Consider the following 68,515-nt stretch of genomic DNA (forward strand, 5'->3'; position numbering starts at 1 on the left):
GTGCACAGACAGCCTCCAGCCCGGCTGCTGGGGTTGCATCACCTGCAGCTAAAACAGCCCTGGCGGCCAAAAGGCAACACAAGGAATCTAAGACACAGGGACCCAGGGAGCCTCTTTCATCTCCCTGTTGCCTTTTGGAAGCGCAGTGCTTCTGCCCACAGGGAACACCCTGTGCGTTTTTCTCTCTTGACTCTGAACTTCTTCTATCCCCAGAATACCTGTGCCCTTCCTTCCCTGAAGATTTACACAGTTCCCCCTGCCCCCGCCCCCGCCCACTCACTCTAATACTCTCTTCCAATCACTCCCACTCTCCACTGCTCTAATACCCCTCTGGGATGCAGGCTGGGGTGCCCTGCTGGTATGTGCCCCAACAGGTTTTTCCGTACCAGCCTCCAAATCAGCCTGGAGCCTGTCTGACCTGCGCAACACCCCCCCCCCCCACTCCGCCCCAGGGAGCTGGAGTCAGAGGCAGGGCCAGGTCAGAAGCTGGACTTAGAGACTGGGCTTCTGTGGTCCCACCTGGCCCCGCCGGGACGGCAGTGCACAAAGCCTCCTGTGTCGGGGCTGAGCTGCTGAGAGGCCAGCCGAGTTCTCCGCATGGATTAAGGCCAGTTCCTGGGAGGAGAGATGCTGGGTAGGGAGGTGTTGGCATGTGGGACCCGGTACAGCCTGGTCCTCTCCCACATTTGGGAGGGGCCAGAGCCTGAGAGGATAGCTGGGCTGGTCTGCTGGAGAGGTCGTCTGACTGGCTGTTCAGCTTGGGCTGCACACACACCCTCTCCTGTACCAGGCCACACAGGAGCTTGTGTCCATACACGGTATGCCACCAGGCTCTGAGGACACCCACTTCGCCCCCAGCACCTCCGGGTAAGCACTGCACCTGGGCTCTCATGCTGGGGCTGGGGGTGGAGGGAGGAACTTGTTGATCACTGAGGGAGGGAGAAAGGAGTTTTCCTCTTCTAACATGAGTGCCTGCTTCCTTCTCCAGGCATCCATGTACCCACAAGAACACATACTCATGTCAGCTCAGAGATTGCACCTGCTGACCTAAAGATCCCAGCTGGAGACTTCAAGGGTGAAAGACGCACAGTGGTGGAAGCTCTGTGGGCAGGGCAGGGGGCTTACCTGGAGGCTGGGGCTGAAGGTGGGGGAAGATGCTGTTACCTCCCGCCCCATATACTTAATCCTGCTGCCTCGCCTCCCTTACAGTGCCCCAGGAACACCCAGCCAGGGCATGGAAGGAAGGGAGGTGACCTCAGAAGGGGATCATCCACCTCAGACCAAGGGCTGGGGAGCCTTGGGACCAACCCTAGAGTCTGGGAGGGTTTGTTTGGTGCTAGTTCTAGCAGCATCCCTGATCAAACTTGCTTCCGGAAGTATGGTGAGTGGTGGGGAAGGTGGAGGCTCTCCTCTTACCCTCCACTTGGGCTCCCAAACCTGCCAAGCCGGTTGTTCTTTTTTTCTGCAACAAGGGAAAGGAATGGGTAAAGGGAGTCCAGGCTCCCAGACCCGGGGTCATAAAGCAAAGCGGCCCAGAAAGGCTGGGACGTTCCCCTGAATTGGCTCCTGTGTCCCTCCCCCCAGGGCATCCAGTTGCACCATGTCTGTGACCAGCGGGAAGATGGGACTATCCCTGGCTCAGGAGATCCTCAGCCACCTGGGCCTTGCCAACAAGGTAGGCGCTGCTGGGATTGTAGGAATCTTTTTTTTTTTTACATCAGCACAGGGGCTGGGGGGTGGGACAGAGAATAGGAAAGGGAGAGCTGGCCCTGAGGCCATGCCCAAGGCCTGGCCGGGGCACTGGGGAATGGGCAGACTCTGGTACCCCCATGCTCTTACAGACTGCAGCTTGGGGCACCCTCAGAACCTTCTTGAGCTTCAGTATAGACAAGGATGTGCAGAGGCTGCCAAGGGCCATTGCAGGCCAAGGTCAGCCCCTTCCCTCAGCACTTGGGCATATTACCTTTTAGAAACCAGTCTGTAGACCGAGAAGGAGCCCGGAAGGAGGAACTGATGATACTCAATAGAGTATCTCCTGGGCAAGAGAGAGGAAGTTTCATGCTGCTGCTAATGTAACAATCTCATATTATTTTGTAAACATAGAACAGCTCTCTTTTCCTAGGTTTACAAACTGTCTTGTCAAGAGTAGAGGAGTGAGCTGTAGATAGAGATAGGTTAGTTGACCCACCAGGGCACCAAAGCTAAAATTTTTGGCCCAAATAATGTCTAGGTGGCCAAATACAGATATGGATTCAGTTGCCAGAATGAGGATGGTGATAACACTAGAAAAAAATAACAAAAGAGGCACCATTTCTTAGGGGCTCCTTGTGTGCCAGGGCCTATGCCGAGCACATTACACATTTCAGTGAATCCTCACATCCACACTCACCTCCTTGTTTTATAGATGAAAAAAACTGAAGTACAGAGAGGTTAAATACCTTGCCCAAGGTCACACAGGTATTAAGTCACCTAGTCTCCTACAATACACATAATGATCCTATAGGACATGTAACTGCCATGTATCAACTCCTGGTCTATATCATAGGTGTTGGTCTATCCTATAAGCTATAGCATACTCTTGGCACCCAAGACCACCTTTCTCCACACTGGTCAGACTTTGTTCTGTATTACCCAAACTTAAATTGACAATCTTGGTTTGAGTAATTTCATAAACAGAATCCGGTCATTGTGCTTGATGAGCTAGGTCTTCTAGTACAACTGTCCCCCAAAACTTATAAATAAAAAAGCTCACCAAAAATTTGAAGATGGAATAGCTTTTTGTATACTGGTTGAGAAACCGTCATGCCTGTTAACAGCTATTCAAGATAGTACATAGAAGCATTTATTTTATCATCCAGAGATTTCTATTTTGACAGTAGATTACTGTACTCATCCAATAAAGCCTGTACTATTATAATAATTGAACACTAAGATTCATTTGAAGAGTTGTGGTTATCTAAATTCCTGTCATAAAAACAAACTTATACCACAGCAGTAATGATTGTAAAGTATTTGGATTACAGGACCAAGACTCTTGGATGTAAATGCAGATTTATCTTAGAAGTAGGAGTCAAAAAATAATACAGGTTGGGCTTCCCTGGTGGCGCAGCGGTTGAGAGTCCGCCTGCCGATGCAGGGGACGCGGGTTCGTGCCCCGGTCCGGGAAGATCCCACATGCCGCGGAGCGGCTGGGCCCGTGAGCCGTGGCCGCTGAGCCTGCGCGTCCGGAGCCTGTGCTCCGCAGCGGGAGAGGCCACGGCAGTGAGAGGCCGGCGTACCACAAAAAAAATAATAATAATAATACAGGCCTGTTTTTCTGAAAAAAAATTTTTTTAAAGGAAAAACTCAATCAAGACACTTCCAAACTATTCTTTTATGAGAGAAATGTGAAAACATAATTGTGATGAATATTTATTCAGAAAAATGACCTTTAAATGACAGCTGATTCAGGATAAATGCAGACCAATCTGAACCATAAAATGAAGGTTCATTATAAATATCCTAGGGCAGTATGAGATGCCAAATATATTCTCAAGTAACAAGACAAGAATTATGTTTGATATAGGTTTGGTGTAGAGGGTACTTGTACACCATTGGGAATATTCAGTTAATGAGTGACTCCTACCCCAATTCTATAACTATGGAGTAACAAGAGTTGGAAGAAGGGAAGAATGGATACTGGGAAGCATTTGGCAGTCTTCATCACAACATAAAACCAATGATACATGGAATTCAAAAGAGCAGCCATCAGGGAATTCCCTGGCGGTCCAGTGGTTAGGGCTCCATGTTCTCACTGCTGAGGCCCTGGGTTCCATCCCTGGTCGGGGAACTAAAATCCCACAAGCCACAGCCAAAAAATAAATTAATTTAATTAATTTAATTTAAAATGCAAAAAAAAAAAAAAACAACAACAAAGAGTAGCCATCAGGCCCACTGACAATCAGGTAATGAATGAGTCCAAATAAAATATAGCATCCTGTATTCACTTCATCATTTTTTTTTTGTTTCTTTGTGGGAGTTTATGATCTGTGGGGTTGCCCTAAGTGTAGGTTTCAGGCAGTTCTGAGAAGGGTCTCAGGAGTCAAGTGACTGAGATAACTCTGAAAAAGAGGATAATAGGAAATGATGACAGCACCAGTGCACAGCTCATGACACAAACAGGTGTTTTGCAACCAAAAAAAAATTTTTATAATATATCTTTCCTTTTTTAAAACAATAATAGTTATTTATTTATTTGGCTGCACTGGGTCTTAGTTGCAGCATGAAGGATCTAGTTCCCTGACCAGGGATCAAACCTGGGCCACTTGCATTGGGATTGTAGAGTCTTAACCACTGGACCACCAGAGAAGTCCCCAAAATATTTTATTATAATCAGTTATAGCTCATGATTTGAATATGTACTATATCTCTATTATTTCTAAACTGAACCCTCCATTACCATCTTTAACCAAAAGGCAAGAGGCCTGGTGCAGGTATGAGAGAAGGACAGTGATGCTGAACCCCAGGTGTCCAACCAGGAGAAACTGATGTATAAAGATGAGGATAATAAGACGACCCTGGTAAGTCAGGATCAGAACGGGAAGTCACATGACTCTGCTCCCTATCAGAGCCCCATCATCTCAGTTTAGGGACAGGATGGGCGTATCCTCCTTGGACTTTCTCGAACTTGTAAGTTAAGAACAGTCTTTCTGGATTTCATGCTGTAAATTTTTTTTTTTTAAGATTTTTTTTTTTGCTGCATTGAGCCTTTGTTGCTGCATGCAGTCTTTCTCTGGTTGTGGTGAGTGGGAGCTACTCTTCGTTGTGGTGCACAGGCCTCTCACTGCGGTGGCTTCTCTTGTTGCAGAGCACGGGCTCTAGGCATGCGGGCTTCAGTAGTTGTGGCATGTGGGCTCAGTAGTTGTGGCACATGGGCTTAGTTGCTCTGCAGCATGTGGGATCTTCCCGGACCAGGGCTCGAACCCGTGTCCCCTGAACTGGCAGGAGGATTCTTAACCACTGTGTCACTAGGGAAGTCCCTCATGCTGTAAGTCTTTACAGGTAGCAAGTCTCCTCTATCTTTTCTTGGGTACCTGCCCTTGGAGCGATGCTCTAAGCTAGTGGCAGGGACAGGAAAGACGTGGATGGAACAAGTAATAGTCCAGTAATATTCCCCACAGCAACCGATCTTTCCTGCCACATCATCTCCTATGAGGATGGACAAAGATAACTTTTACCCTTACATAATGCATATTTCTCTTTTCCTTGACCCTCTCCTCACCAACACTCCCTAGAATAATTCACCGTGTGGCCCAATCCCTACTCTGTGAGAATGTCACTACCACCACATCCACATTCTGTTTCTTCCTCTACCAGGAAACTGAGACAATTACCAAGTCCTGATGAGCATCCTTATTTCTCGAAGTGAGACTGATCTTCTAAGTATCTGAGCTGAGTTCAAAAAGAAATTTGGGAAGTCCCTCTACTCTTCCCTCCAGGTGAGACTTCGCTGGTTCTTAACCTGGAGCCCCGGAGCTTCACCCCTAACCTCCACACTGCACACAGTGGAGCATAGTCATGTCCTGGAGAACTCATGGGTCTTTGGTGAATTTAGTGCAGGACTCCAGGCACCACACAAGCTCTGGGCCAGCATGAGGGAGAGGACAGAGTACCTGAGCCATAGTGGTGGTGGGTCCTTTTAATACTTGACTTTCTTGTCTGCAGAATGCTGGGAAAGGGAACTGCCAGTCAGCCCTACTAGCCCTGTGCAGGGCTGAAGACCTTTGAGACCTCATCCCCACATGACCTTCAAGGATCTGAGATTCCCATGTATGGCTGAGCCTGCAGGAGACCAGCTGGGCCTCCAAATAAGATAACCCCTCACTTGAGCACCACATGTGCCAGCTTCTTGTGGAGTCTGGAACTTGAAGTTCCTCTTAAATCCCTTAATTTCCCTCATCTCAAAGTGATGTCTGCACCTGGGTCCCCTAGCTCTGTCTTGGGTATGCGATAATGGGATCTCTTTGATAGTTTCTGCTCTACTCATTCTTTCTGTATTCTGGCCAGCACATCTCACTGATATTTGAATTCTTTTGGCAAACTTCACTGTCACTTGTGTTCCCTGATTGAAGTTTGGGTGGAGCAGGACATGGGCTGGGAGGAGGCCTTGAAGCTGGAGGTCCCTTTCATGTGTACTTGGATATTCAACAGGAGTCCTGTTTGAGGCTCTAGACTGCAGTTGTCAACAACTCCCCTCCCCTCGGTGTCTCCCCTCACCCCCATTAATTTCTCTTCCCCAGGAAATTTCAGGTAAAATAATTGAGAACCAGGAACCACAATGAGGTCAGAAATGATTAGAGGTAGCAAAGGACCATCTGTATGACCTGAGAAGCAAGCAGAGGATCAAGCTACGCCTCCCCTGCATGGGAAGATTGGCTTAGCAGGGTGCACAATCCCCAAAGTCATCTGTCCAAAACAGGAACTTGGAAACCCACCTCCCAAATTATAGTACTACTTCCAAAAGAAGACCTATCAAAAACAGATTAAAAAACAAAAAAGGAAAAGGCAGGCTTTGGCTCCCCCTGCTGCTTGTATTAGAAATGACAGGCCATCCCCTCACATCTTTTTACCTCCCCATCCCCGTTTTTGCATTCCTCAATTGAGTCGAATACTTAACCCAGTAGCTGCAGGGTAAGGCAAACAACAGACCTCAGGAAAGAAGTTTTATTTCCAAACCCCTAGGAAGGCATTACAAATAATGGAGATAGAAACCCAAATTAAACCCTGAAACAAACGGATGGATATGGGTGGGCCTGCAGGAGCAGAAAGTAGGGGAGATGGGTTCTAGACAGGGACCTCACCCTGGAGCCTGAGTCTGTATATTAATGTGACTATTCTGGGGAAAGGGAGTTGGGAATCAGAAATCCTCACCCCACCAACCCCAATGTTGCCCGGGATGGTTGGGAGGAAGAGGAGGCAGCACGTGAGGGCAAAGACGTCACCAAGTCTGACCTTGGCATTTACTGCCTGCTCTGGTCCCCAACATTCCATAAATAAGTTACCCTGCATATCTCAAGTTGAGCTGGGGAGCAAGCAAAATAGCCCCAGCCTCTGAAAGCGGAGGCAAGGCAGCCTGGCACTGAGCGGGGCTACAAGAGGACACAGTCGGACTCTTGCTTCGGCCTTTGCCGACGCTCGGCAGCTGGGCGTCCAAATGCAGCTCCTCTCCCCTGTATATCAGATTCAACAATTGGTCACCCATCAACTGTGGAAGAGCCCAGGACAGAGACTCTAGATGGAGGCAGGGTCAGGATTGGGAGGGACAGTGGGGAGAGAAAGACAGGAAGGGACCCAGGGGAGAGGGACAGACAGGAGAAAGGTCCTGAGGGCAACCTTGAAGAGGGCAGGAATAACAGGTGTCTGGACCAGGGGAAGCAGGAGTGGCGCTCCGGGGATGCGGGAACGCTGCAGGGGCAGCGCTAAGAGCAGGAGGAACAGACCCACCTGCGGTGACAGGGCCCGTGCTGCCACGGGCTGGGTGGCTTGGTGCTGTTGGTACTCCTCTTGCTGAAGTTGCTGGGCCAGCTCCAGGTCACTAAGACCCAGTGTGCCTTGCGACGGCTGCTGCTGCAGGGACAAGGCGATCAGGTAGTCCTGGAGATAGGGGAAAGAACGGGGGAGGTGAGGGAGGCTGGGGCGGGGGGATGTCCAGGCTGTGTTTAGGTTTCCAAGCCAGCCTTTCCTGGGAGTTCCCTGGCAGTCCAGTGGTTAGGACTCTGAGCTTCCACTGGCAGGGGGCACGGGTTCAATCCCTGGTCGGGGAGCTAAGATCCCACAAGCTGTGTGGCCAAATAAATAAATAAATAAATAACGACAACAACAAAAGCAGCCTTTCCTCATCCTTCCAATTCTCCAGCTCCTCCTCCAGAGCGACACCTACAGCCAAGTATTTTACCTCTGGTGCCAGAGAATACACACCAAATGCTGAGATGGTCCGAAAGGTAACAGAGAGGAGAGGGGCATGGCTGTCATATGTCACAGTCTCTAGATAATAAGATGCAGGCAGCTCGCACCTATGGCAAGAAGCTCTCTGAGGCGGACATGCTCTCTGCACCCTCCCCAGAGGCCCCACACACCTGGTCCACCTGCCGCTGCTTTTCTGGGGAGCCACTCCCACCTTCTGCTCCAGGCCCCTTGCCTAGGGAGTGACTTAGGTGAAAGTCAGAGTCACAGAAACAGCTGTCTCCGTCCACGTTGTGCAGGCTCTCCCACACCACTTGCTCCTCCTGTAGGAAGCCCTGGTCGGTGACCAGTAGGTACAAGTGACCCTGCAAAGAGGAGGACAAAGTGCATTGGTGGGACAGGTGACAGAGGCACCTATCTGAGATGCACAGAGACCATTGGAATCAATCGCTGTGCTAGCTGGGACATGTCAGTGTGAGCACATATTCATAAATATGCACGGCTGTGGGGAGAAGGAAGGGCTGTCTGAGTCGTGGTCAGCTGGCTGTGAGTATGGTGGTCACTGCAGTCAAGCATGGAGTCCTCAGGCTAAAGGCCCACATACGACCCTGCTTCCTACCCTACTTCCCATGGTTCTCTGGGCTCGTCTGATGGTTATAAGGATAAATCCTTTGAGAACCAAAGACCTTTCCCTCTTCTACTCAATTCCTAGAGAGCTCAGAAACTTTTTATCTTTGGAAAACTATAGTATTGTTCAAAAATTCCACTGCCCCTTCCTGGAGAGGATTTACACTTTCTTGTCCCACTGATGGCAGGCTTACTCCTTATGGCTCGTTCTAGCCAGTGAGATGTTAGCAGAACTGACATTGTCATTTCCAGGCAGAAGCACTAAAAGCACTCATGCGGTGTGTTCCCCACCCCCGCACTTTCCCCTCTTATGTTCCAGATAAAGGCTGTTTTGTCAGCCTGGGCCCCAAAGTGAAGATGATGTGGGACAGAGCTGCAGCCAATCTGCAGTGGACGTGCAACATGAGTGAGAAATAAACCTTTGGGGACTTCCCTGGTGGTCCAGTGGGTAAGACTCTGTGCTCCCAATGCAGGGGGCTCGGGTTTGATCCCTGGTCGGGGAACTAGATCACGAATGCATGCCACAACTAAGAGTCCGCGTACCGCAACTAAGAAGTCTACATGCTGCAACGAAGATCCCATGTGCCGCAACTAAGACCGGCACAGCCAAAATAAATAAATAAATAAATAGTTTTTTGAAAAAAGAAATAAACCTTCGTTGTGGTAAACCACAGGGATTCAGGGGTCATTTCTTATCACAGCTTAATCTACCTTATCCTGACTGAAACACTGACCCAGAAGAAAAAGGCATGAGGGAATGACAGCACTCCAACCCCCCCTCCTAGACCCTCATCACCTTGTGCTTAGTCATAGTGCTAAAGTGGTTGTTCCGGAAAAAGACGCTAAGTTCGCCCTCCTTGGCAGCTGTTGTTAGCTCACACAGACCATGGTAGGTCAGCTGTGCCGCGGTGGTCTCCAGGAACTGCTCTGCAATCAGGCCTGGCAGCAGGGCACAAGAAAGGGGGGTGGGCGGGTGGCTTAAATGCAAAGTCCACGGTAGGATCATCCAGAGAGGCCCTGTCAAAGCCCTAGGGGTCAGTCCCACCTTGAGAAATCGCTTCCTTGAAGCCTGGTTGTATTCATTCATTCAACAGATTCTAACTGAGCAGCTACTTTTTGCCAGGCATTGCACTAGGTACCAGGGGATACGTCAGTGAACTAAAAATAGACAATACCCCCAACTCCCTCTCATGGAGCTCACAGTCTAGTGGGACATGGTGGTGGGGAGACAGACAATAAACACTAAACCTAAGTAGCCATCATTCTCTCCACATAGGATCCACAGAAGAGAAGGGAGGGAGGTCACCTTCTGTCACGAGGTTGGTGTCACTGGAGTGCTTGCAGGTGATGATCTTCTCTACCAGTTGGTTGTAACTCAGTTTCCCAACTGCACTCACAGCCTCAGGACTCTGCATGAGCAGCGGGATGGGGTGGTACCAAAAAAATGGAGATCTTTTTCAGGAAGGAAGTGAAGCAAGCCCACAAGGACCGCAACCCTACGACCAAAGCTTCCTGAAACTTTTGATGTCTGAAGAATTGACCTATTTCTATATTGTTTGCTTGTATTTGAATGTTACCCCCCAGAAAGGTGAAAATTAAAGGAATTCTGCACTGGATCCAGCCTCTAAACCCTAATCCCCTCCCAAGCCAATCTACTCCTTACCTCCCTAAACCCCTCCACACAAAATTTTGCTTCTCTCTCAGCTTGAGCTGACTGAGTCTCACTTGTGCCCCCTACCCTCACCTGTGGATCAACAAGCCAGCCATGGTACAGAGGTATGCCTAGTAGGTCAAAGACGCTGCACTCAGGTGTATACTCAAAATCAGAGACACCTGTGAATCGCACATTGACATCCAGACCTGTGGCCAGTTTAGGCAGCACTGTCATTGCATCATCCACATTCTGGGGTAGAAAAAAAAATAATGGATAGATCAAATCAACACATTGTATATTTTAAACTTACACAGTGCTATAGGTAAACAACAAGGATATACTGTATAGCACATGGAATTATACCTAGTATCTTATAATAGCCTATTATGTAATATAATGTGCAAAATACTGAATCACTACTCTGTACACCTGAAACTAACACAATATTATAAATCAACTATACTTCAATTTAAAAAATAAAGTGGAAAAAAAGAACCTGACACAGTGTTATATGTCAATTAAATCTCAATAAAACTGGAAAAAAAAGAAAGAAAATGATGTATATTCTAGCCTCCCCTCCCCCCACTCTACTCCCACCTCCAGAAAAAAAAAAAAAATTTAATCTTGTTGCTTTTCTTCCCTGGTGTTCTCTTACAATGGAAATTCCTCCCTTGTCTCAACCCTTCTTTATCTTATGTAAATGAACATATTTTCTAGGACAGAGATACACCCTCCCCCTCCTGCAGAAAGAAATTATGGTTCAAGGAACCCCCCTGAGAAGCAACAGAAAGGCCTCTCTTAATAGCCTGGGTGTCCCCTTATAAGCCTGCAAACCCCCATGTCCCCAGACCTTTCGCCTCACCTGCTGAAAATTAAGCTGAAGTCCTTCTGACTTCTCCTGGGGCTTGATGGACAGAAGGCAGTCTCCTACAAGACAGGATTCCTTATCAGCTTACCCCACCAACAGTCCCAAAAGCTGCTTCCTCTTCTCCAGGAGAATGGAGGTAATGTCACAGAACCACAGATTTTTCAGAGTTGCAAAGGGCCTTAGTTTCTCAGAGGAAGAAATGGGCCCACAAAGGTGAAGGGTACACGCAAGGTTCCATGTGAAAGCTAAGGGAAGAATTGGGGTGACGACCCAGGACTCCTGACACCTTGACTTTTCATTCCCCAGCCTTGCAGAGACGCCCCACAGATTTTCACCTTCCCTGCCACATAAGATCCCCGAATGGGGAGTCCCTCAACACTCTGGACTTCTGGCTGAGTAGATAGCACTGGAAGCTTTTGGGTAATTCCTCTTCAAGGCCCAGTCACTCACCAAGATGGGCCATGAGCTCATCTGATGTGATCACTTCCTTCTGAGGTGGCAGCTTCACCTGGAGGCAAGGAGTGATCAAAGTGTTAGCCAGGTGTGTGTTTTCCTTCATGGAGCACTGAAGGAGGAACCCATAGAAAGGCAGGGGGAGGGCAGGAGTTGTCCAGCAGTCAGGTGTGGTGGAAAAGAAAGGCTTGCAACTGGAGCAAGGGAATGAATGTGGAAAACTGCAAGGCATTCCCATTTGCTAGACAGTAGAAGACAGAGGAGTAGGACAGATAATTGTTTTGTTTTGTTTTTACAAATATCTTATCTCATTTGTTCAAGCTGGAGAAATAGGAAATCTGGAAAGTTTGGTTTGAGAATATCAGAATGATCAAGGTTTTCTGAGCCCCCATCCAAGCTCTCTCTTACCTTCCACTGAAGAAAAAGGATGTTCATGATGGCGATGAGCGGGCAAGGGCCATTAGTGCTCTGGGTGATGATGGGTGTCCGTTCTCCCTTCCAGGGGATCCACTTTACACAGTAGAAGTCTAGCTCAGGTTGTTGGGCCCTGGGGGACTGGGGAAGCTCTTGGGGCCAGGAGCAGGCCCCCACTGTCTCTACCTCAGGCTGTGTCCCCTGGGCTGGCGCTTGTTGGCTTGAGCTAGCATCAGGTGGAGGGGACTCGAGGTTATCCCGGCCCTGGGCTGGCAGCAAAGCTTCATCTACTGGCTCCTGTTCTCCAGCTCCCCCATCAGCCTCTTCGGCATCCTTATCCTGAGGGGACTCATTGGGTTCTGACAGGACCTCATGGTTTTCAGCGCTGACCACTTCTGCAGTCCTGGCCTCGCCATGGACTGGATGCTCAGGCTGATGGTGTTCCATGGTCAGGAGGGGTCAACTGAGGGGCACCAAAGAACTCTATTGTCCTCAGGGACTGGCTTAATCTAGGCTTGATATGCAAAAGAAAGAACGATCCAACAAGAAGGAAATCATTGGGCTGGAATGCAAACAGAGCCAGAAAAGTCTTGGAAAAGGAATGTAGTGCAGAAGGCTCGGTTAGTGTCTGTTAGCCACTCCTGGCTACAGGTAGTACAGCTTTGGGGTAAACAGAAGGGCCCCAGGCCGGGCTCTTTCACCCCTAACTTGCTGTGACCAGATAGGACCAACAAGGGTACAGGACTTTCAGGCTTGGGGGGGATGATTCCGGTGGGATTGAAGACATTGGGTGGCGTCAGCTTCCCTGAAACAGGAAGGACAAGGAATGGAGACAGGACAGAAAGGGCGGGTAAAAGGAGAAAGAAGAAAAAGAGATGGAGAAAGAAATGTTAAAACTATACTAATGATTATTAATACAGTGATCTTTAGCTCACCCTGTAATAGGCATCATGTCAGTAAACCCCACCATAGCCAGAATGAGAGTAATTCCTCTGCCCTACCCAAACCCTGTCCCTTGGCTGTTGAGGAAACATCCTGAGCACACATGGTTTATATCTTTAGGGCCATCTTCTCTCTGCCTCATCCCAAGGGCAAAAAGATGAACAGTCATATAGTGCTTGGGGTGAAGAATAAAGAGAGTCAGTACCATTCCCCTAAAGGCAAAACACTGGTGAGAAAGAAGTCTTTCTCCTCAAAGGACTCCACCTTCACAACTCCAGCTTTACACAATCGCAAACCACAATAAAAATATCCTGGGAGGAGCTTCCTGTAGGCTGGAGAGGGGAAATGCAGGCCCTGGGGACTTGAATCAGAGATCGGTGGTTCTGATAAGTAATTTCAGATTAGACCTACAAAACACACACACACACACACACACACACACACACACACACACACACCACCCCATTCCTCCAGTAAGCTTCTCTTGACAGCTGGAGTTGGGATAGAGACGTCTCCGTCTCCTCAGTTCCTCTATGCTCCGAAAACTGCCGAAACCCAGAGATACTCTTTTGCCTACTACATGGAATATGAAAATACTGATTATTGATTTCTGTAAAACAAAAAATGCTCCATCTCCACACCTCTACCTGTGCATATGTTCTTTCCATCTGTTCCCATCTAGGTCATTTTAGATGTCAACTCTGGACCTGTTTAACCCACTCTCTACCAGCGCTAAGCATAGACATTTAATTAACACCATGGATCATAGACAATAAAAAGCCACAAACCCTGCCCCCTGGAAAACATCTCCCTTCAACCTCCTTACTCCCCTCGCCCCCTTGATCAGGGTGAGAAAGGGGGAGATATTAAACTTGTTACAAATCTTTTCTCTTGCTTCCACCTAACCTGAGACTATGCTTCCTTTTGCAATCCGTCAGGAATTTAGGGCTAGGGTAAAGCCTTGGGGGTGAAGTTGAGGGACAGAAAAGTCACCGAAATAAGACTAGTCACCCAAATTGATCATCCTCCTGATTCAAATATAATTTATGCTAGCTGCATCTCATTTACATGTTGCTGATTTAGAATCATAGTAGCAAAAATTGCCTGCAGGCCTTATGCTTTTTTTTCCCCCTCTCTCCTTTTTTCCTCCCTTTCCAAATGACACTTAGGATGAGCCTTAGAAGCAGAAACCAGAGCCTGGGACTTTTTAAAAGCTTGGAGAAAAACAGCACTTTTCTGTCCAATGCCAGAAATGATCAATAATTAAGCGGAGGTTGGGCCACTAGCTGGCCAGGCCAGTGGGCCAAAAGAACCCAGGAGCTGGATATCAGAGGGAGCTGGGTCTCAGAGAATCTGGGCAAAAAGCTAAGTGGGCTAAGTCTTCAGAAAAGGGGCCAGAAGTGTGATGGAGGAGTTCCACTCTACAGGGAGCACACCTGGTGGGTTGGGCATGGAGTATTTCAGAGCAGGAGAGACTCTGAGACTCATAGGTACTCAAACAAATCAGGATTTCACTCTTTTCCTCTTTTCTTAACTCAAGTCCTAGTCCTACACTTTCTCTCCAGCTGGGATTATCCTCTGGTGGCAGTAAGGGGGTCAAAACAGCCCTGGCCCCTCCCTATAGCCAGAGGCAGTAAATAGCCATAAGTTGGAAGAAGCATATAAACCGGGTATGTAGCTTCAAGAAGACACCCACGCCCCCTGCCCTGGCTCTCCAGGAACTTTACTCTCCCCCTCAAGTGCCTGACTGTCCCACTCTAATCTCCCTCTCACTCTGACCCAAATCTTCATGCAACTAATGATTTAGATTTTCCCCTCAGAATAAGGCAACCACAGTGCCCTGTCTACTTGCTAGCAAGGGAGAAGGGGAAGGTGTCATTAAAAGGAGGAAGTGTAGGGACCAAGCAGCATCTCTTTTACATACTCCTGCCTGAGCTCCTCTCGAAATCCAGACTTATAGAGACCCAAGGTGGAAGGAGAGCCAGTGTCACCTCCCCAGAGCTGGAGAGGAAAAATAGCACTGGGAGTTAGGAGAAAAGGCGAAGGAAACGGTTAAAACAGTTTTTACCTTCCAGAAGTGGGTACTGTTCCAGGACTTAGAAGGGGGGTTCAACTCTGGCAATGCGATGGCGGACGTGGGTACAGGGAGGGGCGCCGCCACAGTCCCAGCTGCCTTCCAGCTGTCAACGCCAGAGCTTACACAGGTTTACCCAGGTTTACGAGCGGCGGTCCTGGCTGGATTGTGGCTAACTTCCGGACTCACGCCCACGACCGGGGGGCACTGGAGGAGGGTGCAGGCAGGCAGGGGTGCAGCCCAGGTGCTCCCATGTCGTTCAGAGCGTCTTCGGGATTTCTGAGTCGCCGAGTCGAGGGCGTGCGCTCCAGGCCCTGTCTACAAGCTGGTTTTCAAAGGAAGTTTGTGGTTTTTCTTTTTTCTTCTTTCTCTCTCTCTCTTTTTTCCCATCAGGAAAAAGAAAAATCAGTCAAGGACAAGCTCCCCAAAGGAGGAGGAGCCTGCCCAGCACTGGAGGATTTCCATTAGGGCTTTCTGACCTGGTCAGCAGCTTGGTGATCAGCAGTGAGGGAGAGAAACAAGGAGAGAAAAACAACAGACCCTTTCTCTTCCCTCCGCCTGCCGCTGGAAGGGACGGAGCACTTGTGCCTCTCTGGTGAGAATAGGGAAGAGCAAGGGCCCTTTGCTGAGTGGGGAGGAGCAGGGCTGGACAGCAGCAGCTTGTTGGATCTCCCCGGACATGGCAGTCCTTTGCACTGGATCCACAGAAGCAGGGCCAAAGAGCGTGATATTTCCATATTTATTCATTTAAAGTGAAAAAATCCCGATCCTTTCCAAGTCCTTACTGAATCATTTTTTTAGTCTAGAAATGAAACCGGCTGGGCTGTGCCTGGGTAGTGCAGAAGAAGGTGTGGAAGAAGCCCCAGGCTCTGGGAAGAATGTAGCAGGGAGAGAACTAGCTGAGCAAGCAGGAGATCCGATACCCTGTGCTCTAGTCCTTGTTCCCACCACCGGCCTCAGCTTCTCATCTGTCACCTCCTCTCAATTCCTAGCTGGGGGAGCAGGAAAAGCTGGTGTGAGGCTGGTGGTAGGAAATAAAGGGATGGATTAATAAATGGGGGAATATTTGATGATGAGAATACCTTTATTTGCAGTACTCCGCACTACCCTGGGGCTGGAAGGTGGCAGTTAAAGGAGGTAGGAACCCTACTCTACCTTCTGAAGGGCCCTCCTAGCTCTACTTACAGGGCTGCCGCAGGATGAAACTTCAAGCAACTCCGAAGGCTGAAAGAGCAGTTGGAACAATGAGGGAGGCAGGGAGCAAAGAACCCAGGTTACAACAGTCCAGGAAAAGAATGAGACATTTGCCGATGCTGTAGAAAAGAAACAGGCTACAGAAAAGAAGCAGCAGGAGTTGGCGAGAGACTGTAGGTATTAAATAAAGAAGAGAGGTCAAAGACTATTCTAATATTTTTATAACATGGATAATCACGCAATTGGTGGCAATGGGTCAGTTTGGTAAGGAAGAGAATTCGAGAGAGAGAGATGAAGAGCTGTTTTTGCCCAGTGTAATTTAAAATGTCAACCAGATGGGCGGTATAATATATGAAAAGATGCTATACTTAGCCTGACTCAAGAGGGAAAGTTCAGATGCCACAAAGATAGGTTATGTGACACATATACACTTGTGATCTCAGAAAATTCTCCTTCCCTCAATTCTTGGGGCCATTTCGGCGCTTCGAGACTACATTTCCCAGGACGCCCTGCACCACGCCCCATTTCGCGCCTCCGGCCCCCACTTCGCTCCTCCCGTGAGTCCCTGGGCGCAGAACTCGGCCTCCGCCTCTGGGGGCGGGGCGACGTCGGACTCCCGGGGCCCTTGCTTACGCACTTCCTCCCGGGGTCGTGGCCGAGTCGCGGTGTGGAGGGTTCGAGTCCCACCTCCCAACTCGCCTCCAGCCCCTGAGCCCGGGGCGGCGCTCATTCGCCAGTTAACCTCCCCGCGCGAGGGGCGGTGGCACACCTTGGGCTTCACCATGGAGGACTATCTGCAGGGTTGTCGAGTTGCTCTGCAGGTAACGGACCCCTGTCTGTGATCGTAAGGAATGGATCCTGGGGTCCCGGAAGGACGAAGATGTGGGAGCTGGGGAGCCCCGAGGGTCTATGTAGAGGGAACGCGGAATTGTAGGGTGGGGGCTTGGGATCTGATCAGGCTTGGGGCCTGAGGAGTGAGGAACGAGAACCTAGCCCTTGAGAGTGGGAATGCTGTTCAGTCACCCCACTCCTGAGGTGGGGGCTCCTGCCTTTGGGGTCTGCGCGAGAGCGGGGAGGCGGGATTGTGGGTCTGGGTCCTGCCTCTGAGCCGCTGCTCGCTGTCTCTGGGTCAGTTCCGTCAAAAGGATCGGAGCTGTGTCTGCCGCGAGGTGTATTTGTTCCTTTCTCCCCGCCCCTCTTTAAGTTCTCCGCTCACGAGGCCTCCCGAGCCCACTGGCCTCCAGGTGAACCCCGGGGGTACGAGGGAAGCTGTGCCCACGGCTTTGTTGCCTCTGAACGGAGGTTTCTGTTTGGCGGGCCTAATTCATTCTGAATTAAAAGTGGTGGTGTTTCACTTTAAATCTGTTTTTAAGGTAAACACACACAATACTGCAGGCGTGTCTGTTGACAACAACCTGCATTCCTTTGCCTCCAGTTTTCTTCATTGGCCTTAACACACACAAATTACATAAAAATCCGCGGCCTGGACTGTATAAGCACAAAGTGTGTTTGGAATCAAAACTATAAGCATGACTCCTGAATGCTTTGTGGCTTATTTTTGGTACTCTCTGAGCCAGTTGGAACCTCCCAGCCTTGCTGACTGGTCATGCAGCCTTAAGCCGCTATCCCCAGTTAGCAGCAAAAAGCTGGCCAGAGAGAGGCTCCAGGAGGCCACCTGGCCCCCCCTACTTCAAGTTACACTGCCCCTGGAGAAACCTAGACAGATGGTTGACTTTGTTTCCTTTTTAAATATCTTAAACTCTACAAACTCCCCTGGGCGATAAGATTCTGGTCTTTAACGAATCCTAAAAGTCACCAAATTCCTCCTGCAGACTCAGCTGCTGTCATAAATGAATGTCCTCACCTGAAGAGTAGGAGTGAAGTTCAATTTTACACCAATTACACCAAATTTTTCCTTGTGAAATACAAATATGGGGAAAGTTGTTTTAATGCCTAAGGTAATTTGGGACCAATTCATTTTAGTTACCTCTGATTTCCACCACAGGGAGCTCATTGGAGGACTAATATAGTCTTTGTGGCACCATTCCAAGGGCCAAGAAGTTGGATTTTGTTTCCCCCGATAACCCAAATGACCAGTCCGTTTTCCACCATTTGGTAGAGTCCTTGAACCTGAAACCTCACCAGATAGCATTTCATTGCGTGCATCTAGACTACAGCATCTACCCTCCAGAAGTGCCCCAGGTTAAGAGTATATCTTCCTCAGGAATATGAAGCTGAAAAATACTGGATTTTTTCAGTATTACTGATTTCCTGACCTTTCTCTGTCTGCATTCATCCCCCAAGGAGCAAGAACTATATCTTCCTTTCTCTAAACTTGTGAACTTGTGAAGGTGAGGTCATATCTTAGCGCTCTTATCACACAACCTGGCCAGGGCCAGGAAAAATGAGAAAATTAGACTCTAGCAATGTTAGTGGGTGAACTGGTGGCAGGACATACAGGTGGACACCAACAATTTAGATTGCTTTTAACTATAGAAGTAGTAAATGTACATAGGGAAAAATGTTAAGACAAAAAGGATATGAAATTAGAAAAAGAAAAAGATCCTTTTTCTTCTCCCTATCCAGTTCCCCAGAGGCCACACTGTTGTTTCTTGTGTAAAGAAAGACATGATTTCGACAGAGACACTATTAAGTTTGAGTGTTGCTATTAAACCACATATAACTTTTAGGAAATTGTGAATGCTTGCCTTTTACACAAGACAGAAACAGCTGATAACCCAGCCACCTCTCTTGCTGATACCATATTTTCAGCATTTGATACCAGAGAAATTTTCTACAGTCTCTGCCACAATGATAGTAGGTTGTTCCATTTAAAAGAAATCCTGTTTGGGCTTCCCTGGTGGCGCAGTGGTTGAGAGTCCACCTGCCGATGCAGGGGACACAGGTTTGTGCCCTGGTCCGGGAGGATCCCACATGCCACGGAGGCTGGGCCTGTGGGCCATGGCCGCTGGGCCTGTGCGTCCAGAGCCTGTGCTCCTCCGCAACGAGAGAGGCCACAGCGGTGAGAGGCCCATATACCACAAAAAAAAAAAAAAAAGAAAGAAAGAAATCCTATTTAACTTAATGTCCTATTCATGGTGAGTCATCTTTCACTTTTAGTGGGGTAAAAAAATCTTTGCTTCAGGGTGGGGCTACATTCAAGTTTAGGTGTTCATCCAGAAGCTTTGGATAATCTGTGTTGTCTGCATTTCTCAGGAATGAGGCAGGTATCAAGAGTGGCTGACTATCCTTAGAAATTTGCAGTCCTTGCATCAGTATCAGTCAGTCCCATTTTCCCTACTGGGAAGGCTTCTCTATCTCTGGCTCCTTGTCTCCTTTTTTTATTTCTCCCTCATTAACTAATTTGTAGAGTAGGCATCAGACCATATACAGCCTTGGAAGGGAAGTGATTGACTTTGCCAGACCTGAAACCCATCTCCTCTCCCTCCGTGTTGAGGCCACAAAGAACATCAGGATACAGTCATTTCAGCTAGTGGGTTTTTCTTTGTTTTTTGGGTTGTTTTGTTTTGTTTTGGCTTCGTTGGGTCTTTGGTGCTGCGCGCGGGCTTTCTCTAGTTGTGAGCGGGAGCTACTCTTCCTTGTGCTGTGCGGGCTTCTCATTGCAGTGGCTTCTCTTGTTGCGGAGCACGGGCTCTAGGCTCGAGGCTTCAGTAGTTGTGGCTTGCGGGCTCTAGAGCGCAGGCTCAGTAGTTGTGGCACATGGGCTTAGTTGCTCCGTGGCATGTGGGACCTCGTTCGAGCCGGACCAGGGCTCGAACCCATGTCCCCTGCATTGGCAGGCGGCTTCTTAACCACTGCACCACCAAGGAAGCCCCGGGTTTTTTAAAAGAAGAAAAACGTTTATATCTACTAGTGGCTCTCAGATTGTATTTCTTCTGTTGGCAGCTCAGGTTTCCTCATGCTCTAAGTATAGCTATATTTGCCCTGAACTCTTCCTCTGATGGTCAGAAAACTGAGGCTTGTGCTTTCAGCTAGTAGGGGATGGGGTTGGGGTTAAGAGTTAACATGTTTTTCCTAAACAAAGAGGAGAATGGTACCTTGTAAGTTAGGCATCCATATACCCGACTTGCCCAGGGCAGTCAGTTTATTGAGACATAATCATTAATTGCACCCCTTTTCATTCGCATAAGTGTACTGGTTTGAACAACAAAGTATGTAGTCACCTAACTTGTATGCTATGTTAGGATTCGTGATACATGCCCATGAAAAGATAGCAAGCTCCTTAAGATAGTAGTTAAGTTCTGTATGAGAATCCCAAGTGCCAGAAACTGGAAGTGCAGGGTAAGAGACTGCTGTGCCTCGGGTGCAGGGAAGGCTTCACAGAGAGAAGGGGCTTGCGGTCGGGCTTGACTGGACAGCAAGGGCTAGAGAAAGGAGAAGACGGAAGGGAGCTCATCTGTACTACTACAGAGTAGGCTCTTGTGTGCGATCTCATTTAATCCTCATAACAACTTCATGAAATTGGTTACAGTAGTATCCTTATTTTTATATGAGGAAAAAGAGGCTTAGAGAGGCCAAAGTCCCACAACAAGAAGCAGAGCTGAGATTCAGCTCCAGTCTGTGGTCTTTTCAAATGGCAGTTCTGCTGCTTTCAGACAGAGAAGAACAAATAGTGAAAAAGACAGAGCTGGGAATGTGCACATCATGTATTGTGGTTGGCGAATGGACCAGTCAGGGTGGGGTAGTGGTGGGTGCTGACCGGGGAATGGAATGCCACCACCTCCCTTGGTTGTTCCTGTTCCAAGATTTGCTGAAAAGCCCAGAGTATTCCTTTTGTATTAGTTCCTTTTGGTTGCTATCTGAGCTTGACTGAGCACAAGGGGTTAGTCATTCACCTTCCCTCTGGGGGTCATTTCTCCTCCCCTCAGAGCCATGAAGTTGCATTTGGTCCCTACTTTATGATTTTCTGCTTAATCTTGTCTTGGTGCTGAGGATCTGACTGATCCTGATTTGGCTGCCACTTGGAATGAAACAGCACTAACATGAGTTTTGGAAAGATTCTCCAAGGGCCTCTTCAAGCCCAGCAATAGGTCTTTCCCCCTTGCTCTGCCTTTTCTCTGTTCCTCTTCCCTTTATTCTCCAGAGTCAGGGCCATATGGCCTCTCATGTTTGTATAGTTCCCTCTCTAGAGAACATGGTGCCCTCCCTTACTGCTTCAGTGATCAAGTTATCTCAGCAGCCACTTATCTCAAGTGCTTTGTTGCCACTTTGGTCCACAGCCATCTGGGCTGTTCTTGGTATCCAGGAAACAGAGGGGCCTTCTCTGGTATCAGGAGGATGAATTGCAAGTCAGAGGAGTTAATATAGGCCTTGGGTCTTGGGTACAGAATTCTCATATTGTGTTGGCAAAGAGTTTAATATTGAAAAGAATCTTCCCACTCCTGTGCTGTTAATGGGTCTTGGCTGCCACCCTCTTGAAATAGGCTTAGATAAATGGGCACAGGGGAGAACCTAAGGGCAGACTTTCCCCAGAGGCCCTTTGCCCAAAACCTTGACAGATAACCTCTGCCTTTTGTCCTTCTCTCTAGGGATGGGAGTAGGAGATGGAGAAGAGGGTGGTTTAAAAATAAAAACCTTTCTAGTTACGAGATAGGACAATTTATGCCACCAGAAGTCTTCTAAAATTGTCCCCTTCTGGCTTCGGCTTTCTGGGCAAGTGAGCGGAGTGGGTAACAGCTAATACAAGGAAGATGATTCTAGGTTCTTCTAGATTCTCTTTTTTCCTAAAGTTACATTACTTGATAAACTGTTCCTTGTTATGTTTTATTCCTCTGAACACCTTTCCCACTTTTCTAAACTCTTCTATCTAGCAAATCTTCCCTGATTGAAGAAGCCAGAGTGGATTTTCACCTTTCTGTAACCCAGTAGTTCTCAACTGGGGGTGATTTTGCCCCGCAGGGAATATTTGGCAAAGTCTGGAGACATTTTTGATTGTCATGACTGGAGGTGCTGCTAGCATCTAGTGGGTGGAGTTTGGGGGATGCTGCCAAACACCCTGCAATGCACAGGACAGCAGCCCAGTGCTGAAATCAAGAAACTAGTGTGTCGCTTTTGTCTCTCATTCCTTCCTCTCTTTCAGAAGTAGGCTGAGATAGAAATTCAAAAGTAAACTGGTAAGATAGAATCCTTGTGCCTAAGCTGAGCCATAGACTGTATAGTCTCATTCCACCTGGCCAAATGCTTCTACTTGGAATGAAATAATAATTCTTGCAGTGCCTACCCCTTGGGTTGTTTTGAGGATTAAATGATTAGCTAATGCATGTAAAAATATTAGAACAGTACATGGGGGACTTCCCTGGTGGTGCAGTGGTTAAGAATCCACCTGCCAATGCAGGGGACACGGGTTCAATCCCTGGTCGGGGAAGACCCCACGTGCCGCAGAGCAGCAAAGTCTGTGCACCACAGCTACTGAGCCTGCACTTTAGAGCCCGTGAGCCACAACTACTGAGTCCGTGCGCCCAGAACCCATGCTCTGCAGCAAGAGAAGCCACCACAATGAGAAGCCCGAGCACCACAATGAAGAGTAGACCCCACTCGCCGCAACTAGAGGAAGCCCTCACACAGCAACAAAGACCCAAAGCAGCCAAAACAAAATTTTTTTAAATACATGGCACGCTCAATAGATATTTCGAAACAAAACCCCCTCTTTTTGCTATTGTGGGCACCTTTAGGTTTTAATGAATTTTATTTAAAATTCTGGTTGGGGGCTTCCCTGGTGGCGCAGTGGTTGAGAGTCTGCCTGCCGATGCAGGGGACACGGGTTCGTGCCCCGGTCCGGGAAGATCCCACATGCCGCGGAGCAGCCGGGCTTGTGAGCCATGGCTGCTGAGCCTGCGCGTCCAGAGCCTGTGCTCCTCAACGGGAGAGGCCACAGCAGTGAGAGGCCCGCGTACCGCAAAAACAAAAATAAATAAATAAATAAAAGTTGCAGCAGCAGCAGCAGCAACTGTTCTTGCTTTAATCTGAACCTGCTGGGGAAAGTGTCTGTTTCTTGTGTGTGAGAGTGTTGTTTATATCTGGTTATGGTTGAAGCTCCTCTGGGTAGAGGGAGTTTTCATGGACTAGATATCTAAATAATGCACTAGATCTTATTTTTACCTTTATTTTCAAAGTCTGTTCACCTATTCGCATGATTTAGAAGTGCAAGGATTCTTTTCCCTATTTTAAAAATGGGAAAAAAGTACAAACCAGGGTTGATATGGTTTGAATACATCAGCTACCCCAGATGCTTTACTTTTGACTTCTCCTCAAGTGCCCAGAGAAGCATAAGAATCAGAGAATGATTTACTGCTGTTCTTCTGAAAGTTAACATTCAAGGAGACAGTGTAGTAGAGAGGAAGGAGCACTTTTCCACTAACTGGATATGTGTGGAATGCTTAAAGCTTAGCTAAAACACTTATGCCCTCTTAGCTAATATCCTTATCCATGAAATGAGGACCCATAAGACTATTTGACCTACCTCCTCTGCGAAAATCAGTGAGAGGATGTGTGTGCAGCCCTACATGAGTATAAGGTAACCGGAAATGGATAGAGATGCTTTTGTTAATTTCCCACTCTCCTGCCTCTCTAGGAGTCCCGACCCATACATGTTGTGCTGGGAAATGAAGCCTGTGACTTGGACTCCATGGTGTCAGCTCTCGCCCTGGCTTTTTATCTGGCAAAGGTGAGTACCTAGGAACAGAGTGCCTTAAAATGAAAAGATTTGGATTCAAGACCCAGCTCTGCTACTTAACAGCATTTAGCCTTGGGTAAGTCAGATCCCTTAACTTTGCTGAGTCTCCGTCACCAACTATAAAATCTGAAATGATAATATTTTGCAGTGTTGCTGTGAGGATCAAATGAACAAATGTATTTTGAAGGATTTGTAAACTGTAAAGCAATATTCAAACAGTTAACTATTGAATTCCTTATGGGTATCAGTGGTCTGTGTATGTTCCTCATGCCCATGTCAGCTCTGGAGGACTGATATTGCCTTCTCTCCAGCATCTAGAAGTAGGTCTTTTCCATGAGTTGCCTTGTTGACCTTCATGCTATTGCCAAGGAGAGAGGGCAAGGGTCATCCTTTTATTTTGATAAGACTGGGTAACTGCGGCTTTGAGGAAGGCAGTGACTTACCCAAGATCATGTCTCCCTTGGTCCCAATAGTCTTGTGACTTTTCCTGTCCTATTGCAGAACATAACCATACCTTCTTTTCACTTTCCTCTCTAGACAACTGAGGCTGAAGAAGTCTTTGTGCCAGTTTTAAATATAAAACGTTCTGAGCTACCTCTACGAGGTGACAATGTCTTCTTCCTTCAGAAGACTCACATTCCAGAGTCCCTCTTGATTTTCCGGGATGAGATTGACCTCCATGCATTGCAGCAGGCTGGCCAGCTCACCCTCATCCTTGTTGACCATCATGTCTTACCCAAGTAAGTGGAAGAAAGTTAAGCTGATACTTACCATGTGCCATGGGCTGTGATGAGTAAGGTTTTTAAAGAGTAGAAGAAAGAATGTTTTCTCACAGGATCTCGCAGGCTAAGCATAGTTGATGGGTGATATCAGATATAGAAAGACAATAAAATATATTGTCAGTTCTCTAGTTATACAAGTAACAAAAAGAAATAGAAACATGGAGAGTTCAAACTAAAGGATAACTCAGAAATATTATAAATCTACCTTTTGTATCATTGTTTTAAGATTTCATGGCAGATTTATTACAATAGAAACCTTTGAATAATGGTTACAACTGCATTTTTAACTTTTAAAAAGTTAGCAACATCAGGCTTCCCTGGTGGCGCAGTGGTTGAGAGTCTACCTGCCGATGCAGGGGACACGGGTTCGTGCCCTGGTCCGGGAAGATCCCACATGCCGCGGAGCGGCTGGGCCCGTGAGCCATGGCCGCTGAGCCTGCGTGTCCGGAGCCTGTGCTCCGCAACGGGAGAGGCCGCGGCAGTGAGAGGCCCGCGTACCACAAAAAAAAAAAAAAAAAAAAAAAAAGCAACATCATTTCCTCCATAAAGCAATATCTCTTTAATGCTATTTAATAAACGTACACACCTATAATAATCCCATCCCTAATTTAGGACTGGAAAAAAACTGCCAACAAAGCAATACGAGTACAAGACCTTCCCAAGTGTGTCTGGCTCCTGCTAATAGTAATATGAATATTTTTTCCTTAAGCATACTGGTTATAGCAGGACATTGACAGAGGACAGCCTAAGGGTACTAATCCATCTATCCACTAGCTCATTAATAAACTTCTATTTAGAGGACGAAGGTGAGGTAGAATCTCTGTTCTCAAGCAGTTGTCAGTCAGAGGAGGGAACTAGGTAAACAGGTTAAATATGCAAGAGGGGAGTAGAGGGGAGTGTCAGGAAAGGTTTCCTAATGGAGTTGATCCTTGATCTCAGTCTTGAAAGACTAGGTATTTGCTTGGTGAATGAGGAGTTGAGGTAGTTAGGAAAAGCAAAACGCAGGCAGGTATGAAATAGCATGGTGAGTTAGGAGAACTGAATTTGTTTTGCATAACTGGAACATAAAATATGAGGGAGGAGTAGGACATAAAAAAGATAAGACTAGAGAGGTAAGCAGGGGCCAGATCATGGAGATCTTGTAGGCCTTGCCAAGGAGATTAGACTTTATTTTGAGCAGTGGGGAACTATTGTTAATTCTATTTATTCCAGATCCTAGCAGAACCAAATTTGCGTTTTTCAAATGCTCTTTCAGGTAATCGTATGGAGGACAGTTTAGGAGGGCACTAGAAGCAGGTGTTTGGTTAAGGAACTATTGGAGTAGTTCAGATGAGAGAGATTGAGGGCCAAGAATAAGGCAGTAGCAGAGGGTTGGAAAGGAGGGAATGGATGGGAATTGAGCCAGAAGCCACAGGTGACCTGCATGAAATTTGGATATTAAGTGAATTGAGGGAACAGGAGAGATTTAGATGTTGGGTGTCCAGGTGTCAACTGGAAAGACAACCTTAAAGGATATCAAATATGTGGGTGAGATACTGGTAGCAGATACTTCGTCAAATTCACCTATACGGTGTTTAAAGAAGGCTTCAGTTATAGTATTTAAGAGAAGAACTGAGAGGAGTGAGGCAGAGGTAGAAGTGATCAAAGGTCTAAGTGTCTGCCTATGATGTCTGTTTTCTTCATGAGTGAGGTGCAGCTGGAGTGCCCCTACCTATCTTTCTTTCTCTTTTCCCCCACACCTCCCCGCTTTCCCACACAGAAGTGACGCAGCCTTAGAGGAGGCAGTAGCAGAGGTGCTAGACCATCGGCCCATCGATCAGAAACGCTGCCCTCCCTGCCATGTTTCAGTTGAGCTGGTGGGGTCCTGCGCTACCCTGGTGGCCGAGAGAATCCTGCAGGGGGCACCAGAGATCTTGGACAGGCAAACTGCAGCCCTTCTTCATGGTGAGGGTGGCTTGGGGGTTGGGACCTGATTAGTTCCTTTATTCTCATGCCAGAGAAGGGAAAGTGGAGGTCTAGACTCTTCCAGCCTGACCACACCCTCTCAAAGCCATTTAGTAGATATGAAGGAGGGGATTCTTTCAGGGGGCAGTTTGGCATTAAAAAGGCTGTGGGGGGGCTTCCCTGATGGTGCGCAGTGGTTGAGAGTCCGCCTGCCGATGCAGGGGACATGGGTTCGTGCCCCGGTCCGGGAAGATCCCACATTCCGCGGAGCGGCTAGTGCTGTGAGCCATGGCCGCTGAGCCTGCGCGTCCGGAGCCTGTGCTCCGCAATGGGAGAGGCCACAACAGTAAGAGGCCCGTGTCACAAAAAAAAAAAAAAAGTCTGTGGGATACTTTGTCCTTTGAAGGCCTGTGGAATACTTTGTTGGAGAAAGCAGAAAGGAAGCACAGAACAACAGACCTAGAAGCTGCCTATTAGTAGCATTGTATAATGGAAAGAGGACTAGCCAAGAAGCAGGAAATGAATTCTAATACCTTTTCTGCCCAGGAAGTAGTTATATGACCTTGAGCAAATCTCTTAACCTTTTTTGTTCTTATTTTCTCCATTTGTTAAAAAAAAAAAAAAAAAAAAAAAGAGAGATAAAGAGAGAGAATTGGATTAGACTATCTTTTCCAACTGGAATTTGGCCTGTGGAAGAGAGGTCATTTCTCTCTGACTAGGTTTCAAAATCTCCAAGAATTGAGATATTTACACTTCCTTTCTACCTTTTCTCCATTTCCCTGACTACATTTTAGTTTGGATTTGGGATGTCTTACTCAGGACATTGTCCCAGTTTGTTTTGTCTTCAGTGAGTTGCCATACAGTCTCCTTTGGTATTGTGTCCATTTGGTTTGAGGGTTATGCGTGTTCTAGTTGTCAGGAATGGAGGGCCACAGGATTTGAGTTCTGCCATCCTCCTTCTCCACAGGAGCAATCATCCTAGACTGTGTGAACATGGACCTTAAAATTGGAAAGGCAACCCTAAAGGACAAACGACATGTAGAGAAACTAGAGGCCCTCTTCCCAGATCTGCCCAACAGAAATGATATTTTTGATTCTCTGCAAAAGGCAAAGTTTGACGTATCAGGTATGAAGTGTTTGGACAAAAGTCTTGTTCATTATGTTCTTGAATACCATCAAAACAATTTCAGAGCATGCATAATGATTTAAGCTTTATACCAGAAAGAAGCTAAGTAGTGTGTGAGTCTGATCATGAATTAATCAGTCATTTACTGGATTGTTCTATCCTGACTATTGGGTGGATGAGAAGGAATATATTAAGAGTCTCAGAGGTTTCTAGTCTAATTAGAGAATATAGACATATAAATAAAGTATGCTGAGGGAATACAGTCGTCCCTTGGTATCTGCAGGGAATTGGTTCCAGGATCCCCCACAGATACCAAAATCCTCAGATACTCAAGTCCCTTACGTAAAATGGCATAGTATAATGAATACAGTCTGCCCTCCTTATCAGCGAATGTGAAACCCGTGGTTACAGAGGGCCAACTCTACTGAATTATCAGAGTGAGATCTAGATAAATGGTTAGGGAAGCAGAAGAAACATTTAGGGTGAATATACAAAGGACGAAGGAAGAGAACAAAAAACTTCCATGATTTGTTACCCAGCTACCGCCTGTTGACATTAAAAAAAAAAGAGAGAGAGGTCCCACTTGTACTTTTAGAAAAGTAAAACAACACAGAATGGGGAAAATCAGGAGTAAAAGCCTCTCTTCTTCCATTTACCCTTCTCCCCAGAGTCCCTTGCTCTAAAGGTACCTATTGTGACCCAGTAATCGAAAGTAATTTTTTATTTAGAGTAAATTTCTATTGGGACTTCCCTGGTGGTTCAGTGGGTAAGACTCCGCGCTCCCAGTGCAGGAGGCCCGGGTTCAATCCCTGGTCGGAGAACTAGATCCCACGTGCATGCCACAATGAAGATCCTGCATGCCACAACTAAGACCGGAGCAGCCTAAATAAATAAATAAATATTATTTTAAATGAATAAATAAATTTCTATTATATAATTACATCCTGAGTTACTAGCCCTGTTCATTGCCCCAAAGAGAGGCTGAGGCTGTGTTTTTCCTCTTCCTTGACTTATCTTGGTGTCCTCACCTTCCTGGTCTTGGGACCCTGGGTTCTCTTGGTTCTCTTGTTTCACCCTTAGTCTCACATCCACTTTCTAGGACTGACCACAGAGCAGATGCTGAGAAAGGACCAGAAGACCATCTCCAGACAAGGCAGCAAGGTGGCCATTAGTGCAATATATATGGATTTGGAGGTAAGAGCAAGATGTAGGTGTGGATGGAGAGAGAAAACCTTTAGTTTTGTATGTAACCTTGCCCCTCACTCCTGGCTGACCTCCAAAATGTACCTTACCCCTCCTTTTCTCCATCTCTACTCCACAGTCCATCGTCTCTCACTGCACTACTGTAATGGCCCCCATGCTGGTTTCCCAGCTTCCACTTTTGACCCCTGCAAACTGTTCTCCCCACAGCAGCCAGAGTGATCTCTTTAAGACATGTCAGATCCAGGGGAGTAAGCTGGTGGTCTAGTGGTTAGGACTCAGCACTTTCACTGCTGTGGCCTGGCTTCAGTCCCTGGTTGGGGAACTGAGATCAAAAAAAAAAGATATGTCAGATCCTATTGGCCCCCTCCCTTTACTGCCTTTTCATTGCACTTCTAATAAAATCTAAAGGCCTTACAGTGGTTTATAGGGCCCTCCTTTATCAGGCCTTTGTCCTCTTTTCTGACTTTTTCATTCCAGCCCCATTCCTACACTCTCAGTACTGTAGCCACCCCAGTTTTCTTTCTGTTTTTCAGAACCATTAAGTTCACTCTTAGCTTTCAACTCAGAGCCTTTGCACTCCTTTTGCAGAGCTGGCTCCTTCTTTTCATTCAGGACTTAGCTCAGGTGTCTTCTCTTTTAAGAGGTTTTTCCTGACCACCCTAACTAAAGTAATATCCTCTGTGCTCAAAAATCTCTAAATATTACTCTTTTTTTTGTACATGCAGCTTGTGGGATCTTAGTTCCCTGACCAGGGATTGAACCTGGGCCCCCTGCAGTGGAAGTATGGGGTCCTAACCACTGGACTGCCAGGGAATTCCCATTTTGTTTTCTTCATAGCACTTAGCACACTGAAATAATCATGTTTCATGGTTTCCTTGTTTATTGTCTATATTCCTCTGCTAGTTTATCAGCTCCACCAGAGCAGAGACCCTGTTTCTTTTGTTTCTGCTGTATCTCCAGCACCTTTGACAATGCCTGGCACATAGTGGATGCTCAGTGAATTTTGTCGAATGGGTGAATGAATATAACTCTGATAGTGGTTTTTTTTGTTTGGTTTGGTTTTTTTTTGTGTGTGTGGTACGCGGGCCTCTCACTGTTGTGGCCTCTCCCGTTGCGGAGCACAGGCTCCGGATGCACAGGCTCCGTGGCCATGGCTCACGGGCCCAGCCGCTCCGCGGCATGTGGGATCTTCCCGGACTGGGGCATGAACCCATGTCCCCTGCATAGGCAGGCGGATTCTCAACCACTGCGCCACCAGGGAAGCCCGATAGTGGTATTTTAATACCTGGTTCCATATCTTATTGGTTTAAATCATTCAACTGATCTGAACACGTACTCTCAGACTGCACAGCTTTCTCCTAAATAACATGTAAAAATTTTTACTAAATAATTAACTGAAACAGAATAGCACGTCCTCTTCCCTTGCTACTCATAACCTAGTTTGGTAACCAGACATAAGAACACAAAAGGCTTGCTGAGTACCATAATCATAGTACAAATTGACTCATTAGAAATGCTAAGGATAAAGAAAAGCCCTGATCTAAAGCAGCTGGTGGTATTATTCATTGGAGGAAATACTGTGTGAGATTTTGGAAAAGAATATAGATAGATAGACAAAGAATGAAGAGCCAAGGATGCAGTTGTCATGTGTCTGTACTTATTTGTATGCACCATTGTTCTGTTTTAGAATAAAAATACCCTCAAGGCAAAGACCTTGCTTGATTGATTGAAAGAGCAGGATAGCCTTGGACATACAATGCACATTACATACATTATCATTTTTTAATTCTTAAAACAATCAAGTTTGGTAAATAATTTATCCTCATTTTACAGATGAGGAAACTTAAGTCCAGGGATCCTTGATCATATAGCTGATAGGTAACAGAGCTGATTTTCAAACCAATTCTGTCTGAACCCAAAGCCTCATTCTGTGAGGCTCATAGAATGGCCTCATAGAAAGGCTCATTCTCCTCATTCTATATATTGCCTTCCAGCACATAAATAGCACAGAGTAAACATTAGATACCTTTTTTATGGAGTACAAGTCCCAGGTTAACATGCAAAGAAACCCTTCATAAGCATCTTCTGTTGAGGGTGATAATGAGGATCCAGCAGCAGCCCTCAACCCTGTCCATTTCTTCTGTTTTAGGCCTTTCTGCAGAGGTCTGGCCTCATTGCAGATCTCCACGCCTTCTGCCAGGCTCACAGCTACGATGCCCTGGTCGCCATGACTATCTTTTTCAACACTTACAATGAGCCAGTGCGGCAGTTGGCAGTTTTCTGTCCCCACACAGCACTCCGAGTGACGGTGAGTCCCTGTCCTTTCTCCAGCCTGAGGACCCTACAGAGTTCTGCCTGTACACACTGTCTCGTGCTGTAAAGACCTCTCCTTCGTTCTTGTATTTATCCAGAGGTCCTTGATCTGTTTCCAGAATCTCCACTACCTGCTTTTTTCCATTCTCTCTATGTGTGAATATCCTTAATCATACTCTTGTTGAGAAAGGGAGATTCCAAAGAGAATTAGAGACACAATTCCAACTTAGAAGGAATTGAAATCAGGTTAAAAGGACGTGTTATAAATCTGAAGTTAAAACTTGATTCTTGGTTTAATCATTAATTCCTCACCCCTGAAAATCAATTCCTTTCTTTTTACCTTATTGCCTTGAAAATTGGAAACAGATGAGAAACCTTTTCTACTACTTAACCAGTTTGTGCTAACTCTGTAGAGAAGTGGTCTACAAGCAGGTTTAGTTTTTTTCCCTGATCTTCCATTTGGCCACCTTCCCCACCTCCTCCCCTTTCTTTTCCTCTATTGGTTACTGATAAGCCCAGGGAAGAATTTAAAAGTGGACTTAAGGCAGTCCAGGGATTCTTCGGATTTCTTAGCAGTGAGGACTGCTGAAGACTGGTCTGAATACAGCTGGATAATCTTTTTTGTGCATAAAAGGTATGTCCGCCCCTTCCCACCTCTCTTTGCCTTTATCTTCTCCTCCAGGAAGCAAATGTAATTTCATTCAGGGGAAAGTAGTTTGGCATTGTGAAAAGAACTACAGCCTTTAAAGGCAGATAGATAGGCTTTTCTGTCCCAGATTTGCCACTTACTTGCTCTTTGACCAAAGGCAAGTCAGTTGGCTTCTGATTCTGTAAATGTCATATTACCACCTACTAATCAGTGTGATGTAATCATTAAACATAATGTCATATGTAAGGTTCATTGCTAGGCACAATGTTATCTTACTAATCATGTCATGAAGGAAAGGATGCTTTGACCGTAAGAAATACCTCTCCCCACCTTCCTAAATCTCCCCTCCTTCTCCCTGCCATGGTCCCTCTGGAACTCTGTAGGTATCTGATAACTCTACCATTGCCCAGGCTGCCTCTGTGCTGGAAAATGGTAGTCCTCTTTTCATGGTCTGCCCTGCCGTTTCCTCTCTTCCTCCTTTGTTAGGAATAGTATAATATAGTAATTTAGAACACCAGCTCTGATGACAGACCTGAGTTCAAGTATCAGCTTTGTTTCATTCAAACTTGACCTTTGGCAACACATAATAATCAAACTGACAATAATTAAAGACAAAGAAAAACTATTAAACGCAACAAGGGAAAAATGACAAATAACATACAAGGGAACTCCCGTAAGGTTAACAGCTGATTTCTCAGCAGAAACTCCACAAACCACAAGGGAGTGCCATGATGTATTTAAAATGATGAAAGGAAGAACCTACAACCAAGATCACTCTATCTGGCAAGGATCTCATTCAGATTCGATGGAGAAATCAAAAGCTTTACAGACAAGCAAAAGCAAAGAGAATTCACCACCACCAAACCAGCTCTACAACAAATGCTAAAGGAATTTCTCTAAGTGGGAAACACAAGAGAAGAAAAGGACCTACAGAAACAAACCCAAAACAATTAAGAAAATGATAATAGGAACATACATATAGATAATTACCTTAAATGTGAATGGATTAAATGCTCTAACCAAAGGACACAGTCTTGATGAATGGATACAAAAACAAGACCCATATATATGCTGTCTACAAGAGACCCATTTCAGACCTAGGGACACATACGGACTGAAAGTGAGGGGATGGAAAAAGATATTCCATGCAAATGGAATCAAAAGAATCAAAAGAAAGCTGGAGTAGCAATACTCATATCAGATAAAATAGACTTTAAAATAAAGACTGTTACAAGAGACAGGAAGGACACTACATAATGATCAAGGGATCAATCTAAGATGAAGATATAACAATTATAAATATATATGCACCCGACGCAGGAGCACCTAAATACATAAGGCAAATGCTAATAGCTATAAAAGAGAAAATCTACAGTAACACAATAATAGTGGGTGACTTTAACACCTCCCTTACACCAATGGACAGATCATCCAGACAGAAAATTAATAAGGAAACACAGCTTTAAATGACACAGTAGACAAGATAGATTTAATTGATATTTATCGGACATTCCATCCGAAAACAGCAGATTACACTTTCTTCTCAATTGCACACAGAACATTCTCCAGGATAGATCACACCTTGGGTTACAAATCAAGCCTTGGTAAATTTAAGAAAATTGAAATCATATCAAGCATCTTTTCAAACCACAACACTATGACATTAGAAATAAGTTACAGGGAAAAAAATGTAAAAAACACAAACACATGGAGGCTTAACAACACATTACTAAATAACCAAGAGATCACTGAAGAAATCAAGGAGGAAATAAAAAAATACCTAGAGACAAATGACAATGAAAACACGATGATCCAAAACCTGTGGGATGCAGCAAAAGCAGTTCTAAGAGGGAAGTTTATAGCAATACAATCCTACCTTAAGAAACAAGAAAAACCTCAAGTAAACAATCTAATCTTACACCTAAAAGAGCTAGAGAAAGAAGAACAAGCAAAACCCAAAGTTAGTAGAAGGAAAGAAAAAGATCAGAGCAGAAATAAATGAAATAGAAACAAAGAAAACAATAGCAAAGATCAATAAAACTAAAAGCTGGTTCTTTGAGAAAGTAAACAAAATTGATAAACCTTTAGCCAGACTCATCAAGAAAAAGAAGGAGAGGACTCAAATCAATAAAATTAGAAATGAGGGACTTCCCTGGTGGAGCAGTGGTTAAGAATCCACCTGCCATAAATGCCAATCGACACATGAATGGATAAAAAAGATGTGGTACATATGTACAATGGCATATTGCTCAGCCATAAAAAGGAATGAAATTGGGTCATTTGTAGAGACATAGATGCATCTGGAGACTGTCATACAGAGTGAAGTAAGTCAGAAAGAGAAAAATAAATATCGTATATTAACGCATATATGTGGAACCTAGAAAATGGTACAGATGAACTCGTTTGCAGAGCAGAAATTAAGACACAGAAGTAGAGAAAAAACGTGTGGACACCAAGGGGGGAAAGCAAGGGGGGTGAGGGTTGTGGTGTGATGAATTGGGAGATTGGGATTGACATGTATACACTGATATGTATGAAATGGATGACTAATAAGAAAAAATAAATAAATAAAAAATAAAAAAAGAATCCATCTGCCAGTGCAGGGTTTGATCCCTGCTCCGGGAAGATCCCACATGCCACAGAGCAACTAAGCCCGTGCACCACAACTGCTGAGCCTGTGCTCTAGAGGCCGTGAGCCACAATTACTGAACCCACATGCCACAACTACTGAAGCCCACACGCCTAGAGCCTGTGCTCTGCAACAAGAGAAGCCACCACAATGAGAAGCCCGCACACCACAACGAAGAGTAGCCTCCACTTGCTGCAACTAGAGAAAGCCCACATGCAGCAACGAAGACCCAACACAGCCAAAAATAAATAAATAAAATAAATAAATTTTTTTAAAATAAAATACAATTAGAAATGAAAAAGGAGAAGTTACAGCGGACATCGCAGAAATACAAAGCATCGTAAGAGACTACTACAAGCAACTCTACTCCAGTAAAATGGACAACCTGGAAGAAATGGACAAATTCTTAGAAAGGTGTAACCTTCCGAGACTGAACCAGGAAGAAATAGAAAATATGAACAGACCAATCACAAGTAATGAAATTGAAACTGTGATTAAAAATCTTCCAACAAACAAAAGTCCAGGACCAGATGACTTCACAGGTGAATTCTATCAAACATTTAGAGAAGAACTAACACCTATACTTCTCAAACTCTTCCCAAAAATTGCAGAGGAAGGAACACTCCCAAACTCATTCTATGAGGCCACTGTCACCCTGATACCAAAACCAGACAAAGATACTACAAAAAAAGAAAATTACAGACCAATATCACTGATGAATATAGATGCAAAACTCCTCAACAAAATACTAGCAGACAGAATCCAACAACACATTAAAAGGCTCATACACCATGATCAAGTGGGATTTATCCCAGAGATACAAGGATTATTCAGTATACGTAAATCAATCAATGTGATACATCATATTAACAAATTGAAGAGTAAAAACCATACGATTATCTCAATAGATGCAGAAAAAGGTTTTGACAAAATTCAACACCCATTTATGATTAAAAAAAACCTCTTGGGCTTCCCTGGTGGCACAGTGGTTGAGAGTCCGCCTGCCGATGCAGGGGATACGGGTTTCTGCCCCGGTCTGGGAAGATCCCACATGCCGTGGAGCGGCTGTGCCCGTGAGCCATGGCCGCTGAGCCTGCGTGTCCAGAGCCTGTGCTCCACAATGAGAGAGGCCACAACAGTGAGAGGCCCACATACTGCAAAAAAAAAAAAAAACTCTTCAGAAAGTGGGCATAGAGGGAACCTACCTCAACATAATAAAGGCCATATATGACAAACACACAGCAAACATCATTCTCAATGGTGAAAAACTGGAAACATTTCCTCTGAGATCAGGAACAAGACAAGGACGTCCACTCTCACCACTATTATTCAACATAGTTTTGGAAGTCCTAGCCACAGAAATTGGAAAAGAAAAAGAAATAAAAGGAATACAAATCGGAAAAGAAGAAGTAAAACTGTCACTGTTTACAGATGACATGATACTATACATAGAAAATCCTAAAGATGCCACCAGAAAACTACTAGAGCTAATCAATGAATTTGATAAAGTTGCAGGATACAAAATTAATGCACAGAAATCTCTTGGATTCCTATACGTTAACAATGAAAGATCAGAAAGAGAAATTAAGGAAACAATCCCATTCACCATTGCAACAAAAAGAATAAAATACCTAGGAATAAACCTACTGGAGGAGGGAAAAGACCTGTACTCAAAAAACTATAAGACACTGATGAAAGAAATCAACAATGACACAAACAGATGGAGAGATATACCATGTTCTTGGATTGTAAGAATCAATATTGTGAAAATGACTGTTCTACCCAAAGCAATATACAGATTCAGTGAGATCCCTATCAAATTACCAATGACATTTTTTACAGAACTAGAACAAAAAAATCTTAAAATTTATATGGAGACCCAAAAGACCCCGAATAGCCAAAGCAATCTTGAGGAAAAAAAGCAGAGCTGGAGGAATCAGACTCCCTGACTTCAGACTATACTACAGTAATCAAGACAATATGGTATTGGCACAAAAACAAATATAGATCAATGGAACAGGATAGAAATCCCAGAGATAAACCTGAGCACCTATGGTCAACTAATCTATGACAAAGGAGGCAAAGATATACAGTGGAGAAAAGACAGTCTCTTCAATAAGTGGTGCTGGGAAAACTGGACAGCTACATGTAAAACAATGAAATTAGAACACTTCCTAGCACCATACACAAAAATAAACTCCAAATGTATTAAAGACCTGAATGTAAGACCGGACACTATAAAACTCTTAGAGGAAAACATAGGAAAAACACTCCTACACATAAATCACAGCAAGATCTTTTTTGACCCACCTCCTAGAGTAATGAAAATAAAAACAAAAATAAAGAAATAGGACCTAATGAAACTTAAAAGCTTTTGCACAGCAAAGGGAACTATAAACAAGTGAAAAGACAACCCTCAGAATGGGAGAAAATATTTGCAAACTAATCAACGGACAAAGGATTAATCTTCAAAATATATAAACAGCTCATGCAGCTCAATATTAAAAAAACAACCCAATCCAAAAATGGGCAGAAGACCTAAATAGACATTTCTCCAAAGAAGACATACAGATGGCCAAGAGGCACATGAAAAGCTGCTCAACATCACTAATCGTTAGAGAAATGCAGATCAAAACTACAATGAGGTATCACCTCACACCAGTTAGAATGGGCATCATCAGAAAATCTACAAACAACAAATGCTGGAGAGGGTGTGGAGAAAAGGTAACTCTCCTACACTGTTGGTAGGAATGTAAATTGATACAGCCACTATGGAGAACAGTATGGAGGTTCCTTAAAACACTAAAAATGAAAAAAAATTTTTAAAAAAACAACTAAAAATAGAATTACCATATGACCCAGCATTCCCACTACTGGGCATATACCCAGAGAAAACCATAATTCAAAAAGACACATGCACCCCAATGTTCATTGCAGCACTGTTTACAATAGCCAGGTCATGGAAGCAACCTAAATGTCCATCGACAGATGAATGGATACAGAAGATGTGATACATATATACAATGGAATATTACTCAGCCATAAAAAGGAACAAAACTGGGTCATTTGTAGAGACGTGGATGGACCTAGAGACTGTCGTACCGAGTGAAGTTAAGTCAGAAAGAGCAAAACAAATATCGTATATTAACACATATGTGGAATCTAGAAAAATGGTACAGATGAACTGGTTTGCAAGGCAGAAATAGAGACACAGATGTAGAGAACAAACGTATGGACACCAAGGGGGGACAGCTGGGGCGGGGTGGTGGTGGGATGAATTGGGAGATTGGGATTGACATATATACACTAAATGTATAAAGTAGATAATTAATAAGAACCTGCTGTATAAAAAATAAATAAAATTCAAAAACAAACAGAAACAAAAAAACCTTGACCTTCGGCAAGTTATCTAATCTAAGCCTCAGTTTCCCTACCTGTAAATGAGGGTAATAGTAATACCAACCTGTAAGGTAGTTGTGAGGATTAAATGAGGAAATTAATATTTGAAAATGGCCAGACATGGCACGATGATGCCTGGCATACTTCCTACCCCTACTTGATCTATTTATTCTTTCTGCCTGTATTCTTCTCCTGACCTCAATATAGTAGATGCTTGTCCCATCTCAGCTGAGGATAGAGTTCAAGTTTTTGAGCACAGGAATACCCTTGGAAATAACAATATCTGAGGAGCTGGGAGTCCCAGGTTCTGGTTCAGAGTCTACCATCATCTACATTCAAGGCACTTAATCTCTCTGGGCTTTGGTTTACTTATTAATAAAATGAAATATATCATCTCAAATGTTTCTTCTGTTTCTAAAATACTATGTGTATTAGGTGATGTGCCTTTGTTGCAAGCAATAAAACAATCCTAGATGACTTAATTTTTAAAAAATATTTTTTCTCCTCTCTAAGAGAAGTCTCTTAGAAGTCTCAGCTTTTTGCTTCACCACCTTATATACCACCTCCCCATCTTGTCTCCTTTTTAGGTCTGTGGAGCCCTGGAACGCTCTCACTCTCCGTCCCTGAAGCTGACCCCTGCCCCAAGCATCCACCCTAACCTCCAAGCCTATCTTCAAGGCAACACCCAGGTCTCTCGAAAGAAACTTCTGCCTCTGCTCCAGGAAGCCCTGTCAGCATATTTTGACTCCACGAACATCGCTTCAGGACAGCCTGAGACAGAGGGTGTGTCCAGGGAGCAGGTAGACAAGGAATTGGACAGGGCAGGTAACTCCCTGATTCCTGGACTGAGTCAAGATGAGGAGGAGCCTCCACTGCCCCCCACACCCATGAACAGCCTGGTGGATGAGTGCCCTCTGGATCAGGGGCTGCCGAAATTCTCAGCCGAGGTCATCTTTGAGAAATGTAGTCAGATCTCACTGTCAGAATCTACCACTGCCTCCCGGTCCAAGAAATGACTGTTGGGAGGGGAGGGGGAAGTGAGAGAGGTTGCTTGAACCACCCTGAATGCATGTTTTGAGATGTTTCAGCAATTTTGTCTTCATTGTTCCAGGATCTGGTATACTGTTCTCATAAACCTAGGAGGAGAAAGAAGTAAAAGAAAGCTGAGCTGGCTTTCTACCTTTTCCCCACAGTCTCTACCAATCAAACAAATTTTATTATTTAATTCAACTCTTTAAATCTGCTCTGACTCTCCTCTATTTCATTTGCCAGGGTCATGATGTGATAATATACACAGTTCCAGCGGAGTGGCACAGAAAGAATGTGTACCCCAAAAGTGCCCTAAGTCAGGCTTTTTAACAGAACCAGTATTTCTTATGGAACCAAACATTCATTGTCTCCAGTGTTCATTAATTCTCCTATGAATTTAAGTATTTATTGAACACAATAACCTACTTTTAGCTTCTTCCAGTTTTTAGCCTTTAGTTGATTTTCACCTCCAAGACTCCTCTTTCTGTCCCCAATTAGGTGATGGTGTCTGATTCCCAGTTTGCTAAATTTCTATTCTGAGCTTATTGTGACTGTTTCGGGATTGTTTGGGAGCAGATTGGAGGCCATTATCTTCTGTCCTGATCAGCTGGCCTGACTCAGTTTCTTTGGATCCCTCTGACTCAGAGCCACAGGGACCCTGAATATACTCAGAAGACCCATGGTTCTTGAGAGTTCAGGAGACACCTGGGAAAGCCTTAAGACCTCATGGGCACTCTTCGCAAAAGACAGTAGAACTACAATGAGACCCCTGGCTCTGTCGATTTCTTATCCATCTCATTTTCTCCTTGGGCATAGTAGAAGGAAACATGGAGTTCATACCGAGTGCCATAAACTGTGTGTCTTTTGTCCACACACTCACTCCTCTAGATCTCATTTCCCCATCTGCAAAACTGATGTTCCCTGGTTTCTGTGATCTGCCTGTTGCCACACCATCCTTTCTTGCCTCTGCTTCTCTGGTTTTTTGTTTGTTTCTTTGTTTCTGTTTCCCTGGGAATGCTCAGGGTCACTGAATTGTCTATTTGTGATTGTACCAAGGTACTCAGCCTCATGTAGCATATACAGGGGTATGATTCATACCATAGTGACCCAGCAAAGAGCTCCCTTCCACTGACTTGTTCTGCATGTGTAGAGTCTCCCTTTTCTCTTCAGACCAACCTGTTCCCCCTTTTTCTACCCCACAGCTCTGTTCCCTGTAAGTTTTCAACAGTTTCGCTGAACAGTGGGGTATGTGGTTTTGGCATGATGTCTTTATATGAGGGAAACTGACTTCACTTTGAGGGGATGTTTGTAGCCATTGGAAGGTAAAATAGTGACGTGATTACTGAACCAAAGGAATTATGTTTTGTAACTTGGGTACTTTTATTTTGCATTTTGTTAAAGTATTAAATACTTTTTTCCTGTTTGGGGCCTTATTGTCTCTTTTTACAACTATAATCAGGCCTTTCCCTCTGATAATTGTTTTAACCTCCTCAAGATTCATTTCCCTTCTTTCTGCTGTACTTACTGTCTTCCTTCTGTTGACAGTAAGGAGCAACAGTCTTATGTCTCCCCTCATCCTCAGCCTTTCCTTTAATTTGTTTCTTCTAGAACCATCTTTATAACATACTTCTGTGTCCTTGATTTTTGAAAAGTAGGCCCACGATAGTCTTAAAACTAAAATGGTTTCTACCATTACCTCTTTTTTTTTAAAGCAGCTTCCTGAAGGTTTTAAGGAGTCTAGATAATTGCCTTCCTTGACTCACCCAAGACTAGCCACTTTAGAATATGTAGTCTCCTCCCCAGAACCCGCCCCAATAGGCATGTTTTCTCTTTTGTGCAAACCTGCTTCTTGGGAAGGGAGGTGGCAAAACCTGTTTGAAGGTGAGGTTACTTACCTCCCTTCCACCCTTCCCTCCTCCTTGGAGGCAAGAGCAACAACAGCTGAGACAGAGAAAAAGGGGATACAGAAGTGTTGGGGAGCTGAGACTTCCCGCTCCCTGACAACTCCAAGTGTTTAAAGGCGACAGGAAGACCTCTGAAGATGGGAACTATACAAGAGGCAGGAGAAAAGACATTGGATCTCCGGTAAGGAAGACTCTGGCTAACTTGATTGGAAACAAGGAGTGAATAGTCTTAAGGGACTTCCCCACCATCCAGCTCTTTCCAAGTCAAATCTCAGGTTCCTAGAGGAGATAAGACTATAAGAGAATTAATTTGCAGAGACGGGATGGAGGTGGCTTTAAGTAGGAAATATCAGTAAGGTATGGGAATTAGGGAACAAGGGATTCCAGGATAATTCCCTATTGCTTTTTTTTTTTTTTTAAGGAAGTTTCTGTGTTTTGTTTTTGATAAATCTGCCCCGTTTTCTGCTTTCTAATACCCACCCTCCAGAATGGCCATCAGGAAAGCTGACCTAGAACTAAGTAAAGGTCCAGGTTCTCCTTCCCAGCAAATCTCTCTTCCTCCTTACCTTCTTTCCCTACCCCTCCACCGTGGTTTCCCCTCACCACTCCCTAGTGTGGTGGAGGAAAGGCAGGCCTGACTAGGTGACATCTTCCCCAACTTTGCCCAGTGACAGCTGGGCAGGTCTGTTGGGTTCCAGACAACTGTAATGTGAAATACCTCTCACCCCTACTGTGCAGGTGGAGCAGCTGCCAACAAGGTAAAAATAATTAGCTTTACCTTCCATGCCTCCTCTGCTCCTAAACCCAACAGTAGGGGTGATGGCTTTCTAACAAGTGGTGAAGGTGGTAGAAACATCTAGGAGACAAGAGATCTGACTTCTTTTTAAGGCCTGCCCTCTGCTCTGTACCTTCATTACTGCTCTTCATTCCAGTCCCCTTAAGACGCTGCCTAGTTTGTCTCATAATAATCTTTTTTTCTGGGAGACTATCTATAGGGTCAGGGAGAATGCAGAAAGAGCAGTACTAGGAGCATCCTTGAGACTTGGGAGACTGGAGCTGAAGGAAAACTGGCAGGATGAAGAACTCCCTAGGTGAGGAAGTATGAGCACGGCTGGGAAAAGGGAGGGCTGGTCACAAATGGAGGGCAGCGATGGTAAACTGGGACTTGAAGGAAAGAGGTGGGAAAAAGAAAGAAGAGGTGATAACATCATGGTGGGGAGATGGAATTGATAAGTTGATACCAGCTTAATACCTTTAGCCTATATTTCTTCCCCCTTTTCATCTTTTCCCCTCTAGATTGTTTCCTGAAGAGGCTGACCCTTCTGGAGATCCTCATAATCCTGAAAGAAACTCACAGGCAGGTAGGTAAATTAGAACCCAGGCCTCCCTGATTCTAGTCCACGGAAGGGTTATGCCACCCTGTCCCTTGCGGTTCTACTTCCCAAATGTCCCGTGTTAGTCCTTCTTTAGAATTTACCCCATATTATCACTTACATCCCCCACCAACACAAACCCATCTTTCTCTTCTTTTTTTTTCCCTCCTCCAACCCCAGGAACCCCCAGCACTTTAGCCCTGTGTGGCCAGCGCCCCATGCGTAAGCGTCTTTGTGCCCCAGAGTTGCAACTGAATCTGACTAAGGGGCCTGGAGATAACGGAGCTTCTCCTACCCACTCTGTACCTTCCTCTCCTGATGGCAGTTCTGACCTGGAGGTAGATGAGTTGGAGACGCCTTCAGACTCGGAGCAGCTGGACAGTGGACATGAATTTGAATGGGAAGGTGGGAAAGAAAGCTGAAGACTGAGCTGGTAGAAGTAGAGGCCCATGTTAAAAAAGTTCAGGATGGAATTAATGGGACTGAAGTTAGAACTAATAAGGTGGGGACCAAGAGGTAAGACCAGCAAAATTTCCTCAGAATGGAAAGGTAGAGCTTCTTGGTCCAATGTGAGAGGAGTCAGTATAGGGGGAGAAGGGGGTGCTTGATTTATTGAGGGAAATTTTATTGAATAACTGTTATATTGCTATCATTGAGCTAGAACTGAGTTATAAAGATGAATAAGATAATCCCTACCCTCGGGGAATTCTCTGTTTAGTATGAAATAAACATATACAAATAAGTGCAGTTAAAGGTTATGATCTAAAAAAAAAAAAAAGGTTATGATCTACATGTGTATAGGGTACGGTGTAAGCAGGGAGAAGGCAAAGGTCAGTTCCACCTGAGAGGTGTTAAGGAAGACTTCACAGAGGATGCCATTCTGAGCTTATCAGGTAGTTGGAGAGGCATTCTAGGTGGAATAAGCAAATTGGGCAGTAGCATGGCATGGTGGGGAATTCAGAGTATTAAGTATGACTATTTAGGTATTAAGGAAAACTTTGTTTCTTCTCTACTCACAGCACTTTTGACACCAAATGTATGGGTTTTCCCCACACCAACCAATTCTCCAACTCTCCAGACACAAATTGGGTGTCCTACAATTCAGTCACGACACTTAACTGGAGTTAGCACAGACACCACAGGTTAAGGGCTCACCCACAAGACTGCCCCAGACTTCAGACACCAATCACATGTCCAGGTTGTCACCTGTGCTTCTGACCGACAGGCGATAAATCAGAGGTGCCTGCCACCCCCTCCTCAGGTTTGATAATTTGCTAAAACAGCTCACAGAACTTGGGAAAACAGTTTACTTATTAGATTACAGGTTTATTATAAGGGAATACAGATCAGGAACAGCCAGAAGAAAGAAATACATAGGACAAGTTATGTGAAAGGGGGTGTGGAGTTCCGTGGGTGCACCACCCTCCCAGCACCTCCATGTGTTCACCAACCCAGAACCTCTCAGAACCCCTTCAGTTAGGGTTTTTTTATGGAGGCTTCATATGTAGGTATGATTGATTAAATCACTGACCATTAGTGATTTAGCACAACCTCCAGTCTCTCTCCCCTCCTCAGAGGTCAGAGGGTAAAAGTTCCAAACCTCTAATCATGTGGTTGGTTGGCCTGGAAACCTGCCACTCATCCAGAGAAGTTTTCCAAAGTCACCTCATTAACATAAACTTCTGTGGTTGAAAGGGGCTTGTTATGAATAGGAAAAGATACGTCTTTTACCTTTATCATCAGGAGCTGTTTTAGAAGCCAGGAACAAAACCAAAATATATATTATTATATCACATAATATAATATATATTCTGTGGTTGGGAGGTGAAGAGAGAATGACAAAAGACTGTGTTAAGTAGGCAAGGGTCAAATCATGGAGGTCCTTGCTGCCACACTGAGTTTAGATTTTATCCTGTAGGCCATGGGGAGTCCCTTGAATGGTTTTAATCAAGGGACTAACATGATCAGATTTGATGGCTTTCAAAAGATTGAAAACAACCTAAAGGTCCATAAATAAGATGTTAGTTCTACAATATTACAGTACATCCATACCATGGAATACTAAATACTAGGCACTATTTTTTAAGATGAAGCAGTTCTTTTTATTGCTATGGAAAGATCATGCAAAATTAGTGAGTATAGTATATTGTATTTTATGTATATTGCCATTTGAGTGAAAAAGGGAGAGAAGAAAAGAAAGCTTGCTGTAGCAGTGGTGTAAAGGGTAGAATGGAGGAAAACAGACAAGAGGCAGGGAGATGAGTTAGGAGGCTAGTACTAAGGCCAGATGAGAAAGGCTCAGAACCTGTACCGGGACACTAATAGTGGAAAGAATGATAAAAGGATATAATGGAGATAGATGGAGGAGGATCTGGGGTCCTGTTGGCTTGACGGCTGGTAGAGAAGAAAGAGTCTTGGATGACAAAGAGTTTTCTCTCTCAGGCAACTAGATGGATGGTGTCATTCATCAATAAAGAACATGAAAGAGAGGAGGAAGAGAATGAGTTTGAGTTGCACTTGGAGTCTGGTGACTTGGAGATGACAGAGAAACACAAAATAGTGATGTCCACTCTAGGCATTTAGGGACATGGGTCTGGTGGTAGGAGAGAAGTCTGGGTTAGAAAGGAATCATCGCCTTACTGGCAGTAATTGAAGACATGGGAATAAATGAGCTTACCCAAGGAAGGAAAAGCATGGGCAGAAAGAATCTGGAAACATGGCAAGGGCCATCAACCTACCATAGTGTAAGGTTACCTCCAGGCCATTGTCTAGTGAAAAAGTGAAGATAATGAGTCACAGGAAAGAGAAACCAGCAAGGGGTTGGGTTGATTGGACAAACTAGGGCAAGAGTCATGGGTAAAAAATGAGGAATTAGATGTTGAGGAATAAACTCTAAGAATCTGAGGAACTTACAAGATACTGAAGGTATGTATTCTGCCTTGTTGATCCTTCCCCATCCCTCTTTTTTAGATGAGCTGCCCCGGGCAGAGGGCCTGGGGGCCAGTGAGGCAGCTGAAAGGCTGGGCCAGGGTTGTATGTGGGATGTGGCTGGAGAAGATGGTCATTGCTGGAGGGTGTTCCGAACAGGACAGCAGGAGCAGCGAGTGGACATGACCGTCATTGAGCCCTATAAGAAAGTCCTATCTCATGGAGGTAATGGAGGGGTAAGAACTGTGACTTCTTAAGCAAAATGCCAAAGCTGGAAATTCAGTTATGGGTTCAGAATCCTTTCTGCAACTTCTAGAGACCCTCAGAGTCTCTCAACCTAAACAGATGTACTGTCCATCAATACTTATTTGTTGACTGAATGAGTTTTCCCCTTCTCCTCCCCAGGCTACCATGGTGATGGCCTCAATGTTGTCATCCTCTTTGCTTCCTGTTATCTACCCAGAAGCAGCATCCCCAACTACACCTATGTCATGGAACACTTGTTTAGGTGAGGTGGAAGGCTTAAAGTGCTCCAGAGTGAATGTTAGAGAAGGAAACATTAAAAAGAACCCCTTCTCTGATCAGTAACTGACTGTAGAGTCTACAGTAATGTGCTTCTCACTCCCCACAACCCCAAATGCATACCTTCCCTGACAGTTTCATCTCCCCAGGTATATGGTGGGTACTCTGGAGCTGCTGATAGCTGAAAATTATCTGCTTGTTCACCTGAGTGGAGGCACAAGCAGGGCCCAAGTTCCACCTCTGAGCTGGATACGCCAGTGTTACCACACCCTGGATCGGAGGTGAGCCTCTAGGACAAGAGGGCTACCACGCTCTATCTTATCTTTTTCTTTTTCAGCTTTCCATTCTTTCTTCCATTCAATCTCTTCCACTTTTTTTTTGACTGTGCCACGTGGCTTGCAGGATCTCAGTTCCCCGACCAGGGGTTGAACCTGAGCCCTGTCAGTGAAAGTCTGGAATCCTAACCACTTGGCCACCAGGGAACTCCCTCTTCCACTTTTCTTTGTCCCTCTATACCCCTTTCCAAGCCTCTCCTATCTTCTGTCCTTTCTTGGAGTCATGGAAATCTAGTTTCAAATCTTGCCTTTATCACTTACTACCTTTATGACTGTGGACAAGTCACTTAACTTTCTGGGACTCAGTTTCCTTCTCTGTAAAATGTCAATGATAATACCTTTGCCACTGAGTATTTGAATCAAATAAATCAACATGGTGCATTGCCTGGCACATGGAAGGCAGCCCTTCCTTTTCTCATAGTCTTGCCATTTATTTCACTTTTCACATCTCCATTGTCTTCTTTTCTTGTCTGCCTTCATCCCTGACCCTTATGCCTTTTTTTCCTTGATATCCCTTTTCTGTTTCCTTTCTTCCCTCCATCTTCCATTTGCTCACTTTTCTCTTCTTGTTCCTTTTTTTTTTCCTCCTCACTGGTCTTCACCTGGTCGTGGAGGGATGGAGGAGTGTACAAAAGGAACTATGGAAGTGTAGGGCACAGGAAAGAAGTGGGGTAGAGAAGGCTAGGCTAAGGTATTCCAAGAGGAGAGTTTCCTAAAAATGAGGAGGCTCAGCAAGATGGATGGAGCTGAGATTGCAGTTAAAGGAATGGGGATTCGACCCAACTATCAGAGAAATCTAGAAATTAGAGAAGAAGAGAAGGAAGTTAAAGTACAGAAGGTAGCTCCACCTGATCTTCAGGCATGAAGGTGGAAGGAGAGTGGAATGGTCTCATGTTCTTCTTCAGCCTCCGGAAAAACCTGCATGCCCTGGTGGTTGTCCATGCTACATGGTATATGAAGGCATTCCTGGCACTGCTTCGGCCCTTCATCAGGTACTAGCTTGGGGGACAAAGACCCCGTTTCCACTCTCCCCATTTTCACAATCAAGATTAAGAACTTCTTGCCCCACCCTGACTCTTTCTGGCCTTAACCACTCTCTACTTATTATGTTTCCCTTTGTAAGGATCTCCAGGAGCCCTCTTCCCCATATAAAACACACTTGGTTGATTCTCTCTTTTTAGTTCCAAGTTCACACGGAAGATCCGTTTTCTGAACAGCCTTGGAGAGCTGGCCCAACTCATCTCTATGGATCATGTCCACATCCCAGAAGCTGTCAGACGGTGAGTCCTGGCTTAAGGATAAAAGTTTGGGATGAAATGTGTAAGAGCCAACTCCCACTTTCTTAATGCCTTGTTGGTACAAATGAACTAAAAGACAGAGGCTCTGCTTTCAGAGGCTTCAGTGTATATGGGAAGACTCCATACATGCAGGACACTACTGTATCCAACAAGAACAAATGAAAAAAATTAATCCTATAAGTGCATCAAGGAATAAATGAGTAATCACAGCACAGAATTTAGAGGAAATTCAGACCAGCCCTAGAAATTAAGAAGGGATATGTTGGCAGTGAATAGGAGAGAATATCCAGTGGGGGAGGGTTGCTAGAGAGCAAAGGATCCTACATGCTGACCGACCCAAGCAACTAATCTACCTCTTCCAGTTCACCTGGCTTCTCTCCCTAAACCCCTGAGTAAAACCCAGTCTGCTCCTGGACCACTTTTTTTCCCTCTCTTTCTCCTAGGCTGGACCAGGATCTCCATGGCTCAGGAGGGACCTAGCATAGGACTGGAATAATGAGCTTAAGAACCAAGCAAAGATATTGATCTGCTTACACCCTAAACGCTGAAACATCTGAGCTATTTTGTAAATCATCTCATCCTCAATCCCAGTACCACTGGATCTTCACATCTCAATGGGATGTAGTTCCTTCCATGACCCTGACTTCAAAGCAGGGCTCTGAGGTCCAGAACCTGATGTGCTGGGTGACTTTCATTTCAGCTGGAGGGGTGCATGTTGTGGCATTTTATATAGGAAAGTGCAAAGCTGTGCTGCTTTAGCTGTAGAACCTTGGGCAAATAACCTCCTCTCTTTGAGTCTGAGATCCTTTCTACCTGTGGTATTCTAGCAGTCTGTGAAGGTGAGGGGTGGATGGGGAGGGCAGGGGCTCCTACTGGGAGCCAGGAGTCAGTGCCCTAAATGTTGAAGAACCATTCTGTTTCCCTCTTTCCTTCAGTAGTCACGTCTGCTGCCTGTGAGCCTGGGGAGGGGCATTTTCAAGACCTGTATTTTGTCCTCTTTCATAAATTCAGATCTGTAGCGATTAATAAACTGCGATGAGAGATTCAAGCGCCGCGCGGAGGAAGTGAACTACTCTTTCCCCAGCCCCTTACATCACAATCCGTCTGTCGGTTCTAGCACAGGAGTTCTTGCTGCAGAGGTTCCCTGGGATTTTCAGCTGAGCCCCTGGGCCTGCAGGAGCTGACCCGCGGGGAGAGGGCCTGGGGGAGGGGTGTGGCGCTCAGTCAGAGCCCCCCTCCCCTCCCCCGCGGGCCTCGGTTCTAACGACCCGGTGGGTCGAGAGCCGAAGGGAGGGAGAGAAGTGGGAGCCCCGGCCTTCCTCACTGGCCTCCCTCCCAGCCCCACACCGTCCAGCCCCATGGTCCCCGCCGCCGGCGCGCTGCTCTGGGCCCTGCTGCTGAGTCTGGCGGGGGCCGAAGGCCTGACTTCGACCGCGATGCCGCGGGACAGTTTCCGCTTCGGGGGCCCTGTGACCCGCAGCTACTGGACCACCGCCCGGAGCACCCGGAGCGTTGTTTCCCAGAAGACGATGGTAACAATGGAGGATGAGGACGATGTCGTGGCCGCGGCCGACAGCCTGGCAGGCCCTGTCGCTGCCGAGCTCTTGGCCTCCACGGTGTCCACAGGTAGCAGGTCGCGATTGTCAGCGGAGGAGGATGGGTCTTTGGAAGAGGGGGTTGTGATTTACGCTAGAAAGAATAACACCGAGTTGGAGACTGACAATATGACTTCCAGTACACCTGGGGGGCCTAGCCCAGGGTTTACAGCGAATGACCAGGATTCCAAAATCAGGATTTCAAGCCAGCGGCCCTCCACCTGGAAGGCTAATGTGGACCAGCTGCTCTCCGACACTACCCTGAACCAGTGGTCAGCAGCACGGTCCACCCCAAACCAGTGGCCACCGCCCTCGCCCACAACCATGCCAGCTCCCGAGGATCTGTGGCTGGTGCTGATGCCCTGGGGCCCGTGGCACTGCCACTGCAAGTCCGGCACCATGAGCCGGACCCGGGCCAGGAAACTGCGTGGCCTTTCGGGGCACCTGCGAGTTGGGGCGCTGAGCCAACTCCGCACTGAGCACCGGCCTTGCACCTACCACCAATGCCCCTGCAACCGCGAGCGGGAGGAGTGCCCCCTCGATGCAGGTCTCTGTCCTGACACCAGCTGCACCACTCAGACCACCACCGGGGCCACCACCACTACCCCCCTTCCCCCACTAGTCAGCCGACTCAGACCCACCCCCTTCATCCCCAGTCTCAGGCCCAACCCAGCCCTTGCTTTTTGGAAAAAGGTCAGGACTGGGCTGGAGGATATTTGGAACAGCCTGTCTACAGTGTTCACAGAGATGCAACCAGTAAGTGTTTAGTGATGAGCCAGCCTCTTTGTTAAGGCATCTGAAAAGTCCTGATATCCAAACCTTGTTGCTAAGCCAGCCAGTGTGTCTGTCTGCGTGAACTGTTGCTTATGTTTGCTTATTGATTCATAAAATGCATTGGTTATTCACATTATTGTTAGCCATTGATTCCACCTATCATTTCTTGAGCAACTGCTGTTTGGCTGTTAGGCAACAGGTAGGTCATTAGATGATTATTGACCAAACTGTTAAGATTCTAGATATATAAAGAACTCTTGATGTGGAGATAGTTGATGGATGTGGAAGATTTCGTAGTTTTCAGCTGATTAACGCAGCTTAACAGTAACAGCTGCCAATATCTGAGGTCTTCTTATGTGCACTCTATCTGGATCAGTCCTCACAACAACCCTATGGTATTATTATTCCCACTTGACAGATGAAGAAACGGGGTTTACAAAGTTAGTAAGCAGCGGAGTCACAGCAGGATTTAAACCAGGTTTGTTTGACACTAGTGCCGATGCTCTTAACCACTACTAACCCAAAGAACAGTCCTCCTGGGATTATTCCCAGAAACTTAAGAATTCTCAGGGAAGGATTGTCCTCTACTTTACCAAAAGAGCTACCAAAGTTCCTGATCAACCTGATAAAATATTCTCAAGGTCTCAGGATGACAGGACCTTTGGGGAAAGGAGGACAATAAAATGTATACTTGGTCATTCTGTCAGTTTCTGTTTTTGTCTTTCTCCTTGTTGTGTCTAATACCATTATTCAATATAAAAAAGAAGCATAAATAGTGGGCAGCAGTGTTAAGGGAATGAGGGTTTGTGGGGAGAGGGAGATGAGGCAAGGGGGGGAAAAGAATATGGATGTGCTTATAATATTTTCCCTTTTCTCTATTTTGTTTCCTTACCCAGATAAACAGAAATCGGAGGTAATAGCCACTTCATCCACAAGAGGAGGTGTCAGCATCTCAACCTCTCCTCCCCATTCAATCCCAGCACCCACTGGATATTTTTAGTACAGAAAAACAAAACTAGAAAAAAAAACATTGTTTGGTCTTGTGTCTTTCTACAGAGGTACCTGAGGGAGGGGAGACCATAAGTCTCTTGAACCTTAAGACTGAACTGTGTAGCTAGCAGCATCTGGCTTGGTCCCTTCCACTGCCCCCAGGATAAAAATGTTGATATTGCTCATCTTCTTCATTTCCAAAGTTGTTTTTAAACAAGTACTTCTTTAAAGACTTGAAAAATCTCAGATGAATGCCAAGAAAAAGGAACAGGAAGAACAATGAGTTGAGCCCTTGGGAGGTGATGGTTATCTTCTCCTTGCCTTCATGACACTTGGCCTTCTCTCCTCAGAAAGGGCAAGGTCGGCACAAAATTCCATGACAGCCACTTTCTAGGAGTTGCCTTCATTAACCACGTCTACCCAACACACACCTGTAGTGATTACTCTGGGACTATTTTGCTTAAACTTTTTTTATTTGAAAATGTATTTAAAAGTCCAACAATTTTTAATATAAATTATGACTCTCAAACCCATTCCCATCACCCTAAATATTGTTAAAGTGATGGTAGCATACACATTAGAGAAGGTAGCTAAAGGTGAGAGAGCACCAAAGAAAAGATTGTGTCTAAAGAATGGGCAGTAGAGGGACTTCCCTGGCGGTCCAGTGGTTAAGACTCCTGCTTCCACTGCAGGGGGCATGGGTTCAATCCTTGGTCTGGGAACTAAGATCCCACATGCTGCATGGCATGGCCAAAAAAAAAAAAAAAGAATAGGCAGTACAATAAGGCTCAAGATCAGGGTGACCAGAGATTCCAGGAGTTTCCCCATCTTTCTGCCCTATCCTGTTAACCCTTTAGATCTAGTATAACCCTCAGGCTATTCAGCTACTTTAGGCCAACAAGATGAGCTACTTTCAGAGCAACTAGCTAGACTGGAATTGGGTACATTGGGAATGGATCTCTATAACCAAGCTTAAACACTAAAAAAAAAAAAATCTGCAGGAAATACACTGAAATTAGAAACTCAGTCACTATAGGTGGGGGCAAACTGGATGGATGGTGGAATCAGCAGAGTGGATCTTAGTTCTCACATTCCTGACCCCCACTACCATCAAACAGGATTCTTCCTGTTACTGAGCTAATGAGATCCCTGCCTTCTCATCTCAGAGCAGGCAGGAGCTCACCTGTTCTGCCCTCCTAGTCACCCTGCAAGGAAGGGGCCAGAACAAAACACCTGAGAAAACTGAAGATGCCTAAAGACCCCACTCTTACATTATTTTCCCACCTAAAGCGGACTCTTCAGCCAGGTGGGCAGCGCGACCTGGTCTTCAGACAAAACTCCCTGAGTCTTATTTGTGTCTGGTTCTAGGGCTAGGACACAGAAACGGAGCTTAAAATTTGGGGAGGATAAGCTGGGGTATCTATGGCTCTACTGTTTTTCACTCCCTCCCCTCCCCAATCCCCCTATACCCTGTTCATGTCTCCATACTGCAGGAACCCCTCCTCCAGAGAGCATAAGGATGGAGAAGCACAGTACACGTCCATCACAGAGACATGAACCCATGCAACCACAAGCAACACACTGAATAAAGAAGTGTTTAGAGATTATGTGCAGCCCTATTGAGCCTACTTTACACAGGGCCCTAGTTCATAAATGACTCGGGCTTAGGATGAACAATTGGAAATCATTTGAGAGAAAAACATCTCGACTCTATAGAGCAGTGGCTCTCAACTGGGGCTGATTTTGCCCCCTCGGAGACATTTGGCCATATGTGGGGACATTTTTTGTTGTTGTAACTAGGGTGGGCCAGGTATGCTGCTAAACATCCTATAATGCACAGGACAGTCCCTCACTACCAAGAATTATCCAGCCCAAAATGTCCAAAGTGCCTAGTTTGAGAAAACTTGCTCTAGAGGTCTTCCGCCTCCCACGCCGGAGGATCTTAAGATCACTCAAGGATGATTGTTTTCAACCTATTTATTTCACCACCACTCCCATTCTCAGTGATCAGTACGTCTACCCTGAGACATAACTCCTAGTTCTGCTGCATTCTGGGTTTCTCTCTAGGATCCCTCTTCCTGCTCTCTAGGCCAGCAGGGAGGTGGGCAGAGCCCCAAGACTTCAGGTTAAGACCCACCTCTTAACTCTTATCCAGTGGGAAACAATAAGGCTCCTGACAGGGATGGGGTTAAGGATAGAGGTAGTAGCAGGATGGGGGTAATTAAGAGAACTCATCTTAAATTGAATTTTTAATTAATTTTTTAAAAAAAGGAGAGATCTTAGGAGCCAGCAATGCTACAGAAACATAGGGTTAGAGGCCTACCTAGAGAAAGACCCTGATATCGGCAGAGAGATACTGAGGGACTGAGTTTCAAGTCTGAGATCTAAAGAGAAAAAGTAGACTAGCCAGTGGTCACCCTCCCAGGCCCTGCTTGACATCTCCTTCAGTTCATTCCAGGACGAAAGATAAGGGCAGGGAGGTAGGGAGCTTCTTAGCAAAGCCGGCTTCAGCTTTGGTAATCTCACCTACCCACCACATTTAAGGAGTTCCAGGTTAAGAGTTTAAAAACATATGGCACCTAGACCGTCATTCAGGAGAAGGGAACTCATTCCAAGCTCCCAGAAAACTCCTATCTCAGATCTCATAGTGTCCAGGGCTTCAGCTGAGCTCCTTCTGGCCAACCAGTAGTCACTTGGTCAGTCCTGCTGCCTTGACCCCATCTCCAGGAGGGGCTACAGCCAGAGAGAGTAGAGGGAGTCCAGCCCCCAAGCCATTTGAGGCACTATTAGACAGATAGGGAAGAGGGGTCCTGGGGTTACTGATTCTAGGAGGGAAACTGGTAGGGCCAGCATCTCTTCTGGGCTGGACAGGGTGAAGGCTGCACACACAGCAGAACCTGATTAAAGGAAAAAAAGAAGGAGGAAGATTAGCCTCGAAGAAAACCTTAGGGAAAGGGTACCACCTGGTTCACACTTAACTATTTCCACAGTGTGGTCTTTTTTCTATTTCTATCTGTCTGCACATCCCTTTCTCTCTGCCTTTCTGGATCCTACATTTTTGACTCTTCCATTCTAATTCTTTCTTCCTCCCTTCACTTCCCATTCTTGCAGAGGATCACGGTTCTGAGGCAGGGGGCTGGAGGTGTTGGATGGGTTTCTCTAATCACTCACCAGTCGTACTGGAGCTACAAGCCCCTAGAATTGCTCCATGGTCTGTCTCGGTTTCCCTTGGATCTCATCTGCTCCTGAACTGCACCTGTCTGTGAAAAAGCACACATGAGACCCTCTACTAAATCTTCATATGGCACAGTAAAAGAGCTCCCCTGTGCCCTCCAGGGAAGAGGTTGACCCCAACTCCTTGACAATAAAATCAATCTGAAAAGGTTAAAACTAATCTCTATTCCTCCAAGGGAAGTCTCAATGCCTCCCTTCACAATGACCTTCATGAGGATGAGACAAAGTGGGTCTTTTACTAGTAAGATCCTCTCACAAAGGACTCTCCCATATTTATCTGTGTTTCATAACTGGTGAAAAGATTCCTTCACTACCTCCAAGCCCATTTCCCTTATTTTGAGAGCAGAAATGCATATTAAACATTACTTAGGATAGAGGTGCTCAGCCTTTTCCCTGTCCCAACACTCCCAACCACAATATGACTTACTGTGGCGCTGAGACAGCAGTTCTTAGTCAACAGAAGGAAGAGATATGGTTTTTGGAAAAAGCCCTCCAAGTAACTATTAAGACATATATATCCTCTATCCAATGAAGAACAATCTGCTAATTGTAAAGATGAGGGAGCCTAGGCCAGAGACTTGAAAGGCCAGATCTCAGATTTATGCAGCCAGTGACCAGGACTAGAATCCTAGCTTCTTGCTTCCCATCGAGTATTCTGTTATGCCCCCAGCTTGAACTTTCAAAGAAGGACACAGTTCTAGGCCACAACCTCATATCAACCTCTCCCCATTCCCTTGTTACCATGGCAAGTCCATCTCCGGCACCCATCTCCCCAGAGCCAATGTGAGTCAGGTGGACAAAATTCATTGGTTCCCCAATCATGGTCCGGTCAATCCGTCTCCTCTTTTTCTTCTGATTGGAGAAGACAGGGAGTTATGTCACAATGGAGGAAGGGAAAAAGAGTTGAAAACCACTAAGGGAAGAGCTAAGGGCCCGGTGGGAAAGGGGATATGGCATTATAACAGGGAAATAACTAGGGTATGAAAGGCAAGGTTAGAACAACATAAACAGAGAGAGGACACAGGCAGGGTAGTATGGGCAGTGGCCTGCAGAGTGAACACTGGACAAAGAAAGGACATGTCAAAGTCACCTCTGGCTGATGAGGAAACAGTGGGGAAAACTGACAGGTATTAAGCTCCACCTACAACCCCTGTCCAACTCAAAATGGAGAGGAAAAAGAAGTCATAGCTAGGACTGTTCATTTCCTCCATCACCCAGTCCCCTTTACTCCATGTACACACCTGCCAGGCCATAGAAGCTATCCTGACAGAGAAGGAGGCAAGAAGTGTGCTTTTTAGACGGCAGATCCTCCACTGATGTATCTGCGTCCCAGTATACGGTAACGAGTTTCTGTGTGTTGGGATGGGGTGGGGGAGACTTACCGGCTGGGGTTTCTCTACCACGCAGCAGCCCAGTTTGTGCCAAAATTCACTCATGCTCCCCGATGGTTCCAGTTTCACGCCTCTGCCTGAGGCCCCAGAGGGCTCTTGCTCTGGTGCCTTGACCGCCCACTCCTCACTCCCCTCAGGTGTAACAACACCCTGGGTTTACTCAGCTGGACAGGTCTAGAGAAAGTGGAGTCCTCAGAGCCTTTAAGCTGAGTGGTGAAGGTCAATGTCTCAGACCCTGAGAGACTAGCAAGGTTGGAGAGTGGGGTGGGCAAGCAGGCACAAGGTTATGTCTTCCACAGATCTGGAACCCTGGATGAGCAGAAAGTAAAAAGTGGAGAAAAGTTAATGAGAAATCCACTCCCCCACTCTTTGAGAAGGCTCCTGATGAGTCCATATCTTCTTACTCCCCTGTAAAGGCCCTAGTCCTACACTAACCTTCTCCAAACATAAGAACCTCGAAGTCTGACTCTCAGAGAAAGGCCAAGAACCAAAAGGGCACCAAAGGGTTACAGAACAGTAGCTGCTGGTACCGAGGGAGGGGAGAGGAAGGGGGCTAGAAGCTAGGAAGAGAGGATGGGAGGGGACTAAATGATACTGGCAGAAATGAGCAAAGTTTGGGGGTGATACAAGCTTCACCTCCCTTCTCCCTGGGTTTAAGGCTGAAGGGGAGGGGCATTTAAGTGACTTTGAAGAGGAAATGGTGGTTTTTTGTTCTCACAAACAAGGCCTCCACCCCTGACCCTCCCTTTTTCCTTACCTTACCCTGAACACCTAGATTTTCTTTAAGACCAAGAGAGGCCTTCACTACCTAGGTCCTAGGTGACCAACTGCAGCAGGTGGGAACCTAAGACTTTCTACAGTGAGGAATTTCTTCCCTCGGTTCCCTGCCCTTGTTCCTCCTCATTTCCCTCAACTGAGATCCAGCCCCTCCCAGAAGCCATTTAACAGTTTATTACTTGACCTTGAGATCCTTCCTGAGGGCTGCCTGCACTCTGTTTTATCTGTGTTCTGCGTCAATGCATTCCTCTGTGTGCACCTCTGTTTGCACATATGTGGCATGACCCTATGTCCACGTCTGTGTCTTGTGGAGATCATCTGTGCACAGGTATACGTGCCAGGTATCTTCTGTCCCATGAGGAATCTTTTTCCAGCCTCCCCACCCTCTTCACATGTCCTGTCGTGCCACTCTGCTCTGCCTCACACCCCATAGAGCCTGGGCCTCCCTTCCTCCTCCCCTCACGCTGTGACCTGTTCTCTCTTCCCTCCTTACCACTTCCACCCCCAATCTTCATCAGCCAGCCAGACATGAGGAACTTTCCAACAGCATTAGTGTCCAAGGAAGAACTTCCTCCCCTCTTCATTACTACCAGCCAGGGTAGGGCACATATAGGTTTCCTCTATTTTCACTGCATTCCCCTAGCCCTATAATACAAGCAACCTCAAAGATTCCAAACAGGGCAGTTTCATGCACATTACACTTTAGCCTGAATAGGAATCTCCCCTCCCTCCAAGATTGGAACCCTGATGCTCTGGCATCCTACACTGATCTAAGAACTGAGAGGGTTTTTTCTCAGCCTTGAGATGAGATCACACAAACACTGAGACACAGCTTCTGAGGGATGGAAGGACCCGGGAGTCCAGGCTTTCTCTTACTTCCCTTCCCACCACTGGAGGGGAGGAGTAATGAGACAGGGCGGAAGTCAGAACACGGCTGTCCAGAGAGGGGAGCTGTGGTCAGTGGGGAAGTCCGTCAGTCACAGGGTTTGTCATGCTGGTGGTGGTGTTGGGTGGTAAGGGTTGGGGGGTGGGGGTGGGAGGGGATGAAGAAAACAATGAAGAATCAGAGGAAACCCCCAACACTACCAGACACGCTGTACTGAGACTGGACTCTCCCCCAACACCCTCCTTGCTCAAAGCTGAGTGAACAGAAGTGGATGGTGGGAGGGAAAAGGAGAGAAGAGGGGGAGGAGGAGAGAGGGAAAGGGGCAGTGGAGGGAACAAGGACGTTTCTGTTCCTTTTCCAGGGACCTGGCCAGGGCTGGGTGGAGGGAAAGTGTGTGGGGGGGACTTGGCATGAAATGACCAATGATGGTGAGAAGTGACCAGGAAATTCCATTCCCTAGGACACAGGACATAAGGGTCTCTGAAACCTGGGGGTGGGGTCAGCGTGAGGAGAAGACTGGGCAGGGTGAACGTGGTGGTGGTGGTGGTGGTGAGGGGGGAAGGGAACAGGCCAGAAAAGGAAGTAAGAGTGATTGGCTGCCACTCTCCTTTAAAATATCTAGAGAAGAGTGGGTTGAGGAAAAATGAAGTCCTCAACTGGTCAGCCGAGGAAGAAGAGGCACCTGAACCCACTACCCACTATTTCAACTCCACATGAAGGGGAAAGGATGGGTAAACAGTAGGAGGGGTCAGTATTAGATCGTATAAGGCCATACCCTGACAGCCAAGTAATGCTGTGACCTGGGCCTGAGTCCCAAATAGGAAGGGTGAAATACAGAGCTGGAAAAGACACCAAGGTCACAGTAGAGCTTAAGAGCTTTAAAACTATTGGGGAGTGAGCAGGAGAATGGATGGGAGAAAGGTTCCAGGGAGGAAGGATGTACAGAGGTAGTTCCCTGGTCCTGTTCTAGCACCAAACCGGTTTTCCCGGTCCCGCTGACTCCAGCCCCAAGGCCTCCTACCCCACTGCCTGACAAGCCTTCACAAGAAGCAGCTGGAGAGAAAGAGAATTGAGAAAATGGAGCGGGCAATTCTGGCTATGAGCCCAGGGCTGCAGCTGGTCCCGGAGACCTCCAGACATGAGGGCTGCCGCGGGGCTCTAGAGAAGTGGGGGTGGACCCCAGCTTTCAGTCAAGTGACAGGCATTTGCCCCAGCACCAACCGTGCCCTTCCCCAGGAAAGGTCTTGTGGAGGCTTAAGAGGAAACAGGGCTAGGCCCTCAACTCCCCCTGCCTGATAGGTTCAGTCACATAGGCTCCATTTCTGCCCACCCCCAGACTCTACCCAGAAATTCTCTGCTTCTCCCAAGGTTGAACTAGGATTGGGCCTCTCTGTGAATCTTTCCGACTTTGTCACTGTCTGGCGTGGCTGCTTGTCTCAGATTTAGACCTTCCCGGACCAGCTCTGCTGCAGTTTGCTGGCACACAGTAGCACCGAGGTTGGTGAGCCTCAAGAGACCTTCTTTCCACCTCCCGTCTCCCCCCCAACACTCCAGACCCGTCTTCCCTTTTGCTCTTCATTGGCCTCACCTGCGCACCGCCGGAGCACGGAAAGGGACGGCTCCTCACCCGGCGCACCCCTTTTGCCACCGACCCAGCATCTCGACAGCCGAGGACGCCCTTCTCCCCCACCCCCAGCATCCGGTGCGTCTCCGCCTGACTGGGCAGGCGGGGCGCACGGGCCGAGGGACCGAGCCCGAGGCCTCACCTGCTCTGCTCCGGCATCCAGGCGTCCGGCGCCAGCTGGTGGGGGGGCTCCCGCTCGGTGCCCGCCAGCGTGGGGTTCCCGGGCTCGCTCCTCGGCGCGGTGGGGGAGCCGAGGGCGGAGCGGCAGAGGTGCGGCTGGCTGAGGGCGGAAACGGCCACGACGCGATTACGAAACCCGTCCGGCTGGGAGCCGGGCGCACAGCTCCCCTCTGGACTGAGGTGGCGCTGCACGACGGAGGGACGTGGGAGGGGCCTCGGAAGCCCCCGAGGGCCGCCGCCCCTGCCGGGAAAACCCGGGAAAGCGGACCCTCGAGGAAGGCCTGGCACCCAAGCTGGACCTTCCAGAATCGTGCGTTCCGTTTGCGCGTCAGGCGTTGCGGGGCGAAAGGAAGCGGAGTCCCCAAATCCTCCGGCCCCAACCGAGTTCAGAGACTGGCAGAAGCACACGCATCCCCGATGTTCCTATGCCCTACCGCAAATGCAATAGGGCTAGGTTTATTTACCCATTGTGAGGGTGGGAAGGCAAATCGGGAGGGACGGAGGGAGAATTTTTGTGATTCTCAAAAACACTTCGGGTGACCTGAAATCCTTAAATTGGGGAATAAAGGGACACTCCTCTTCTCCATGTTGTCTAGAGTCAACACTTTTAATCCATAAACCTAAAATTAGAGGACAATTAACTACTCATTCATTACACCCTCAGTCTGCACGGAAGAGCACGGTAATCAGACCAATAAGCCTACGGAGATGCTTTAGTCCTGTCTCCCTCCCTCAAGTGTTCTGGAACCTATCATTTGAATTAGCCGACTCAGGCCGGGAGGGGGCGGGGAGTCCTTCCGCCATTCTTAGGAGGGGCTGCATTGCAGGGGGAGCAGACTGACTCAGTCACTGAACAGAGAGGGAGTGAGAAGACAAAGCCGTCAAAGCCCCAACAGCTTTCTTGTTCTCCAGCCCAGAGCAGACATCGGAGCCCCCGAAGTACCCCCTCCATCTTTGGAACACGCTAGTAATTCACTGATAACAGGTAAACGAAACCGGGGCGGGGTTGGGGGGGGCGGCGGCAAGGGGCTGAAAAGATAGTCGGTGCTTCTAGTTAGGTTGAAGACCCCAAATGAGGATGGGGTTGGGGGACAGTTCAAGAGGAGCGAAGGCGGCGCTGTGAACAATAGGTAATTTGTTCACCGTTTTACATCTTTGCTAAGATCTCCATCCATGCCTTATAATCCTTTACACAGATATTAATTTCTAACAATTTACATGCAGTTATTTCTCAGCATTTATCTCATTTCAATTGTCAGTTGGCCTATAACATTGTCCTGAAGATAATAAAATTATTAATTTTATTATCTTAAGTTTAGTAATCTACATCTTCCTTTTCAAGCTGTCAATTTGTTCTCCCAGCTTTTTGATGAATCTCTAGTCCTACTGTACCACTCTAGCCTCTACTTCCCTGTATTTTCAAATGTTTTCTGTTGTGTTCCATTGATGTGTCTACCCTCACCCCAAACTTATTTGTCTCCATAGGAAGGAGTTTGGAGGTAGAGATATGCGATAATATTGAGATTAATCCTGATCTTTCTTTTAACAGTCTCCTCCCATTCCCAAACCTTTTCTCCAAAGAAAGAGGCAGTTTGAGGTAGGAAGGTAGGGGCTTCTGTGTTGGAGAACTGCCTGATTCCATATTGAAATCAGTACAGTCCACCAGAGCTAGGTATGGGGGCAGATTCTGGAAAAGGAATGCTTATTTGCAGCAGAATGAGACACATATAATGAGATGCCAGAGAGGTTCCATTCCCCTCCACCACCATCCCTCGTCCTCCCCTCTACAGTGGCAGCATGACACAGCAAGGCCCTGTTGGGTAGGCCCTAGAGTCCCACTGAGGATCTGGACAAAGGGTATCTGGGCGTGTCTGTGTGGCTCAGAGAGAGCCACTTTATGCTATGTATTTGCTAATTGTGTATCTCTAAGACTAGACAGTGATATTTAGAAATTACCTTTGCCTAAAATACCTGAATAATTTAAAATAAAGGATAGTGGGAGGCATTTATTGAGCATGTATTGTGGTACAAGGCACTGTCCAAGCCCTTTAAGATAAGTAAATGAGAGATATAAAGATAGATGAGCTATGGGTAGAAAATATTTGGGGAAGAGAAAGCTAGCTGAAAAGGGACCCTGTGCAAAATTTGGGTATTTGGGAATTAAATCCATACTATATTAAATTTTAAATGTTGAGGTATTTTAGTGTCAATTTCCAGTGCAGTCAATGTTCTTGACTTGATTTTAAATGCTGTATATACTTGATTGAGTGCCTTTCCGAAATGCATTTGGTACTCTGTACATGTCTGTGAATCAATGGCATGGCTAGAGATTTTTGGACCTTTTAAGTTAATATTTTGTACAATTTCCTTTACCTTTTTTAATTGCAAGAGAAGCTCTGCCAGACACTCAGAATTGTTTGGACTGTTTTTATACATATACTGGTTGAAGAAAAGGAGTCAGTTTGTCAAAGAGCTTTTTCCCTTTCTCAGATCCTATCTTCCTCTCTTCTGCCTTTTGCATTTTCACCATTGATATCAGAATCACACTTAACCCACTGAATATCTGTTCTTCAGGAACTAAGAATTCTTGCAAGTTTTGAGAATACTGGTATAGGATTATAAAAAGCTGCAAGCAACTATCTATGTACGACACATCAAAAAAGAATCAGACTGGAAATTATGAAACCCTATCCAAACTGACTGGATAATTTCTAAGGTGTTTTCTAGTTTTAAAATTCTATGCTTTCCCCCCACTGTGATTCTATTTTTTAAAGAGCCTATTATGTGCTCAGCATTGTACTAAGCTCACTCTGGAGGGGACTGGTAAGGGAGGGGATATAAAAGAAGCCAGCTAGATTGGCAAACAACTAATACTGTTAGTTTAAAAAAATCCCCATGGGAAGAAATCAATAATGCTGCTGATGCCTAAGGTTTGCTTCTTACAATCTCTACAGTCCCAGACTAAGCCAGGGTTGGCTGGTTGATAGGAACAACATTTTTTGTAGCTTTCTGTGCACATGCCTCTGCAAATTACTGTGGAGATGATCAGGGCTGAATATCATAGGATGATGACCTCACCTTTTCAACATGCTCCCCCACCCTTTTCCAGTCCCCGAATTACCCTCCTTTTAAGCAGCTTGTCTGCTGAGTAATGCTCAGTTCCCAGGGTTTATTTTGGAGCTTGAACCTAAGAAGAAAAAGAGTAACTCTAACATTAAAAACATCCTAGTCTACCCACTTACCATTCCTAAAGCCCCTACACTCACACATAACTATATTCTAGATTAAGGCCTACTTTTTCTGCCACATTATATGGGGGCATTGTGGAACCTATTTAAGGCCACTATTTAGGAGTCTCAAGCCCTGGTGAGAGCCAATGGGCTCTGTTGGAGGAAGGCCTTGTGAAATGGGGGTTCTATTTTTGGAGGCAGTGGAATGTTCTTTCTGCTCCTTTGGGAACATTTCAACTAATGCTTCTTGCCCCTTCCCTTGGTTAGTAAGCAGTAGGGTGGAGGCTGCAGGGAGGTATAATAGTCTAAGTTCAGGGTGTGGGTGGAACGGGCAGGAAAGGTGAGAGAAGTACTCATTAAAACATGGAAAAGTATCTAATTCTATTAAAAGACTTTCTCCTTCCAATCTAAACTTTACTTTTCTTACCTGAAATTTCCAATCCATTTGCTCTATCATCAGGTGTATTCTAGCACTGGGTCAGAGAAGCAATCCTGTTATGGCATAGAAAACTTCTTTTAGCACGTGCATTTTGTTCTGAAGGGGAGGTAGGCTAGAGAGAAATAGATAGGCTGTTAAGGTTTATCTGTGAGGTTATAAATGGGAGTGGCAAGGTATTCACTGTATTAAATACTAAGGGAAAATTAGTCAGCAGCCTTGAGTGTCTTTTGTGTTTAAAGCCCAGCACTTGTGAAGAAGGTACAAAGTAGACTGGTTTTTACCCTTGGGGAGACTCTCAGTTCCTTGAAGGATATAAGATTATCCCTATACAAGACATCTAACAGTGATCTGTAACCCCAAACTGATATAGTCAGGTAAAACTCTACAGGCATTGTGGGAGATACTGGAAGAAATAGGGTAGATGGAGCTGAGTAAGTTTAAGGATGTCCTCCAGGAAGAGGTGAGTTTACAGTAGGATTTAGAAAGCAGGGAGGAAAATAGAAAGTAGAGAATCATGGAAACCCTTTTCAGAGGTACCATGACCTATTAAACCAAAGGCAGGAAGAAATCAAGAATATGAAATATAATAAGAGTTCAGGGGAAAGATTCCTCTAGGGACTTGAATGGAGTCTTGACACTTGGATAGTATTTTAAGGTGGAGAGTGGAGAGAGTTAAGAAAGACAGGAATAAGCATAACTGTAGCAGAGAACGTACTACTGCTAGGAAGAATGGGGCCAAATTCTGGAAGGTCTTGAAAACCAGACTCAAGCAGTAGGCAGTAAATAAGTCATTCCAAGATGGGGAGGAGTTAGGAAATGGTAGAAAATGGTAATAGAGTTAGATTCCTGAAGCTTGTCCTAGGGAACTTGGATTATGTACAGAGGCAAATGGGGATGTAAAGTTTCTCAGTAAGGAAAGGCCATGGGCTGCAAAGAGGTGGCATTACCATGAAGACTGATAAGTGGTTTCTTTCTAGGAAGTTATGAGGGACCCTGTGAGTAGCCAGTACAGCTCCTTTCTTTTCTGGAGGATGCCCATTCCAGAACTGGATCTGTCGGAGCTGGAAGGCCTGGGTCTGTCAGATACATCCACCCACAAGATCAAGGACAGCAGCGTTGGCAAAACGACGGAGCAAGCAACCGGAGCGGAGCAGGAGAAAAACCCTGAAGGCGATGCCCTCCTTGAGTACAGCACCTTCAACTTTTGGAGAGCTCCCATTGCCAGCATCCACTCCTTCGAATTGGACTTGCTCTAAGCCCAAGACCTCTCTCCCACCACATTGCCCTCCTTTCCTGCCCTTTCAAGCCCCTCCTTTCCACCCTTTTACCCTATCAGTCTTGCTCTCTCCCCTCTATTGTGTTGAGGTGGTGCTGATGAATCTGCCAGAGTTGTGATTTATTTATTTATTTATTTTATTTATTTATCTATCTTTCTTTCTTATCAGTTTCTCTCAAAAACCCTCAAGCCACAAAGTAAAGGGTTCAAGCAATGGAGTACTGGGTCATAGGGATTCCTTTCCTCTCCCCCAGATATTAATTCCAGAAAACAGGCCTGATGAGGGCACCAGAGAGTAGTATGAAGTGCAAAATGGAGGACTGATTTTTTTACTTCATTTTAATCAGCTTCAGAGATTGCTCAAACCTTCCTAATTTCTTGCTCCAGGCCAGTAAACACAAATATTTCTTCAAGGGTTGATGAAAACCCTGTAAGTTTTAGTTTGAGATTATCTGTTATAAGACTGTAGGATTTCTAAAAGGCTAAGGTGATCCTGCTCCTTCTTGTAATACACTTTTTCTCAGAGAAATTGGGGATAAAAGGTTTAAAACAAGAGGAAATAATACATCATGGGAGGTGACAATAGGGGAAAGCACTGAATCATTTCAGAAATAGCTATGCTCTCTCAAAAGAGTTTTCCTTCTTCAAGCTTACTTTACAGTTTTGCTCCTGTGGGCTGAAAACTAGCTGAGGAAAACCACTGGGATTTCAAATCTTAAGATGCAATCCTGCTGACTATTACGATAATTTGTAGGGTTTTATTCAGTTTCTAAAAGGCCTAGGGTTTGGTCCTTAGAACTTTAGTTTTGCCCTCCTGCATTTGCAATGTAGAATAATGATCAAATTTGGCCTCAGGCACAGTTCTTCAGCTACCTTGATACCATGAAATGAACAATCAACTCTGATCCTACACCTTGTCTCCACTCCTTCCGAAATTATTGCTGCTGATTTGTGCTGTCATTTAATCACTTCTTTAATAAAGACATTCAATCCCAGGACTGGATTCTAGTTTTCTCTCTTCACAAGGAAGCAGTATAGATCTAAAAAATTAGCCTTGCTTCCAAGTTCAGCTTATATATTTTATCTAATATTCAACTTTGAGGAAGGGTTTGAGTAGCCTTTATACATTAAAATGATGAATTTCAGGTTGAACAGATAGATAACAAGGGTGAAATCAGCTTAAAATTATTTAAAGTATTTTGGGAGAAAGCTGTAACTAATCACTCTTGTGCTTGCCCACTGACTACCAACGTATTTGAGGTAACAATTCCAGATGCCTCAGACGGCACCTATGGCATTAAATCTGCACTGCATTATCTCAGCCTGGGTGCCTCACAAAATAAACTAATTAACCCCAATACATTATTTGCTTTTATAACTCACCTCATTAAAAAAAAAAAAACTATTTGGACTAATTTACAAGTAGCTTATGGGTGCCTACTATATGAGACAGAGTCGGACAACAGAGAGGTTGTAAACAAGAATGAGGCAATGATTTTGACCCTCAAAAAGGGAAGCTGCAAATGCCAATTTGGGCAGTATGCCGTAAAGCCTTTAAAGTACATGAACAGGATCTAGAGAAATTCAGAAAAGGGGTGAATTACTAGTCTGGGATTAGCAGATGCAAACTATTATGTATAGAATGGATAAACAACAAGGTGCTACTGTATAGCACAGGGAACTATATTCAATATCCTGTAATAAACCAGAATAGAAAATAATATAAAGAATATATGTACAATTGAATCACTTTGCTGTACAGCAGAAATTAACACAACATCGTAAATCAACTATACTTCAATAAAATAAATTACAAAAGAAAGAAAGAAATCCAGAGGAGGAATCATGTATAAATCTTTCCCGTAGACTTTGAAAGGCCCACCATCAACGACAAAAGCCAAAATCGAATAAAGAGTGGAGCAGTGATATGTCCTCTATTTTTACTTATTTTTGAAGGTATTCCTTCCCGACTTCTCCGCTGTCCTTTAGTTCAAGGAGAACGGTGGGTGGAGATGGGAATCAACTGTTTGGTAAATAAAGTACCTAAATGAATTTGCAAACTCATGCTCCATCCTCTTCCAGGCCCCCCACAAAAAACTGACTCCGTTGTTTCAATATTCGCGCTGACAGCTCTGGGCTCCTTACATTAAGGCTGTATCTGGAAATGTGGCCGTCCGGCACCAGACCTCAATTCATGCGCAAAGCCAGCAATGTCCCAAACATCTTCACCCGAGGTTGAGACAGAGAAATAGGGTTTTCTCATCAACCCTAAGGGTGGCCCCCTAAAAACAACCAAGAGAGAGCAGGACCGATGCAGAATCCGATTTCTCAGCAGTTTGCGCGGTTCTTGGCGCCAAAACAAACCATCGGGTCCATCCCCTGACGGAACTATAAGACACGTAATCGATAATACTCCGCCTCGCTAAATAGTCCTGTCTAAAATGTCTCGGATACACACTATTTTACCTCAAAGCCCTTCCGAGCATAGAAAATGAGGCTCTGGGGTACATCACCCTTCTGTTTGAATGCAAATGTGGGTTTTCTAATCATTTTCTCTTCATAGATTCCTCCGCCAGGAATTATATTCTCCGAGTCTTCACTTCCGGGTCCGCCATTTTGCTGCCTCCATTTCTCCGCGAGGGGGGGTTAAAGGCCCCCAAAATATGCATATGTGAAAAGGTCAAAAAGTAACCGTCAGTGACAGGGAGTCTTAACTAGAGAAAGAAACAGGACCAAACTGGCGGGCTCGGTGAAAACACAGCCGGCAACGTCCCGGACGAGGAGGTGAGGGGGAAGAAGAGATGTGTGGAATCGGGGGGTGTCACGACTGGGAGGGAGACTGCCTTGAAAAGTTGCACCGCTTCCCAGCCCAGCCCCGGACTTCTGGGTGCAGACGGAGCGGTGCCCCTTCACCAGAGCGGGGGCGGCTGGGGGAAGGAGAGGAAGGGGATGCTGCCGGGAGGAAGGGGAGGGGACTGGGAGGAGGTGAAGAATGGGGTGGGTGTAAGACCTGGGGCTGGGGAGCTGGACCGAGGGAAGCCAAGGCCACAGAGGTGACCACTAGGGGGCAGCGCGGAGCCCGGACCGGGGGTTGCCCCTTAGGCTGAGACCGTGGCTTCCTGCTCCTTTTTCCAGAAAGACAGAACATCGCTGTGAGGCACGGGAGGAGTTTTGATAGAGGAGAAAACGGAGACCCTAATTCTCTGACCCCAGTAACAGCCTAAAGATTATTAGTGAGCTCAGTAATCTGAGCAAAAGCAGTAAGGGCCCCGCCTCCAGTTCTTGCACAGTTGTTTGTACAGCTGGCGGCCCAGTGGGGACGTGTGCAATAGAAAAAGAAAAAAAAAATGTCGTCAGATCATGGATTCTTCGCTTCCATTTCTCCTTCCCGTTAGATTTCTCCTATTCTCACAGATTTTCTTGAGCCACCTGACATCATCTTATTCTACTCCCCCTTCCCAGGAAGACTTTACTCTCTCATCTCTCTTTTTAAAACATCTCGGGAAAAGGACATTCTATGACTTTCCTTTTTTTTTTTTTTTGGCCACGCCTTGTACGCTGGTGGGATCTTAGTTCCCCAACCAGGGATTGAACCCTGGCTCCGGCAGTGAAAACGCCAAGTCCTAACCACTGGACCGCCAGGGAATTCCCAGTAGAGGTGTTTAGGTCTTGGTGATATACTTTTTATATATAGTATAATTTGAGAAAATGTGAGAGTCACTTCTGCTAATGAACCACCTAAAATTTTGTTCTTATTTTTTTTTGTTTCTGTCAGTTTATTTTTTGTTTTCTTCTTTTTTTTAACTTTTTATTTTATATTGGAGTATAGTTGATTAACAATGTTTGTTCTTGTTTTAAACTATTAGTTGGGACTTCCTGGCAGTCCAGTGGTTAAGACTGTGCTTCCACAACGGCGGGCATAGGTGCAGCCAAAACCAAAAACTATTAGTAGGGACTTCCCTGGTGGAGCAGTGGTTAAGAATCCACCTGCCAGTGCACGGGACACGGGTTCGAGCCCTGGTCCGGGAAGATCCCACATGCCGCGGAGCAACTAAGCCCGTGCGCCGCAACTACTGAGCCTGCACTCTAGAGCCCAGGAGCCACAACTACTGAGCCCGCATGCCTAGAGCCCGTGCTCCACAACAAGAGAAGCCACTGCAGTGAGAAGCCCGAGCACCGCAAGGAAGAGTAGCCCCCGCTCGCCGCAACTAGAGAAAGCCCATGCGCAGCAACGAAGACCCAACACAGCCATAAATAAATAAATAAATAGTAATAAGTAAATTGAAAGGCAGGTTTGATATTTTAAAAGAAAGATAGGGGCTTCCCTGGTGGCACAGTGGTTGAGAATCTGCCTGCCAATGCAGGGGACACGGGTTCGAGCCCTGGTCTGGGAAGATCCCACATGCCGTGGAGCAACTAGGCCCGTGAGCCATAACTGCCTAGCCTGGGCATCTGGAGCCTGTGCTCCGCAACAAGAGAGGCCGCGATAGTGAGAGGCCCGTGCACCGCGATGAAGAGTGGCCCCCGCTTGCCACAACTAGAGAAAGCCCTCACACAGAAACGAAGACCCAACACAGCAAAAATAAATTAATTAATAAACTCCTACCCCCAACATCTTCCTTAAAAAAAAAAAAAAAAAAAAAAGAAAGATAACCATGGAGGAATGCAAATATGTTTTCTGTAAGAAGGGTATGCTATCATTTTTTCTGTAACATTTTCTTAAGTCGTAAAAACTTAGATCAGGTTATAGACTTTCACACTATTAAAATTCATCCTCTGCTCTAGTCCAGTCACAGGGCCTGGACTATATATTCATTTTGAATAA

At 45.9% G+C, this 68,515-nt stretch overlaps 7 protein-coding genes across 16 annotated transcripts in view; 5 read left to right on the forward strand and 2 right to left on the reverse strand.

Annotated features, from left to right (window-relative positions):
• Window positions 1-6,688: 6,688 nt before the first annotated feature.
• Window positions 6,689-15,842, reverse strand: MINDY1 (MINDY lysine 48 deubiquitinase 1). Of its 2 annotated transcripts, XM_067035456.1 has the most exons (11): window positions 15,453-15,567; window positions 14,968-15,351; window positions 11,952-12,762; window positions 11,541-11,598; window positions 11,085-11,149; window positions 10,313-10,471; window positions 9,875-9,977; window positions 9,365-9,507; window positions 8,115-8,306; window positions 7,483-7,632; window positions 6,689-7,208 (listed from the first exon to the last, which is right to left on the reverse strand). In XM_067035456.1, the coding sequence occupies exons 3-11, from the start codon at window positions 12,402-12,404 to the stop codon at window positions 7,128-7,130; spliced, it is 1,404 nt and encodes a 467-aa protein (XP_066891557.1). In that variant the 5' UTR covers window positions 12,405-12,762; window positions 14,968-15,351; window positions 15,453-15,567; the 3' UTR covers window positions 6,689-7,127. The 2 variants fall into 2 exon arrangements, with proteins under 2 accessions (XP_066891557.1, XP_058936254.1); XM_059080271.2 differs by having other exon boundaries at window positions 14,968-15,842.
• Window positions 15,843-16,732: 890 nt separating this feature from the next.
• Window positions 16,733-40,355, forward strand: PRUNE1 (prune exopolyphosphatase 1). 4 transcript variants are annotated; one of them, XM_067035464.1, is made up of 9 exons: window positions 16,803-16,988; window positions 18,472-18,518; window positions 23,759-23,851; window positions 24,398-24,600; window positions 26,402-26,586; window positions 27,554-27,712; window positions 28,812-28,906; window positions 31,065-31,223; window positions 38,493-40,355. In XM_067035464.1, the coding sequence occupies exons 3-9, from the start codon at window positions 23,813-23,815 to the stop codon at window positions 38,919-38,921; spliced, it is 1,269 nt and encodes a 422-aa protein (XP_066891565.1). In that variant the 5' UTR covers window positions 16,803-16,988; window positions 18,472-18,518; window positions 23,759-23,812; the 3' UTR covers window positions 38,922-40,355. The 4 variants fall into 4 exon arrangements, with proteins under 4 accessions (XP_058936630.1, XP_066891571.1, XP_066891573.1 ...); XM_059080647.2 differs by lacking the exon at window positions 18,472-18,518 and having other exon boundaries at window positions 16,733-16,988; XM_067035472.1 differs by lacking the exon at window positions 31,065-31,223 and having other exon boundaries at window positions 16,767-16,988.
• Window positions 40,356-40,975: 620 nt separating this feature from the next.
• Window positions 40,976-48,565, forward strand: BNIPL (BCL2 interacting protein like). The gene is made up of 10 exons (XM_059080847.2): window positions 40,976-41,019; window positions 41,834-41,929; window positions 42,135-42,199; window positions 42,392-42,616; window positions 45,182-45,364; window positions 45,545-45,647; window positions 45,811-45,942; window positions 46,902-46,988; window positions 47,178-47,276; window positions 47,738-48,565. The coding sequence occupies exons 1-10, from the start codon at window positions 40,976-40,978 to the stop codon at window positions 47,772-47,774; spliced, it is 1,071 nt and encodes a 356-aa protein (XP_058936830.1). The 3' UTR covers window positions 47,775-48,565.
• C1H1orf56 (chromosome 1 C1orf56 homolog) lies at window positions 48,557-49,657 on the forward strand. Its single transcript, XM_059080922.2, has one exon. The coding sequence runs from the start codon at window positions 48,653-48,655 to the stop codon at window positions 49,655-49,657; it is 1,005 nt and encodes a 334-aa protein (XP_058936905.2). The 5' UTR covers window positions 48,557-48,652.
• Window positions 49,658-52,615: 2,958 nt separating this feature from the next.
• CDC42SE1 (CDC42 small effector 1) lies at window positions 52,616-59,202 on the reverse strand. Of its 2 annotated transcripts, none has more exons than XM_059081098.2 (5): window positions 58,708-59,202; window positions 55,270-55,587; window positions 54,629-54,739; window positions 53,825-53,913; window positions 52,616-53,550 (listed from the first exon to the last, which is right to left on the reverse strand). In XM_059081098.2, exons 2-4 carry the CDS (start codon window positions 55,321-55,323, stop codon window positions 53,839-53,841), a joined length of 240 nt encoding a protein of 79 aa, XP_058937081.1. In that variant the 5' UTR covers window positions 55,324-55,587; window positions 58,708-59,202; the 3' UTR covers window positions 52,616-53,550; window positions 53,825-53,838. The 2 variants fall into 2 exon arrangements, with proteins under 2 accessions (XP_058937081.1, XP_058937089.1); XM_059081106.2 differs by lacking the exon at window positions 58,708-59,202 and adding an exon at window positions 58,530-58,677.
• Window positions 59,203-59,543: 341 nt separating this feature from the next.
• Window positions 59,544-64,685, forward strand: MLLT11 (MLLT11 transcription factor 7 cofactor). The gene is made up of 2 exons (XM_059081064.2): window positions 59,544-59,730; window positions 63,392-64,685. The coding sequence occupies exon 2, from the start codon at window positions 63,398-63,400 to the stop codon at window positions 63,668-63,670; it is 273 nt and encodes a 90-aa protein (XP_058937047.1). The 5' UTR covers window positions 59,544-59,730; window positions 63,392-63,397; the 3' UTR covers window positions 63,671-64,685.
• A 1,569-nt stretch (window positions 64,686-66,254) lies between these two features.
• GABPB2 (GA binding protein transcription factor subunit beta 2) overlaps window positions 66,255-68,515 on the forward strand; it is a 28,950-nt gene continuing 26,689 nt past the window's right edge. For 3 of the 5 annotated variants that reach the window (XM_059080149.2, XM_059080157.2, XM_067035514.1), the window contains exon 1: window positions 66,257-66,474. The gene's annotated coding sequence lies outside the window, so the exon portion shown is untranslated. Of the gene's footprint in view, window positions 66,475-68,515 lie in introns of all 5 variants that reach the window. The other 2 variants (XM_067035503.1, XM_067035520.1) reach the window with 2 other exon arrangements.

The sequence above is a fragment of the Kogia breviceps genome, chromosome 1, assembly GCF_026419965.1.
Source record: "Kogia breviceps isolate mKogBre1 chromosome 1, mKogBre1 haplotype 1, whole genome shotgun sequence".
NCBI lineage: Eukaryota > Metazoa > Chordata > Mammalia > Artiodactyla > Physeteridae > Kogia > Kogia breviceps.

Coding starts and splice junctions, on each gene's coding strand:
- MINDY1 (XM_059080271.2), bottom strand. CDS start 12,404: ATGGAACACCATCAGCCTGAGCATCCAGTCCATGGCGAGGCCAGGACT. Junction 11,599..11,951: donor TCCTTTTTCTTCAGTGGAAG/GTAAGAGAGAGC, acceptor CCTTGCCTCCAG/GTGAAGCTGCCACCTCAGAA. Junction 9,978..10,312: donor GCTGGCTTGTTGATCCACAG/GTGAGGGTAGGG, acceptor CTGCTCATGCAG/AGTCCTGAGGCTGTGAGTGC.
- PRUNE1 (XM_059080647.2), top strand. CDS start 16,950: ATGGAGGACTATCTGCAGGGTTGTCGAGTTGCTCTGCAG. Junction 23,852..24,397: donor TGGCTTTTTATCTGGCAAAG/GTGAGTACCTAG, acceptor TTTCCTCTCTAG/ACAACTGAGGCTGAAGAAGT. Junction 31,224..38,492: donor ACACAGCACTCCGAGTGACG/GTGAGTCCCTGT, acceptor TCTCCTTTTTAG/GTCTGTGGAGCCCTGGAACG.
- BNIPL (XM_059080847.2), top strand. CDS start 40,976: ATGGGAACTATACAAGAGGCAGGAGAAAAGACATTGGATCTCCG. Junction 42,617..45,181: donor ACATGAATTTGAATGGGAAG/GTGGGAAAGAAA, acceptor CCTCTTTTTTAG/ATGAGCTGCCCCGGGCAGAG. Junction 47,277..47,737: donor ATCCCAGAAGCTGTCAGACG/GTGAGTCCTGGC, acceptor TCTTTCTCCTAG/GCTGGACCAGGATCTCCATG.
- C1H1orf56 (XM_059080922.2), top strand. CDS start 48,653: ATGGTCCCCGCCGCCGGCGCGCTGCTCTGGGCCCTGCTGCTGAGTCTG.
- CDC42SE1 (XM_059081098.2), bottom strand. CDS start 55,323: ATGAGTGAATTTTGGCACAAACTGGGCTGCTGCGTGGTAGAGAAACCC. Junction 54,740..55,269: donor TGGTAGAGAAACCCCAGCCG/GTAAGTCTCCCC, acceptor TTCTCCAATCAG/AAGAAAAAGAGGAGACGGAT. Junction 53,914..54,628: donor CCGGAGATGGACTTGCCATG/GTAACAAGGGAA, acceptor GCTTTTTCACAG/ACAGGTGCAGTTCAGGAGCA.
- MLLT11 (XM_059081064.2), top strand. CDS start 63,398: ATGAGGGACCCTGTGAGTAGCCAGTACAGCTCCTTTCTTTTCTGGAGG.